Below are 72,089 nucleotides of genomic sequence, written 5' to 3' on the forward strand. Positions count from 1 at the left end.
CAACTAGATTTCGTCGCGCGTGGACGGCGAGTAACAAGAATTCCGTTCGATCGATATCCGTTATAACGGGGCTACCCCTCGCCATAAATCGCATAAATCGGATTAATCGCGAACAATTACGAGCAACAAATCCGTGCCGGGCGGGCGTTAATGAGCGTCGCCGGAAGTGTTGCCGCGCGTACACAGGCGGGGAGACGGAGGCCGGCGTTCTCCCCGCCGCAGCTTCCGGTTTGCTTGGGGGCTAGCTGCAAAGGGGACAGAATGCACCGGTGGCGTACCGCGATAAAATCGTCTAATTGTTTCGCTAAGCGTATGTGAATGTCCAACACGTGTGCGTCCGCCGCACGCAGAGTGCCATTGCGTGCGTCACGTTCGTGGCGGTTGGTTCTTCCAACGAAAAAGCCGCGCCGATTTAAAAGCCGGTCGGTGTACGTATAATATGGCATTACGTAAACCGGGATTTTATGCCGCCATAATAACGGACACGTTCGCGATTCCGATCCTTTGTCGATGGGCGCGCGACGTTTCCACCGACGTGGAGTTGGTGTTACGCTCTTATCTAGGTATTAGCATATCGCGAAGAGTCCGATTCCTGTTTGTTACAGGGGATCTAAATTAATTAAAACTGAGAAGAAAGAGAGAGAGAGAGAGAGAGAGACGCTGTCGAGCGCGGAGTTAATAACGACCGTAATTGTATTTAACAAAGATTACCGTAACAGTAGTGGTAACATATTCGTGCCTCCGACACGCACGGTAAATGCTGTTTATAACAACATTACATTTAAAATTGAAATGCATAAGATAAGAGGCGATTGTAGCTTTATTTTTTCGCGCGTGCAGTTATACACTCGCCCGTGGCCTCATCTCGGATACTTTTTAAGAGAGTTCGCGACCCATGGCGATTTTTTCCTTCTTCTTCTTTTGCATTTCAGAGTAGACAAATAGTTTCGCGTAAAATCCAGATAAAAAGGCCGTCGTTAAAAATATTCAGCGAACCGCACGATACTTGTGTATTAATATCTCCCGGGCGAGATAAGAAAAGCGTCCTCCTACGCCACTGTACCGAATTAGCTTGCTCCTTGGAGCGTGGAGTGTATAATAATTACCGCAACTAAGTAACGCAACACGAGATAAGCTTCTCTCGAAGAACACTGTAGCACAGGGTAATGGCACTATCGTGCTGAACGCACGCATGCTTAATGAAGATAATTTGTTGAAATCATTTTATCCCACATTACATATAGCGCTATGCTGAGAAGAGTCGGAATTACACAGTGCTCCTCTTGTATTATGTCGCGCAAACAATCTCGTGATCTGAAACGCTGATAACAAAACCTATATAATAATTACGATGAAAAGCGCATCGTACTGTAGCGCGATGCAAAGTAACTCGCTAATTATAGCGGTTCTCGTGTCGCAAAATGTTTATGTTAATTGGCGCAATATTGCGGCCGGCATCGATTCGTGTCGCGAATATTTTTGCGCCTGACATAAAAAAGAAACGTTATCCTTAAATATATTAATATATTATAATGTATACAAGAGTGTAGTATACATAATATAAATATATTAATATATTAAATATATTATATTTTTGGGTTAAATCTCTTTTTCCGTGAGTTCATGAGAGATTAATTTGTTTCCTTTTTCCGCACAACAATGCCGGTATATCGGATATATCTGAAAACAAAATTTTTTGTTCAACCACACGATGCGAAGGAAGAAATTGGCTTCACCTGCTCGGCTAAATAATGCTCGAAACAACTTTCTGGAGGAAATTTAACGAGAAGATCGTTCCGTTGATACGCACGTTGCGTAAGTTGAATCGGAGTGTAAATAAATCAAAGGAACATCGTGGAGATGCGTAAGAAGAGATGGAAGGACCAGAAACATAATTAGGAGTTGTACCTCCTCCGTGGCGGCGATAAGACGCGGTCATTATTTCCGTGTTTAGATAACCGGCCGAACGATCGCGGGCCCGTGGGATCTTCATGGTCGCTAAGAGGCCGGAACGTACGCCCACGACTGTACCAGCTGGCACCGTCCAAAGTGCCTATAAATACCATTTTCTGGGACAAATTATATGCCGCGACACCGACGTGACAGCTGCGCGTACTATTAAATATGATACATTATTGTTCTATGTATTGACAGAATAATAGGGTGCAACAAAGTAAGGAATGCGAAATTATGTGTTCATAGTAACCCGCCGTGTGTACAGCGAGTTGTCCTATCCACCGCCAGTTGGATTGTTCTCTATTCATATTTCATCGGATAGTTGCGCCTGTGTGCAATTACTGAAAATTACACGAACAACGCGGTTTTCCCTCATGCGTCATCGACGATCAGTGCATAAAAAATCCGCGCTTTTTTAATTATTCAAGCCGAAAGCTATGACTCTAAACGGACTTCAGACGAATCTTCCTCTCAAACAAGAGTCGTTTCGCATATTATGAGAAAGGAAATCCTGCGCTAGATTCGTCTTAATACCGACCACTTGAGGCTCTTCGCTGAGTCTCGAGACAATCGCGTGTGCGTAGTTCGACTCGATCGTCCCCGATAATTACGTGTGCAGCTCTCATCTAGAGCTCCGCCAGTCCGACAGGAATGGACGAGAACGGTTCCCGTAACGAACCACCCATCTATACAACGCGATACGAACAGTTCGACCCGCGAGTCAAACCGATCGAGACGGTGCGTGTCCTTCTTTTGCTTTTCGAATGGGGTGCAACTCCTTTGTTCCATCCAGAGAGCCGTCCTGCATAGGGGACTTGGCCGGAGTTTCGCGTTCCCATGCGAGATATAGAGGCGGCGTGATCATTATAAAAATTAAACGACGTTCATACGATTGATTATTGAAATTACATATCATCCAAGCGCGCTCGCCGTTTCTGCGGAACCGCTTCTCCCCCTGCTGCCTGACGACAAGCGAGACGAAAAGGGAGAAGGGCAAAAGGAAGAACGGGGTGGAAAGTATAACATACACAGGAGGAGAACGGCGGGGTATACCTCCTCCGAGCCGGTGTAGCTGTGCCGTGTGGGCGCGCGCGCGCGCGTGTGTGTGACCGTGTGTACGTACGCGCGCGCACGACGATGTGTGAAGGCGGATCGAGTTTTGTTCGTGTGCATCGCGCCGAGCCGTGGACCTTAATAAGTCGTTTTCGAGAGATAATCCGCGGCGGGTGTGTCATTTCATTTCTTGTAATTTCGTGCTCGACGCGCCGCGGAATGCCACGTATATTTCGCTCCACGACGTTGCACCTGCGCGTGTAGTCGTGCACGTATACTCGCGCGATGAGGGTACCTGTCCAGGGCCGGCGACGACGTTAGCAATAACGACGCGACCGCAACCGTCGTCATGCACTCGCTGTTTCGCGAATTTTTCGAGCACAAGCTGGCATCGCGAAAAATTTGAACGCGGAAGCAACATGTGCGCCGAAATGCGTGTGAAATCCGCTCGAAATCACCAGAGCGGGCGAGTCACGTCTATCACGGGGTCTGTTAACGTCAAAGACACACGATGGATATCCTCCACCTCTACCATGTTTTCTAACAGTGCCTTTCATTGAACGACACATCGAACTAACGAGTTTTTATTATAATGAAGGGAGGCCACGTGTTCGAGTCGCACCAGGTGCCACGATTTTCCAGGCCGGTCCTGTTCTCCCTGGTGCGCTTCGTCCTTGCTATCCTTCTTCTGGCTCTTCCCTCTCCTCTCGCCCGGTGGCACCAGATTACACTCATTCAGTGATTTCGGCCGGTCCTCTTGACCTTTTTTTTTCCTACGACTCTTCATTGAGAAAAGGACGTCTCCTCGCTGTATCTCCGTCTACTCCCAACTCGATCGAAGCGTCTCCATCGCCCCCGGGGAGCCTTTCATTCAGTCGTCTCGCGGAGAGGCGATTCTAAGTGTCGGAGAACGAGAACGGCGCGCCGGAGGCTGGCGTCGATCGAAACGAGACAGGAGGAGCCCGGAGAAACGGGTCCGATGTTGCAGCTCGAAATTAACTCGATGTATCTGTTTTTGGTGTTCGTGGGGAAGAGGATCGGCCGCGTCCTTTGCGTGGGACGATCGAACCCTAAGCTGGCGCCAAGCGGTTTTGTCTAGGAACCGACTTTTATTTGGGGATCGTTCGCGTGACATAATGAAAGTGACGAGTGGTTGAAGGGTGGCGATCGATAATCCCGCGGGTTACTTCGGTGAGAATGTAACGAGAACAGGTCACAACGACTTGCTGACTTTATCGTCACATCGTTGATTTTACCGTCATTTCCGATAGCTTTCTCTGACGCGAGAGAACAATTTAAAAGTGCAAAAAAGTACGAACAAAATTGCATCACGCAATTAACAATTAATTAATTAATTACTGAGAGAAAAAATATCTAAAAAAATATTTATTCGTTAGAACTTGAATGGAATAAACAATTGCTAATGATAATCACCGCGAATAAATATCTTCTATTTCTTAAGTATTTTATCTCTCAGAGTGTGTGAATTAACACACACTTTTCTGCCGTCATCAGCGAAACGTGTACGCGTCGCGCGATCGGACATTTCGCCCGATGAATATTCCTCACGTAAGTTCTCACATTCCGATCAAGCTGTCGAAGAAGTTCTGATGGCAGCATGTAGGCGAACGATGAATTTCCGATAAAACTTGTTTCGCGCGCGGTATCCACTGGTGTGTGCGTTTTATAATTCACGTGGTCCGGCTCTTTCTCTCTGTCTGTCTGTCTTTCTCTCTCTCCCCCTCCCTGGCAGCTCGAGAAACTTATACCTGACGTCGAGCGGGCACGAATTAGGGCCGAGTTAACAAATTGGTCCTCCACGCTGGCACGTAAACGTGAGCTCTCCGCGCCCACGCACCAGCGAGATAAAAGCGAGCAAGGTGCGATCTTCGGCCATTCCCTATCCTGTCGAGCTCTTAAGATAAGAAAAATGGGCGATAACGCTCGATTTAAGGTTTAATAAAAACATGAAATGCATTTTAGCGAAACTAGATTAAAACGCCACGTTGTCGGTGAGAACAGTTCGGCGCGTCGATGATTAATAAGGTATCTCCCCGCGTGCTTATTACTTAAGTCGCCTCAAAATCGCGACAGCGAAGCGTCTGCCGTCCGGATGGAGCTGTATCATGCTGCGGCGAGCGGAAATTTGCGGGGAGCGAAAAGGCTGTTGTGACGAGGAGTGTCATCCTTTTTCAGCGGCAGAACACCGCGCAAGCCTCGCGCGTCTATCGGGGCCCGCGCGTTTGGCACATTCATTACGCGAGAGAGTATTCACAAACGGCATTATTACACGACATTACAGCGACGTCCGACGTCATTATTCCACGAAAAACGCTTAATGCGTATACTCGAGCGATAATGTGTCGATCATACACCGAATTACAATGAGTCAGCCGAATTAAACCGCGCCGGAGCTAACGCACGGGGAGATGTTCTCCAAGAAGGGAGATCACGGCGAAGAGGGAGGAGAAGGAGGAGAAGGAGGATAAGGATGAGGATGATGAAGAGGTCGCGGGGAGTGCGAAGAGGGTGCAGGGTGTTCACGAAGAGAGAGGAGTAACCAGCCTTTGCTTCGTCGGCGAGAGGGAGGAAAGGAAGTCGGGGGAGCGACTCAAATTAAATGCCGCCGAAACAAAAAATGATCGGGTAATGACAGCGTCGGGGCTGAACAGTGGCTGTGGGTATATCTGGGTACGTGGACGGCGAAGGGCGGAGAGGGGACCGTGTGATTACCCATCGACCAATAGCCGTGCTCAGAGCGGCCATCATGGTCCAGAGGAGACGTGCAATCACGCGGTTCTTCAGCATCTCTCCGTCGAGGAGAGACGCTATGGTTTCGTATCTCGCACGAGCACGCGGTCACGCTCGTCGGAGCGGAGCAGCCTCGCTCGTAAGAATCGGTCTATGGTGGACGGAGTCAATGTATGTACGCGGATCGGCTTCCTCGGGGCAGCTGATGAGCCGCCGTTAATCGCAAATGATTCCTTAGCAGAAGATGGTGAGTCCACTGCTACACAAGGCCCCACGTCGACACAATGTGAACGCGGACAATACATTGTGTCGAGTGAAACGATTCCGGCGTGTCAAAGATAGAAAGATCGGCGGGGATATCGATTATTTTCTTCCAAGAAGAAATTTCTTCTCAAGAAGAAAGGCTTCGCAATCGATGAACGACGACGGTTGATTCGCGCGCGCGCGCGCGCGATACGTGTCAATTAACGTTACCGTTATCGCCGAGACCGGAATGTTTCGGAAAACATTGAGCGCTTTAATATGCATTATGCTAATCGACGTGATCAATAACGCGGCGCGTACGCGATGACGGTACAACGCGAGGTGACGCGAGGTGTCATGGTAGGATCGTCGACGTCGAGGAGATCGGGGATTTGGAGGGGAGAGGAGGAGACGGGGTAATCGGAAACGACGGGCGTTTTGGCAAGGTGCAACGTGCTTGCGCAAAAGTAAAACTAGATAATGGCCGCTTTCACGTGCTGTAGCCTCGCACAGAGGCGCGCCGAACGTACGTAATGTAACAAGACCGTCTTATCTGAGAGTCATCGCCGGTAAGCAGCGGGCTCTTCATAACGCTAATTACCAACTTCAGGGTTCTCAACCTCGGAACAACGTTGATCGAGGCGTTTTCAGGCGGTTAGGGGACTCTCCTAGCCGCGCGGAAGGATCACACGCGTCTCTCGTGTGCGCGTTACAAAACTACATCGTCAGCCTCGCTGGTAATTACGCTGAGAAGAGAAACGCTGCGAGCTTTACACTGAGTGCAACTGCGAGCCCGATAACTTTGTCAGAATCTCGGAAGAAGAGGCGCGACACGCAACGAGGTCTCCTGTTAAGTTTTCGAGGAAGCCACCTCGGAAACGAGACGAGACATTGTCGGGCAACGTATTAAGCGCGAATGTGGGCAACTTTTCCACGAAGAAAAGTCATCCCTTTCGAGAGGCGTTGCGCCACTGTGAAATAGCGTTTGAGGGTAGGATCTCGAGATAGGACGTAACGATGCAATTTAGCAACGATCCATCTTCGATTATGCAGCCGATCGTATACGCGCACAACGCTCTAATTTGGGAAATAAACCGTGGCAGCGCATCGAGACGCGGCTCGACAATGAGAGCCAGCGACTTATGAAAGGTGCATTTTTGCTGTAACGATAACACTTAAGGCTCTGTGTGTAATTGCATCCTGTCTTTAAGGTCCGTCCACACGTAGCACCTCGCCTGGATCTCACGCACCCTCGTGCCTCACCTGACGCGCTATTAAACGCATTAAACGCGCGCTTACGCAGGTGCGAGCGGTGGCTTTTCCCGGAAAACCGATTTCTTCGAGGGTCAAGTCCGTTTAGCGCGCGCGCGCGGCGTGTAAAAATTTCATTACCGTTGCTGTAATTCGTAATGCTTGTCACGTACGTCTTATACAAGTTTAGAAATAAACAAACCGATGAATATTTACGGACTAAACTGTTCTGAGAAGATCCCTCGATAATTGAGAGTCTGATGCTTAAGTTTCATTTAATGTAGATCCGCATCTGCACTTGTACAGCGCGCCGCGTATGTGCGTGCGGGTGTGCGCGTGCGTGTGTGCATGTGTGCGCGTCGGGCGTACGTGTGCGCGTGTGTACGCGCATCTCCTATCTTCGGCTCATCGCAGCAGATTTCACTCGGCGCTCGTGTGAAACGCGGGTAATGACGAGTACCGTCGACGGTAGGATAGCCGGCGCTTAATAACTCGTTAATTATCGTTTTAGGAAATCCGTGCGCACATAGTGGAGGCGTCCAATTACTTTACGTAACTCCCGCGCGTTCATTTCTCCGGCGGTTGTGGTAATTGGTTTAATTGCGTTTCGTAAAGGAGGAAGGACTTGGGACGGGAAGGTGGCGACTTTCTTGACGAGAGCGACACGAGAAAGATCTCTCTCTTTATCGCTTACGCTAGAGAATACCGTGGTACCGCTAGGATTACAAAATGCTATTCGCGATTCCGCTTAATTGTACGCGACGTGTTGCCCGCGAAAGGAGACGCGAAACCTAACCTAACTCGAGTCGGAAAGAAACACTGCGAGCATTTCGAGAGAATATTAATTAAAAACAGAATATATATGTCAGATATATTGAGGCTTCTTTCGCGTTATTTTCGCTCATCTCTTTTACGGTATTTGCGCGTTCAGAGGTAAACCACGGTCTTGCTGTTCCGTAATTAATTGCGAGCAACTTAATTATTTTCACATTTTAATACAATATGTTCACCGTATATCATTGGGACTCGCGTTAATCGCTTTTCCAAGAAACGATTCCGCGTACAGATCCTTGATTAGCACGATTGAAACGAGTCGCGCACATAGATGAGGACACAGAAAATTCCTCCGACCAAGGACTCCCTTAATGATAACTCAGCGCGATAGTATCTCGCAGGAAGTCATGAGTGTGTTTCGCCGCCGACCGAAAGTAATAAAAAATGTTAAGGTACGCAACAAAGTATCGCGTGATACGAAAAAAGGAAGCGGGTCGACGAATCGCGATCAGAGCCGAGCGTCTTAATTACTTTACAAGGTTCCTTAATTCCTCGCTTGATATTTTGTCACGGAGGATAAAGAGAACTCTCGAGGATTCGTTATCTTTCTCTTCTTTCTCTCCCGCGGTCGTAATTATTTTAATATCGTTCTCTCTCTGAAATTTCTTATCTATGACCGTTGAAGTTTCCATTGTTAATGCCATCGTGGCGTTACCTCGTCGTCATTAAAACCTTCGCGATTAATCGAGCCCAAATTAACCGGCAAATTAAGATCAGATTATTCGGGATACCGTGTACATAATTAGCAAGATGAAAAGGCGGATGAACTCGTACTGAATTCAATAGTGATTATTTATGTAACACGGAGCGTAAGGAACACGAACGCAGCGTGGGTTTTCAGGAGAGCTACGCGCCGCGATAAAATCGATGGAACTGATACGGTATAAATACCGCGTGAAAAGATAACAAAGAACACACGCGAGAGAAACGCTCCCGGCCTTTTTGTTAGCGCGTACAATTTAATTCGCTCGTCTTTCATTGCGCGCTTCCGTTCATCTGGCATTATCCTGAATCGCGCGCGGCAACGGGAGCGCGAAATCACGTGGAGAAGCGCGCACGATCACCCCGATTTCGGGCGTTTATACATCGCCGTTACGATTTACGGCCGCGGGAGGCTCTTGACAATCTTCCGTGCGACCTCGTTTGCGCATGAAAACTCATCAAGACGTATACATAACGGGCGTGCATTAACATTAGTTACCATAATACGCGCGTGATCCATATTAACGCGGGCCCGGAGGAGAAGCGTAGCGACGGGCCTCGCCAGAAAATTCGTAACAATAAAAGAAAGAACCGTCAGAACTGACGCGCGTTTTACGACCGATGATAATCATCGTAACGGCCAACTGTGGTCCGCGCGAAGAAGAAAATATTTCATAATTACGGCGACCATCAAAATTTGTAAAGTGATTATTTTGCGCTTGGTTGAATAGAGTCGCGCGTACTGAGAAAAAAATACTTGAAAATTTATCAAATACTTGATAATTTAATTATTTATGTGGAAGTTTATTTTTATGAATAAACTTTAAATTTCAAGTATTTTTTCTCAGTGTAAAAAGCCAAACGAGCGGTAAGTTAAAAATAAGCACGAGTATGTAATCGAAAGAAATTTAACATTAGCTACAATTTGTGATAATTGATCAGTTGAATCTTCAGTTTACTCGGAAGTGCTAAATTGTGCGAAAGATCCATCGAGATAAGAGATGGCTGAGTGAACTGTGTACATAAAAGGAATATTGTAGTACAAATTACAATACAATCTTAGTACTCTCCGGGAATAGACTGGCACTATGACGAAAATTATAATAAGACAAAAGTGATCATGAACATTATAAAAATTACCATAAATATAGTAAAAATGATCATGTTTACATCATTTTTACTGTGTTATTATAATTTTCGCAATAGAACCAGTCTATTCCCGGACCACTAAAATTGTATTGTAACTTTTACTCTCTCAATATTCTCTCCGTGTACTATATTTTGTTTCCAGTATGGAAGGCGTTCAAAGGTACGTTCGAAGAACTGCTGTATCGTCCCGACTACAGCGATGCACCTTTCAATTGCGCTTGCAAAAATGCAATTGTTTCGATCAAGCGTCCTTGCCGCGACTTTCGGAATTGAATAAAACGTTCTTCGCACATCGCCTGTCAAAATTTCAAGCTTCTGCGGTCCCGTGGCGTCGATTAACGCCGCCCTACGATAAATCACGGCGCGACGCGGTCTTTTCTTGCCCTCCGATATTTTCGGCACACCCATCGTGTGCCGGCAACGCCGACATTATGTCGGTTTTAACGGCGTATAACGCTCTTAACAAGAAGATCGCGTGTTACGCTCGTGTCCCAGGGTCGCCGGCGATCAAGGCGACCAACCGTGCCGTCTGCGTGCGTATGTGCGTGCGTGCGTGTGTATAGGGTGTCCCGGTAGGAAACGCAAATACCTCGCGAGCGGTCCCTGGAGCTAATTTTGCGCAAACAATTTTATATGTCAACGTAGATCTGATTACCGATCGTAATCCGGTGAGAGAGACGGGGGCGTTCTCAGCGGGTTACGTTTACTTCGCAACCTCGACGAAATTTGAATTCTCATGTGATTTCCGTGCACTTAAATGTTCAGTTATAACGCAATAAGCAATCACGTTGTTTGCCGATCCGAAGACGCTTCTCTCGTTTTTACCGCGAGGAAACAAACGATTCCTCCCGCTGAAAGGTACCTTTGGACTTCTCGTTGCTACGGGGGACACTCTGTATCGTCCGTAGCGTGTGTATCGTTATGCATGAGGCACGGAAAAAAATTTCGCGCACGCGTTTTACATTGTTTGATGCCAATGCACCGGCGCGGTTGCGAGTTCGAGTTTAACGAGCGGCGGTTTATACGAGGTGCGCGTGCAATTGCCTCTAATATGCGTGCGAGGCAATCGTTAGTTCACGAAGAAAAGGCAGAAAAATCGTCTCCGGACGATCAGAAACGATTAGTGGCCGTGATGGGCAGAGATTGCAGACGCCGAACGGCCGATTTTGAGCTCGTTAATGCTTCCATCGTTCTCACCGCTTCTATAAACGACACTTGCGATGATTGCCTCGACACTTCGTAGTCAAACAGAGAACTTTACCACGAGTGCGCCGACGAGAGTGGCGCGTTCTGACACCTCGCGTGCCGCGAGAGACTTGCACTCAATCCTCTCAGAAGCAAAAAGTAAAGTAAGTGCGATATAGTCTTCCGTGTAGTCTTATTGAATGGGATTAGTAAGTTACTTGCAATTTAGATGGAAAAAGCAGATAAACTCAAGAGCTAAATTAAATTCTCGACTGAAACGCGTGATGATGTCGGGTGATTTTCTTCTTCGAAACACGCGGCAAGCGAGAAACGCATGGTAAGCTGATTAACGCCTTCAAATCAAAGTGTTTCGTTTAATACGCCATTGAGAGAGGAGCCGAGGGATCCATCGCGCGCGCCGAGACGATTCGTGATTAGCCGCGTTTTGTCGTCTTAATTTATCCTCTTCGGGGGGAGGAGGGAGGGAGAGCGCGAACGAGGAGAGAGCGGCGTGCCGGAAACGCGATGACGTTTCGCTCCTCGACGGACAATGGCACGCCGGAGGAAGTAATTCGCCGGAGGACTTAGTCCGTAGCGCTGTTTAGACTTGGGGTGTTTGCCAGCGTGGTAGAAGCATTGTCTTGACAACTTAGCGGTTATTTTACACGCTGTTAGCTCGGTAAGCTAGCCACGAGTTTACCGCTGTTTCTATGCTAATGAGCCCGAGCCCAGCCAGCAAAGACGCAAAGACGGCGACTACGAAGACGGCGACGACGACGACGACGGTGCCAGAAGACGCGCGAGAAGCTCTCGGCTCGGGGAAGAGCGCGACGTTCCATGGAGTCTCAAACGGCTCGGGGTAATAACTGAAACTTGGTACTGCTTTACGCGAAGTAACTCCCGGCAAAACGAGCTCTTGGCAAGTGCACGCGCCTCGTACGTTTGGCGTTTGTCGGAACTTTGCGAGCACGCTTAGCACCTCCTCGTCGTCGTCGTCACCGTCTCTTCCTAGCTCTCTCTGCTTCGTTCCACGGAACGGACGAAGCCGCGGCGGAGTCTCGCGTCCTTAGACTTTACCTTTCATGGTAATGAGTATGCTGATGAGTTAATCTGCGCGCAGAGTATAGCGACGGCTTGGGATTTATATTAACGTGGACGCGCGATAGCGCGAACTGTAGTGTATGATTCGTATGGACTTTTTACGTGCAATTCGTCCCATCTGGAATTGCAATGGCATCCCTCGAAAACTGCCCGCTCAAACATTAATTCTGATCTCTTGTCTGATGAAAATATGTCTCATTTTTCGTTTCGTCACACCGGCGAGAGTCATATCGTAATTAGCAGCGACTCGAGCAGTCCCAAGTACTCTCGCCCCACATGGATCCGTCGGGGATGAAGGAATATGCGTCGCGCGCATATTCGCGAGGACACGACGCAGGCAATTTCGAATGACTAAAACTAATACAGGCGCGCGCGCGCGCACGGGGGGCTGCTTACCCGTTATAACTAGTAGCAAAACGAGCGCTTGGGAAATGCGCGCACGTAACTGGTTTACACAGATCTAGCTCGCTGCTCGTGCATACCGATACATGTGCCGCATAGGTGCGTGCAGTGATACGCCTATAAAGTAATCTAATACCTACGAGAGCGAGACGAGTAATGCCAGGTAACTAAAGCCAGTACCTGAGACTTGGGGGGCTGCTTACGTGAGCTAACTCTCGTAGTAAGACAAGCCCTTGGGAAATACCCCGCGCGCGTTCGGCGCGTTACAGGGAAGCTCACACTTTGTCACCGGTCGGATGTGTGTTGGATTAAACTACACTGCGCGACAGTCGCCGCCGATTCGCCGATCGGCGCAGCTGCGCGCATCAGCGCAACCGCGTAGGCAGGGTAACGACCTGCACTGCTGGCAGGACCTTCCAGCGAAATCGCGAAGACTTTACTTTTCTTCGGCTGTAAAGTGCACCTTGCTCGAGATGCAAAACGGACTCGAACGCGCATCGCTTGCGGCTTGCATCGTTAGACGCTTCTAAGGAGCCCCTTCCGGGAGTCAGTCATGAATCTTGTCGCCTAGTGTGAACTCGTGAAATGTGAACAACTCAATCTTGGAAATATGTGGAAATGTACACTTTTCACGGGTTTACACTGGGGGGAAAGATTCATGATCGCCTTGGAGTACTGCAAAATTATTCACTTTTCATAATTTCGTACTAGGCAGGAAAAATGACATGATTGATAAGTAAGAACGAGTTCACGTGAAAAGATTCATGATTGATGCCCTGTACTTTTGAGAACGTTGCTCTCATCGTGTAACGATCCTCTCGTGCATCATCGGCATCCTCGAACTAATACTTCGGCGATAAAACGTGCCGGGGCGTTCGGTACCGGTTCTCGTTTTTATCTGCTTGGTCGTTGCTTTTTCTCCCTCGTCGGACCATCCGATACCAGTTCTCGTTTTTATCTAACCCCGGTGCAGCCCGATCGACCTCCGCTTTGTACATTCTAATTCCAGAACCGAATCGGACTTTACGATCGATCGTAGCGGGTTCCCTCGGATGCAGATTCGTATGCCGATTCCTTGGCATTGACTCGCACGACCTCGAGCATTACAGTAATGGTCGTAACTGCCTTAAAAAGCGGTCTCGGGCGCCATCGGGAGGTATAACATGCAAATTGCCGGTTGTTCGATCCAGCGGGGAAACCCGGGATTCCCGGATTGGCTATTCGAGCACACCGCGCCGTTCCGTATATTTTAGCCGGGTGAAGTACGACGCGGCAGGGGCGGAGGGAGTCGCTCGGACGATCCGTGAAACCATAGGAAATTGTACGATCGTGCACCGGAAAATGATCTTCGAATTCAAGGTATCCACCGGCGCGTTCGGACAGATCGGGCTTTTCATACATCGTGTTCGCCTCGCAATCACCCCGCTTCAAGAAGTTACGTACCCTTTCAGCTTCTTCCAGTTAAGCCGTGCTATTAAAGGTCAGTGGCGGTTTAAGCGCACGAGGTGTACGCCCGCGATCCTTGAAGCAGTTGCGGAGCCCTCAGCATGCGAAAACCCGTGGCTTGTATTAAGATACGAAAATACGCGACGGTACGCGGAAAAAAAAGATACGGTCTATATGATACGTACTACAAAAATATGTAGTTGTGAGCAGCGCAGAGTTGCATCCTAGTTATCTCTGTGTGATGGCAATATATGGTTGATATAACTCACAAGTAAATCTACCCAAAAAGTACACTCTAATTTCTTTCTAATTTTGCGCAAATGTAGAAGTACAAAAAATATTTAGGTCATAGATTTCATTTTGGCCCACTTTGAGTTTCACGAGTTTATAGCTTTTTAATGTTTTCACTTCTATTATCAACAAGTATAACAAGTATAACAAATAAAATTGAACACAAGATATAATTAAATAATTTTAACAAAATCGGCATAGCTGAGATACGAACCATTCTAAATTTTTTTTAGCCGAGATTCCAACCAAAATATTTTAAATCTGTGCTAAATTAGTAAAAAATGATTCGAATCTCATACAGATCGAAAGAAATTCCGCAATTTTAATTAAAATTTTAATAAAATCGGGATAGCTGAAACACGAATCATTTTAAATTTTTTTTAGCCGAGATTCCAACCGAAATATTTCAAAATTAGTCAAAAATGGTTCGAATCTCGATAAAACCGTGTGTGTAATCCGGCAACTTCAATTAAAATTTTAACAAAATCGGCATAGCTGAGACATGATCCATTCTAAATTTCTCTAGCCAAAATTCCAACCAAAATATTTTAAATCTGTGTTAAATTAATCCAAAATGGCTCGAATTTCGACCCAACCATGAGAAATCCGGCAATTTTTATTAAAATTTTAACAAAATTGGCATAGCTGAAACACGATCCATTCTAAATTTCTTTAGCCGAGATTCCAAACGAAATATTTTAAATCTGTGTTAAATTAATAAAAAATGATTGAAATCTTGGCTAAACCGAGAAATTATTTGGAAAAATAATTTTTTTTCAATCTTTTACATGTTTTATTTAAACATTTTATTATTTATACAAATAATTTTACACATTTGACCTTATATTCATAATTAGCAAACCAAAAACGTCTATATCGTGTATTCAATTTAATTTCTTATGCATTTTGTTGCACTTGATGATAGAAATGAGGACATTAAAAAGCTATAAATTATCCGCGAAACTCAAAGTTGGTTCAAAATGAAAAAAATATGACCTAAATATTTTTTGTACTTGTGACATTTGCCAAAAATAGAGTCTGATTGGAGCAATCAGATTTCGTTACTGCTTCTACGCCAGTTAATTCGGCAATTATGATTACAGCAAGTACACAACTAGTTGTTCCGTATTTTATTATTAATCTGATTGGCACAACCAGATTTATGTGTTGGTCGACCATATTCTTTTTTTCTGTGTGAAAAATAGTCGATGTTTTTAACGATTCGTGGATGAACCAGAAGTTACTTTAATTTCGCAATTTTTACATTTCCTCGACGAAGAAGCAGAAAATCGTAACGGGAGTAGCAAACTGCGAAATCGCGAAAAGCGTGGACAAAAGTGCGCTGGCAAATGTGACGAACTGTCGACGAGCCTCGGCACCGGTATCGGCCGGACGTGCGTGTTCCATGTCCCGCAGGATCAATGGATTTGCGGGTGAAGAACAAAGGGTCGCGAATGAGACAGAGTAGAGTAGAGGCGGATGCGAGACGAAGAGGAAGTGAAAGAGAGAGGGAGAGAGAAAAACGGGAGTAGATCCGCCATGGTGATAGTCAAACTGCGGTGGCCGGGGACCCATGAAAAATAACGAAAATTTAGCCGGAGGCCGGGCGCAAAGCGATTAAGTCCATTATACAGTTTTATCAGCATGAGAAAGATCTAATAGCGGCACCTCTCCTTCCCCACCGTCCCTCGCGCTCCCCTCGATCGGCCTTTCGCCGGACTAATTCTCACCCCTCGTGACTGCACCCTCCTCAGGATACATGCACTGGAACCCCCACGATGTGTCATACGTGTCGCTTGTATTCGCATGTCTTTCTGTGTCGAACATTTCATACTGAACGATGTGAGAGAGAGAGAGAGAGAGAGAGAGAGAGAGAGAGAGAGAGAGAGAGAGAGAGAGGGAGGGAGAGGGAGATAGGAACGGATATGTGAACAAAACACATTGGCGTACGTCCAAGAATTAATAAATTTTTTTTCTCGTTGATTCAAGTACACTGAGAAAAAAATATTTGAAAATTTATTTGTGCGATATAAAGTATATTTCTGCAAAACAAAGTTTATTTCTGTGAGTAAATATTCCACAAATAAATTTTTAAGTATTTTTTTCAGTGTACATTGTGTGTTATTAAGTTTTCAAAAATTTTTTCTAATTTTTATCGATACTATTGCTACGTGTATTTTCAAAATTTTCAAAATTAAGTAAGTTTTCAAAAATTTTTTCTAATTTTTATCGATACTATTGCTACGTGTATTTTCAAAATTTTCAAAATTAAGTAAGTTTTCAAAAATTTTTTCTAATTTTTATCGATACTATTGCTACGTGTATTTTCTGTCAAAAATACTGTCGCGAATATAACAAGAGAAATATAAAAAGATTAACGCAGATCGGTGAGAAGGGAGAAGCTCGTTTGATTTACGCTCATGTAAGGTTTTACAATTAACGCGAGAGAATACATTGGTGCACGTAACGGACTGGACACGCGGTATATCTAACGAGGCTTCGCCTGCAACCCTCAGCGATCGAAACACCTGCAGGAAATCACCACCCTCAAATGCAAATATTATCTTAATTGCCATAGAAAACTGTCGTCATTACATATATATACGTAGATTTTTCCTACCATTTACGCGTCACGTGCGTCCTAACGAGTGCAAAGACACACGTCGTGATTGAAGGGCGGGAAACACTACCCCGTCTCTTGAAAGAAATTGGACATTGACGTTTAATGATCGACTGTGACACAAGACTGTACGACGCTTGGTTTAATAAACCATAAGGCAAAATACGAGTCATTGCTCAATTTATTACATCGACTTGTTTGAGCGATTGAAATTATTTTATGGAACGAGTAGGCGATTATATTTTGATACTAGCAGATTAACCGAAAGAACTTGTGTCGTTTCGTACCAATTTTTATCACTCTACGTACATAAGCATCTTATATATGCGTATGTTAGAGTATTCTTCGGAGGATGGCGAAGTTTCTGCCTGCGAAACTGAAGACGTAATGTCGCAAAGTGGCCTTTAGCTGGGTTTCAAGGCACTTGCTCGCTATCAATGCAAATTGCCCGTAATGGAGGCTCTTAGATGAAATCCGATCTCTTCGGGAATGGATAATTCGCGAGTGTCACTTCGCGGTAACCGTGGAAAATCGCGCTGCGGTGAATTGAGAAAGATATAATCCTCGGACGCGGGTGGACTAAAACTACGCGTGCTCCGAAAAGGCAAAGTAAATATTTAAATACAATGTTCCCAGCAACGTATTGAGCAAGAAAAACATTAAGTCAGAGTTCTCTTGTAAAAAGTAATTACTTCGAACCTATCAGTTTTCAGCTATTATCACTTTCGAGAGCCGTAATAATTCAGGACTGTATTCTAATTAATGGCATTGATTGTTGCAACGAACTGCGCGATTGCGTTAATGTAGAAAGGAAATCCAGCAGAAATTGAACTGCTGATTATTTTGCTCATTTACGACTACGGCTACGACGTGCTGGCGCTGTATGGCATGACTTTCACATATTTGAATGTAAGTACAACGCTAACAAGTCCATTTCGTCAACCATGGCGGCGAATTGTCGATTTAGAAATGGGCCTTGAGCAACGTCCGCTTTGGAGGTTCTTCCTACACCGCGTTATCCATCCTTTTTATACGCGACTTAATTAATTTCTCATGCACGCCGCTTCATAGAAACTCGAATGTCTTGCGCGATTCCGTGTGCATTAATGAGTTGACGCAAAAGATATTAACAAATCGACCAGCTATGCGCCCCTTAATTGGCCGTTGACTTTCCATCCGATAGTTCGTTACTCGCGAAATTGGTAATTACTGGATCTTATATAATCACGAAGTCCTGAAGCGGCATTTATTCCCGATCGTTCATGCAATTTGGATCTACTCGCATCAACGTGGCCGCAAGTAAACAATATTCGAAAGTCTTTGTACAAATTATGACATTGAGTTTTTCATTTAGAACAGAGAAGCATAAAATATCATTTTTTAAGTAAAAAATTTTTCATTTACTCCTTGTCCACAACCTTGCTTTAATCTTTAAGCCGTAAAAAATTGACCAACCACAGTCTATTATTTTAATATTATTAATATTATTAATATTGTTAAAATAATCAATTGTGGTTGGTCAATTTCTTACGGCTTAAGAATTAAAGTGAGGTTGTGGGCAAGAGGTTACTTAGCGCGCAAAATTACGTTGAAATAAGCAGCGTGTGCATTTTGGAGGATTAACGCACGCGCACGCGTCCGAATCAAGTGTCGCTCCATTAAGTAAATCGACCGCTTTGATATCCGGCAAGATTTTCGTTTTTGCGCGGCTTCACTTTCTTTTCCCGCTCACGGTGCTGTTAAGACACCTCGATTAACCTTCGACCAGAACGTACGGTTTCTCCCTCGTGCGCCAAATTTCCGCCGTCGCGTCCGTGAGAACGCATTACGATCTTAATGAGCACTTAGCATAACAAACGGAAGATCGGATCGGGTTGCTAAGCGGAGCCGCACACGCATCGACGATGAGCAAGAATGCGCGCGAGCGCATCGGGTGGCTTTGCCGTGAGGGAAGCTAGGCGATCACCCTGAGCCTCATAAATGCAACGGTTTCGCATGTACGCCAACCTCGCGTGTGTGAACCACTTACACGTGCGGCGCACAGCCACTACACAATGAACTACACTGACATACCACTCTATATAAGTAGCTCGTGCGCATATGTGTAAAAAGCCCGGGCGAGTATAAGAGCTGAGCATATATGTATGAGCGCGCAGAACCTCGTAAGAAGGTGAAGAGTCCCGAGTCTCACATACGCAAGGTTTTTGCACGTGGAAGACTGCGCATCGTCGAAAATCATGAACAAGATCACAGCTCTGATCGAAATTAAACAGCTGTTATTACGGACTGACATCTTATAAGCTCTAAGCAGCTGTTACTGATGGATTCAACCGCGTGTTGGGCTATAAAATATCAATTTTAATCAATTACCGAAATATCCGGTACTCTAGTATACTCTTCGAGATCTGTATCTGTAAGTGTAAATCGAAATTATGTGTAAATGCATAAGCGTGTGTGATTTGACTGAACTCCTTTTACGCATTTTTTTATCATTTTAAGTCATGTCATTTAACACGTTTAAGGCGCGTAAATTATAATTTAATACATTTTCAAACGTGTCAGATGTTGGTAAGAAACGTGTAAAAAGAGCACCAGCCGAAACAATACATTTGGATTTGCAGTGCGTGCGTTTTCTCGAGTATCTAGACTCGAAGGGCAGAATATCCTCCATATCGCACCCCGTCGATCCCGTGCATATCTCGGCGACGTGTGTTCAGGAAAATGCCCGAAACGGAGAAGAACAGGTAGCGATCGTTCGCAAGCAGAGAGAGGTGCGGCTTTGGGTTTCGAGGCGATGCGCATGCGAGCGGCTCTCGACTTATGGAAGTTTAGCCGTTAACTTAACCGGCGTTTACCTTAATCTAAGATCAGCTACGGCCCGAGCCGTGCACCGCGCGGTATAATGTATGGCCGTATGAATATGCATTGGACACGGTAGACGCTGAGGTCTACCGCGTGCGTGTGCCGAGCGCATACACTCGCGCGAGCGCACCCCGTTGACGTGTTTGCCCACGCTCACTTTGCTGGTACACACTTTGCCGACGATACGCTTTCGCTGTACACACGCCATTCGCATGTGTGCGCGTTTGTGTACGTGTGGGTGCGTGCACGCGCGATTTAATGGTGTTGCCGCGCCGGTGCGAGCGCCCCGTAAGAAGCTCGATACGTCGTATTTACTTTGACTTTGCTCCACGTAACGTAACAATACATTCTACAATGTAATAATATTTGTAATAATACATTTTAGAGAGACGCATTTCGCAGAACGTCGCGAGCGGCTGCGCGCGTCCTGTGTAGATTTTGCGAAGGAAGACGGCGGCTCGTAGGAAGCGCAACGATGTCATTAGTCGTTAGGTTTGCAGTGCTCGCGCAGATGACAGTCTTTCGTTACTTGAAACACTATCGTTAGGTACTTCTGCGTGAGACTATTAGTCGACTCTACATTACTTAGAGGCATTGTTGAACGTTTCTCACAATTACGCTTTTCGTTTCGAAAAGGATCGAATTTTTTTTCAAGAAGAGATTTTAAAAAAGTGAAACATTTTTCCAGAAGAGGTTTTAAAAAAGTGGAACATTTTTTTTATTCGGAATTTTCAAATCCAAAAATTCAAAGTTCTGAAGTTAATGATCCTTCAAAATGCTCGCAAAATTCGTTCAGATAAAGATCCATTCTTCCACTTGCTCCGACGGCTTTGCATCATGCGCAACTCACAAAAATTTCCGAATTAAAAAATGGAAATTTTAAATTTCCGTTACAAGTCTGAACGAACAGTCAAAAAATTTAAATTTCTGTCACATGTCTGAAGTCAACGAGAAGCTGTTGAACAAACGACACGTATCATCCCAATACGTAGTCTTGTAAAATACTCTATTTGCCTCCCTCTAAAATTCACTCTTTCTCACACAGTACACTCTCTATCACTCTTGCGCTTCAATTACTTCTCTCTCTTTTTTTTTTTTAATGATTCAACGGTACCATATTCGATGAATAAAACATAGGACATAATACGAAAAGTAGCGCGCGTCTCGTTCGCTGGTCGTCGGTTAAACGAATGAGAGCAGGCTGCGTTACTTTTGCGGGTGCGTGTGGGAGTAATTTGTGAGTCGCGCACACGATACGGTGCGGAGCAAGTAGAAGGTGGATCTTTATCTGGACGAATTTTACGAGCGTTTTAAAGGATCGTTAATTTCAGGACTTTTATCGTGCCTCGAGCCTCGAGCCGTTCGGGTGTCCGCTTCCACCGGCAGCTGCTAAAAGTGGATTTCAACGAAAGTTGAGCATCGATGTTACGCCGTCTCGTTGCATTAGCGACTCTCTAAATCATCGAAGCGAACGTAAGACCGGCCAGTTGAAAGATCGTCGATAAACAAATTTATTCGCGTTGCGTTCGTTTCATGCAACATCTGTTGGCGCGCGGACCGTTTAATTAACTTGGAAGATACGTAGTAAAGCGTTTTACAGTTCCAACGGCGAGGTAATGTCGAGTTTTTGTATGTCTTTAGCAAAAGTTGATCTTAATCTCAAGTATGTTTTCGATCTTAATTATGTCACGGTAACCGTCTAATCAATATCCGAAGGGAGCTAATTACAAATTACAATTCTTAAGAGGTACTATGAATAATAATATCACGCGCGAGATACATTTTAACGATAAAATAATTACATGAGTGATAAAAAAGAAACTCTTAATGAAAGCATGGCTTTAAAATTCCGTGAAATTCGCGTTAAGCAGAAAAGTGCGGGTAAGACGAAGCTTGGATCAAATTCTCTCTGAATATGTCGGGCTTAACTTTATACATTGTTTCAAAGTGACTGAAAAATGTCGTTACGGTCTAGCCGGAGCGTCTGGGATTTATGAGGCTTAATTGGCACGTTGATAGGAGCAGTTTTAACGCTCTTAACTTTTCACTTCGTCTTCCTGACCGGATCGCGAGGCTCAAGTCGTGTCCTCATGTAAATTTAATGACGTACACGTGGATATACTTGTCCAGGGTATTAGGACGATACATCCATATTAATATCTTCGGGCAACGTCTCGCGCGCGCGTTAAAAAGTTCAAAGAGCCTCGGGGAAATTTCCCGAGGAGATTTCCGACACCTACTAATGGGCGAGAGTGATGCGTTTTAACGACACTAACTTCTCGCCTTCGCCTCCGTGTATCATTCTCCGCGCGAAATATCGTGCGTCCGCTACCGTCATTTTCTTTTTCTAAAGTTCAAGTATGTTATAATTCACGAACGGAATGCACAGCGCGATAATGCAAGAGCACGTGATATTAAACAAGCGAAAGATTCAAAAATGTCTACTCACGGCATACTTTACATCTTCCGGTGGATATGTTAATGTTTCTGGCTCCGCTATTATTTCAAGAATTGCTTTCTGTGCCAAGTGAGACTGCGTTTCGACATATGCATAATTCAGGATTGCGCACATCCTGGACACGCTGATATTTACGTTGTTTCTGTTAATCGAGATCGTCGCGAGATATAACGTTATCATAAATCGACCTTATGCTTGCGTATGCCCGTACGCTTACGTCGCGAATATTTAGGCGTCGGAGAATACGAAAGCGCGCGAATATAAGTGGCGTTTCCTGGTAATTAGCGTCGGGTTTTTCTACATGTTCGAGTTGCATTAGTGGTTTTCCATGGGGATTTCGCGAAACTAATTACCGGGCGATAAGTACGCTCTTTAACGATGCTAACTTTTCATTTCGTTGCTTCGTGGGTGCGACACTCGTGGCTAATTCTCATGTTTAATTAATGAGACGCGTACGTACGAACGCATCACCTTCCAGGCGTGCCCGTGCAACACGTACACGCTTGTCCGCCACATCCGCGAAGGGGGTGACGCGTGTAAAGGTGCGTGTAAAATAAAAGGTGCAAAAATTAGCCGAGCATTTTCTTACGAGTCACCGACTTTCGTGTCGAGTCACGCCTTGACGATCGCATTACAGGCTTCGTTAATTTTTTTTCCTTCTTTTTTCCCCAAAAGAAACATTTCGCGTGCAAATCGACGAGAACAATTCTCCGATTCCTCGTGTGTGGTATAAAACTGGCGAGCACCTCGCCAATAACTGATAATTCTCGAAACAGTTTAGCCATCCCGCAAGAGTATTAGTGACGCGGTTAATATACGCCATTTTGCGCCGTGTGTACTGTAATCAGACAAGCCACGCTCTGCCACTTACATAATTGTAAGGTGCGCATTACAAAGAGCTCTAAGTAATCTATTATTTCAGAAGAATTATTCTCTCGTGTATTCGCGCATTCATAGTAACGCACCATATGGAGTCGCATATGGGTACGAATGAACGTAAGCGTGGATCTTGCTAATTAAATAATGTCACTGTACCCAATTTCTAGACTTCTATCGCATTCCTACTTATTCCACCGTACCTAATTCTATTTCAATGCGGTTCCACCGACGTCGGAATAATTATCCGTTTCGGAACATGTTCGTGTGCTGTCATGAGTGAACAACATACAGCTGACGTTTCTGAACGTAGTACATCGAGTGAGAATATTCGGAAACTTATTTGTGAGATATAAAATTTATTTCTGCGAAATAAACCTTATATCTCACAGATAAATTTCCAAGTACTCTTTTCTGCGTACTTTCAAGGAGCTGTTCGCTCGATTTTGCGATACCTATTGCAGGAGCGATTGTCAATATCTGTCGATTGTAACCTATTATCGCTTTTAGCACCTACTATGTTTACGACCACCCTAATCGAGTCTATCGTCGCACGATTTAACGTTCAGCGTCACTCTGCGACGACATCGGACGATCACATCCCGAGTTAATCAACGTGCTCCTTTGATATGCTTAACGAGCCTTTTCTTGAGCCTCGACGACAGGGTGGCGCAAAAAGTTCACGTAGCAAAAAACGCCCGCGCTCGCTCGCTCGCCCGGACTCTCGTGCCGGCTCGCTCGTCCTCGTGAATTCGTAAATTCGCGGAGTAACTTCGCGGAGCTGGTGCCACCCTCTCTCCGTCTCGATAGCACTTCACCCCTTCCAGGTGGTCTCGCTGGATCCTCTCCCTCCCCTCTGACCTCCTCTGTCTTTCTCTTTTCTACTCCTCTCCTCCTCTCCCCCTCTCTCTTTCTCTCTCTCTCTCCCTCCCTCTCTCTTTCTCTCTCTCTCTCTCTCTCTTCCTCTCTCTCTTTCTCTCTCTACCGACGATTCGCTTCGTCGTTCCATCTCGAGGAGAGCGAGCTGGAAGTGGGAGAGTATCACAGCCTGCCCCACCTCGCTTAACCCCCCTGTTGCCCCCTCCCCCTCCCCGCACCAGTGCACCCGTGCCCCCCCCACTACCGTCGTCTTCGAGCCCGGGTTCCCCCCGCCTCCACCTGGACTATAATGAAAGATATTAACTACAATTTTATATCGAATTACCGCTGAAACACATTTCAAATTACTTGGGCGTAGCCGTGCCACATAGCGGAGGCGCTGAGGTTGCTTCAGTTGGGATTGGCGGGATACTTAACACCAACGTATCGGATTGGCTAGGAGCGATTTGAAGTGGGGTTAGCGCGGGGCGTTCCTCAAACCCGATATGGCCGCCCAGGAACGAGTGGAGGCGCCTGGTGTCTTCAGTAAGGACAGACCAGTCGAGGCAACTCGATGCACACGCACGCCTCGTGCCACGAATACGTCCTCAACACTGTCAGATCATTCGGAGTGGTTCTACTTCCGGTGGACATTACGGTTACTTTCGCGAAGATCGATCCCCACCCCGGGCCTGCACAAACGCGATCGTCCGATTCGCGAGTTGGAGATGCCAGTCTAATCGGTTGGACCGAATACCCGTTTGAAAAGTCTTATGTGGTTCGCCGTGACGAGCAGTCAATCGAGAACGAGCTAACAGACATTCGTCTAGATTCGATTCGACTCTGCCAAGTGTCCGGATGATCTCACGCAGCCACGTGATTGACTCGGTGACAGTGCGATTTGAAGGAGAGAACAGTGTCGACAGACTGTAACGGTACCACCCAATCTCCAGTCGTTTCGAGATCCGTGAGCGTTGATGAACGCTTCACCGCAGGAGTGATCAATTCAGGCACGTGTGACAGGCGAGACCACGATAAGCCGCGGCTAAACATAGACTCTCGAGATGGACGTAAACTAGATAGATCGATCGAGTGACGGTGTTGAACTGATCAGACCCTGATAGATGTGATCACCCCCTCCCATATCCATTGATCCGGCACGCACGACACAGTCGCGAGCTGACAGGATAACGCGAAGGCGCGCCAACATCTAAGAATTCTTCCTTAAAGGTCCCGTCACATTAGTTTCACGGTTAAACGACCGGCTGGTGAACACGCGCAGTAGGGGGTCTTGTTTCCATTCGTGGACAAGGCGCGCATCATCATCCCACCGACGCGTAATCGCGCAAAAGTGAGAGGAACGCGCGGGGTCTTGTATAAAAAATAATTAATAATTGAACGAGCAAGGAAAAGGAGAAAAAGGAAAGCGGAAATGGCCGGCGGCTTCGCTCTTATGCGCGGCAATTATGTTAAGTGGCCAATTAGCAATTAACCAGGGAGCCGAGCCGAGCGGCCCCTTAATTGCGCTTGGGAAGAAGGTGGTGGCGGAGGTGGAGCGACCAAGTGAACGGGAGGAAGTGCAAGGTGCATACGCATCCCGTGAATATCTGTCTCACGCGCCATTTACTCCAGATTTGCGCCGGGGGATTCTCGCCGATCTGTATCCCAAATCGTTCTTTGACTTTTGCACAGTTGGACGGTTCTGATACTTAAGCGAGATGAATCACCGAGTTCCCGAAGCGAGATCTCTCCTAATTTACTGAAACGTTCGCGAGTGCGTTCGTGTCCTCGGCGCGATCGCGCGAAAGGAGCCTGCCTCGACTCTGCCGTCGGGAAAAATCCGATCCCCACGGAATTCGGGATCAGCATTTCGGAGATGCCGGGTAACGCGCTAGTCGTACACGCACGAGGGGAGGAGGAGTGAATCCAAGGGCCGAGGTATACCGGGAATACAGTGAAGTGAAGTTGACACAGTGAGAGGGCGCGAATTCCTGGCGCAGGCTACGTCGTCACCGTCGGCAAGATTCTGTCTCCCAGGTACCGGGCGAGTCCTGGGGTGGCGACAGAGGCACCTGCAGGTGCCCGTAGCCCGAAGGAACCACCTGCGTCTACCGTGATGACGGTCCATCATCAGCAGAACCACCACGTGGCCGCTCTCAGTGGCGTCGCCGTGGCCAATAACGGACTGAATCTCAGCAGGATGTCCGGCCTGGAGGCACACCGGCTGGAAAACATCGTCGACCGGAACGGCGTCGCCGTCGAGCGTCTCTCCAACGGTCTGGACTCGCGTAACAACAATTTAAATAATAACAACGGCCTGGAGAGGGGCGACGCCTCGACGACGATGCCGCAGAGATCGAGGTTTATGATCACCGACATCCTGGGCGGCGCGTCCAGCAAGATGCACCAGACCGGACTGCCTAGCCAGGAGCCACCCGGAAGTCCACCCTCGACGCCGCGAGACCTCAGTGTCAGGCATCAGTCCAGAACGTCCTTGAGCAACAGCAATCTGGACGAGGACAGCGACGCCAGCCACCACGACGGCGCTTCCGTTACTTCCAATGGTAAATGATACTCTATTGCACGCTTTCGAAACTACTCGTCGCTTCGCGCAACGACTTGAGGACTTTAACGATCCGATTTTATCGACTCTTTCCTATCTTTCACAAGAGTAGCCGGCCGTTTCACTCCACCTATCCCTCTCGGGATTATAATTTGCGTTGTGTGAGCGCGAAGTATTTAAGGAGCACTTATACGCGACTTCGCTCGATCGAGAAGAAAACGCTCATTATTGCGGACGCTTTTTGCGAGAGACAGAGGCACGCGAGCGCGTTTCGCGATTTCGTTTGTTCATCTAACCGCTCGCGTGGACTTTCACGGAGGTGTCAAGGACATCTACGGGACATGGTCTCTCTTTCTGTTTCTCCCGACCGGATGTTCCAATCAGTGAGATCACGTTGACCGTCGCCGCACACAGAACGCCTCCTTCGGGAATCAGATACATCTTCGCGGAGATACAGGTCTTTTTCTTTCTCTCTCCTCCACTCTCTCGTCCCCGACGTTGTTGAGCCACGTTGGACCGACAACGTTTAGGGATTCTAATGGTCTTAAATTGGAGCTCGGCACTCGAGAGCTTTAATTATGTTACCCTCATTTGTTTCATTCATCTTTTCTACCTGTCTACCTGTGCCGCTGTCCTCTGGAGTTTAACCCCGTGGGGCTGGGGCGAACGCTTGGCTGTCGTAACTTCTTTTGATCGCGCGACGTCGAATTTCGCAAGACGTCGGACGGGGAAAGACGCGTGTATTGCGCGAAATCGGAGCGATTCCACGACGCAGCTCACGCGCTAATGATCCCGCGGCTCGCAGAGCGTGGACGTGCGTGCTCGTAATTCGCGACGCGGGTGGAACGGCATTTGTGAAAATATAAAAATAGAAAGTACAACGTCACTCTTTCTTCGGGCGGCGAACACACGTGCGTGAAAACACACGTTTTGTGTACGAAAAGTGTTGCCCCGGCGCACGTCAATTTCCACTGCGCGCACGCTAATAAACGTTGCGTCGTTACAAATCACACGGTGATCACAGAAACCGCGGTCGCGCGCGACGTTTTCTCTCGGGCCTCGCCGAAGGTGTGCTATTAAGGCGACCTGTGCCGAGTGTATCGGCACAATTTCCGTTAATTTACAGCTCCTACCGCCTCGGACCGGTCGTCCTCCTTTTCCTCTTCGCTGGCGCGCGCGCCTGCCTTTTTATTCTTCTCCCTTTTCGAAGCGCGCGACGCGAAGCCGCCCGCCGCTACAACGGCTAAGTCCGCCGTGTTCATTCCGTAATCGGCTTATTTTCTCAAAGAAGCGCATTACCGGCAATTACGTGGACGACGACAACGTGATTAGAAGAGCGGCGACGACGGGCGGTCGGCGACACGAGCAACACTAATACTGCTTCCGCGCCACTAAATCCGGCGCTCCTTGTGAAAACAGCAGCGGGCTGTTAAAGCGCCGATTTTTCCACGACATTGACTCGCCGCGACGGCTCGCACCTTGCACCGCGCCCGCTATTTATAACTCCCCTTAAGTGTTTCACGGACAAGACCAATGACCAGCCCCGGCGAGGCGCGGCGCGCGACGTTTGGAAATCTCGAGAGTCACGTCATGGTGATCGATAAACGTCGTCCTTGCCGCGCCACGGTGACACGGGGAACAGGGAAAAGCGGCCCCGCGCGATAAGGGATATGTGCCGATCGTGCCGGGGCCACGGAGTCATGCGACACGATCGTACGCTTTTACCGGACCTACATTCGGACCGGATACGGATCTACGTGGCGGATTTATCGCAGTATAATAACAAATCTTTGCCACAAACGATCGCGAGCGAGCGGGCGTGTACACGCGAATACATAGAAACATACCGCTGAAATTACCTGTACTTATTAGCCATTGCAGTCGTGCCAGCTTCTTACACGGGCGAAGCCCTAGGCTTCGTATCGAACCATCGCAAAGACCTCTGTAAAAAGCTCGCGGCGCTTCCGCGACAACACAACGCGACGCGACGCGAGAGGAGAGCGCGGTGTTAAAACACGAAGCGTTTCTTTAAGCTAATAACAGCGGCATTCGTTGCTATTATCGTGGAAACGAGAGAGAGAGAGAGGAAGAAGAGAGAAAGAAAGAGAGACACGGTCGGTCATCATCGCGCGCGACCGTAATCGCCAATGCGTAAATGGTATCCACCTTCCGTGGTACGCCATTCTGCGCGCCACGTCGCGCGAATTATTAATGAAGGACAATTAGGAGGAGTAACGCCGATGTAATTGCCGTGCCGCACGCTTTCACGTAGATTGGCCCAGGCGATTTTTTACGGGGGCAGCCCCGTTAAAGCCCCGCGTGCGCGCGCGTTTGTCCGTCCGTCCGTCCGTCCGTCCATTCCAATTTCCCGTCTCGATTATTACATTCCGCCATCGCAGCGCCGGGACCGACGCCGCGGCTCGTCACGGTACAAATACGATCGATCTTTCACGCGGCGTTGATTAGAAAATTATTAACGTCGGACTAACAACCAGACGTAATTGCCGGCGGATTTACGCATCGATCATGCGCCGCCGCCGCCGCAGCCGCAGTCGCAGCCACCGCAGCCGCCGTTGAGCCGATCGCTCGTTAGCTGTTTACTTCTCGGTAGTATCGCGAGCCCCTAATTATCGTCCCGAGCGTATCCTTACGCGACAATTACAGGCGCACCGTGCGTCACACTGATGAGCGGGGGAATTATTAACGAAGGGCAATTTAAGGTACGCGATTTTCTGATCGTGGGGCGGAACACAGGCGCTGGGAAGGACATTCCGCGCGTGTAATTTAATCTGGATTTATCGCCGTGCGATATCTTACGGTGTCACGGTGAAATTGCCTTTTCGCTACTGCCAGATCGCATGTTTTCGTCCGTGATCGTTTTTTTTTAATCGTGGATTAATGCATAATCGATTTGTCGACGCGAGGCGTTATCGCGCGCCTTTTTAGATGCAGCTTGTCACCGCAACTCGGGAACTTTTGCGATAGTCGTGTGTGTGCGTGCGCGCGCGCGTGTGTGTGTGTGTGTGTGCGTGCGTCTGTGTGTAAGCCGTTTGATCGACGATTAGAGAAACAAATGATAAAGTAAGCATTTGGATTTCAATTTCTTCCGTTGAAAGATTCGACGCTCTCTCAACTTGTGGCGATTTATGTCATTTGTGATTGCGATTGCACGATTAATGTGTACATGAAACAAAACGTAAACGCGATCTTCAGTATATACCGTATCACATTAAACGTCCAATTATGCACGTGAGAGACGTAACAGATACCCGCGAGCATCCTACCTTCGCACTACACGTCTCTTTTAACGCGATCTTAACGTCGGATCAATGCACTCCATTCTAGCCGGCTTGAGAAAGGCGTGAAAAAACCGATCTTTCTCCGCGCGGAATATCATTTCTTGGGCGCGTGTGCGAGCCGTTTGTAATCCGCTTACGAAGCCAACATTCGTCCCCAGGATCGCATTGTTGTCGCCTGTGTGTCGGTCCGGAAGGTTCTGCAAGGGCAGGCCGTTTCACGCCCTTACGGACGAGCTCGCTGGCTTTTCGACGCGCGACTAATCCGAGAACCGGAAATGATTGGCAACCGTTTAGAACCAGGCGCGGATTAGCGGCTCTATGTGAGAGGGACTTTCGCGAGACGAAAGCAATTTCGAGTCCCGAGGCGCCTTTTTGCGAGACCCGACAAGTCGGTGCCGGCTGTCGGCCTTTTGACGACACAATCTGCGCGAGATTAATCCATGATCTGAATATCGAGCCGAGAGAGAAAGAAAGAAAGGGGAGAGAGAGCGAGGGGGACAGACGGCGAGGAGAAGTGAGGAGAGGAGAAGATTCAACGGTACGAGGTAGAAGCGGTGCCGATAACTCGAATGCCGCTGCGACTCGTTGTGCGAATATGTCAGCAGCAGCGAGGCACTTTAAGTGGCTGATGATGAGAAAACGATTATCTGAATATCAAAGAGACCACGAGAGATAACGATGCTGAAAACCTCGCCGGATAGACATACCGACGCGTCTCGGATGCGGTATCTCGCAACAGTGAGTTTGTCGCGAAAAAAAGTTGCACGAACGGCAAATTTTATTAAACCGTAATCTTGTCCGAGAAGCGAAATAAATACGCGTGTCTCTTCGACGGGATAATGAATTTCTTCTGCGCCGCGGAGGATATAATCATCCCGTTGCGCGATACACCGGCTATTAAACAATGTGCAATGCTGAATTTCAATGCGCCCGAAGGTACACATATCGAAGGTTTAGCAATCGTCATGACTTGACGGAATATCGCGCCGGATCTAATCGCGGCGAATGATCGCGCGATTAGCTTACGGCACGGTAGGAAAGGTATCGTGTTTACAAAGCGGGTGATCTTAGATTACGCGCGGGTGATTAATTATTCCGTCGGAGGCAAACGTTTATGTAGGAAACAATGCGCAGATGCGCACTGTCTTATTCCGCGGTATCTTTGCAACCTGGTACCACTTTGTGCCCCTCCTCTGCCCGAGGTTATTAGAAATCATTTAAGGGAACGCCAAAATAGATGACGAACTCCAAAAATGTCGGCAACGCAGAGGCGATCATCACTAACGATCGCATTACCTTCGTATTTCTTGTACATACAGGTCTTATATAAAAATATATTGCTTCGCGTTTTATCAATTTTATTTAGTGGGAAGCACAACCGCGCATATGTAGAAATCCTTCTGCAAACTTTACGTATATTTTTCAGTTTTTTGAATTTAATTATGAAAGTACATGGCTCCTTAAAATTCTCCAGAGCGCAGCAAACACACGTTCGGTGTGTATAAGTTACAGAACTTTGATATATAGTAAATACTATTTACGTTAATTGACAGTTCAAAATATTAATTTTGAAATTTTGCATCGTTTTTGTCATATGTTAAGTAATGCTACAATTCATTTTTGAACATACATTCATCGTGCAAAAGCATTTGTACTTCTGTGAAACAGATGCGACGTAAACTTTGCCGAAAAAACTCAGTGTTTTGTTGTAAAGTTTTTAAGTTTTCAAGCACGGAATTTTCTTTTAAAATCCTCTGATTGCTCTCCTTGAAGTGCCCTGGTTCAATTATCAATTGAATTTGAGCATTTTAATTGAATATATATATACGTGAATCATACCTGCGGCAATTTGAGATCGCGTGATTTCGGTGGCGCAGTTGGTACGAACTATCGATTTCGAGAACGTTGCAAAGCGAGGTCAAGTCTGTCAACGCCGATACCGGGCGCTTAAGAGGATTTGAGAATCTTGTTAAGCGAACGCTGGAAACCAACCGCGCGAATCCCGACAACGACGGTAAACACCTGTCGGCGGCGTACGCGAGGAAGTCTTTAGTCCGGCCGTGTAATGTGCACGTGAGCGACTCGAGCCGCGTGTTCGTTCGGAATAACGGGGTAATTATCACAAATGCGTACCGCGGTGAATCCGAAACTTTCGAGCACGGATCTACGTTTCTCGCGACTTTAGCGTCCCCTCGCATACTTTCGCGTCTCGACTCGGTAGTAAAATTTAAAGAATTTCCAATGACTTTCGTATTCTCCAAAGAAGAATTTAGTCTTTCAATCGGGACTAACAATGATTAATGATTTCTTTTTGCAATTAGAAGAATATATAAATGCGACGAAAAATATTTCACAAGAATATTTCGATACATAAAACCTGATGAACATTTTAATACATATGTTGTACGTAATATCGTTTACGTAATATGTTTAATATCAATCCAAAGAGAGAGACAGAGGAAGCTACTTTATTTTTATAAGAACACAAACACGGATGTTCGCAATTTGCTGCAACTTTAACCTTTCAAATTGCTGCGAGTCAATTTTTTGGAAGGTTTGCATTCGCGTTCTGGTAATTACTCCACGAACGATTGCGACTCGTTGCAGCCAGTACGTTTCTATCCGCCGTGGAATCCGCTCGTAATGAAATTCGAGAAACACAGGCGTTATGCACCCCGCGGAAACCTTAGGCTCGTATAATATGATCCGACGGTAACACCCGATTGTATTTTTCCCTATAATATTTCCACGCGGCGACAGATCGTCGTACAAATCGACACACGACACCTCATCCCGCTACGAGATCCTCAAAGCAAATTATAAGGCGATAGCTATCGAGGAGCTGTTACGATCACGCAATAAAACCGCAGATACTGCTGTCAACGTTGCGACGGGTAACTATTTCATTTACTAAAGCGCCACGTAACGAAGCTTCTACATTTTTATACACGTAGCTCATCTCCGCTTAGATGTTACATAACATTTATTTCCAACTATCATCTCACAAATTTCTCCCACTCGATTCTCCACATTTCATTTAACGCAGTAAAAATATCTCCAAGATTGACACACACACTCTCTCTCTTTCTTTCTCTTCGTTTCATGTACAGTTCGTCGAAGCAAAAATAAAAAAAATAATTAGCACGTTGACAAACGTTAAGAATACCCGAATCAGAAGTCGGCCGCGCGACGTATGGGACAGTAATTTGCCTCAACCCCGCTGTTTGTTTTTGAAATTCTCGCCGGCATTTTGTCCCCCGTGGGATCGCTGCAAATAGAGTGGGTAGGCAATAAAACGTTGCCCCCATAACATTATCCCCAGTGTTTTCTCCCCCAAAGGTGGCGACGCGGTAACACAATACAGAAGAGGGGTCAGATTCTGGCCCGTCGAGGGCCACCGCCTTTGTGCACGATACGAGGAGGGTTTGTAGGTGGCGATGGTAAGAGAGCACCCAGTGCGACACGGGGCCAAGCGAAGAGGTGTGACTCGAATTTGTAAGCAAAATTCCGCAGCAGTGTCCCCGCGCGCTTTCACGTGAAAAGAGAACGTTCGGGGTTTCACCTTCGTTGTTGCTTCGTATATAAAGTTTGGACATACGAGCGATATGGACATTTGCTACCGCTTAATCGAAAAGAGAATAATAATAAAAGTCATTCTAATGAAAGAAATTTGTCACAAGGAAGAGGAGAATCTCCACACAGAAAGAATTTTATAGTAAAAATTAATGTAGAATTTTGTGTAATTAAAGAAATTTTGCGACATTCAACACAATTTATTATCCTGTTACCTTATATGTGCTATTTATATTTTAGCAATTAAATTGTGTTATTAAAAAAATTATTACGCTTTTAGTAAGACAGGTCTCTACGTGACAAAGTCTATATTTGCACTACTAGAAGACGTACTAAAATTAAAATCAAGATTTCTAATGGAAAAGAATAATATCTTCGCCGTATACGTCCGTTCATATGCATTGATTCGTTAAAAGTACTTATTATCTTTTTTTCTCGGGATAATCGCCCATGATTACCAACAATTACCTATTTTAATAATGAAATAAACTCGGCATACGTACAGATACACGCGCACAGCTTCTTAATGTCCGCGACTAGTTTACGCGAAATATTCAGTGCGAAGTAAAGGAATGAGCAAATAAAATCGCGGCACAATAGGAATTCCGGCTTCTCCGTATCCGTTTTCTTTCTCTTTTCTGCTTCCTTCCTCGGTCTCAGGGAGCTTTCTACCCTGTCCTAATTTACCAAGATCGTAAAGTGCGAGGCAACGCTTTGCGCAAACTTTACGTTCCCATTTTTACGATTCGTCCAGTTTACTGTGTCAGTTGTGATTGCTAACGCTGCGTTCTTGGCATCCTGCACATTTGTCGCGGGGCCCGTGAGTTCCATGTGAAGTTCTTGGCCCATTAACGATGTCAAAGAGCACGATTGTTTGGTAATTCACCGGTTTGCACTTATACGCTTCATATGTCGATGATGTGATTCCTTCACTTGTCTACAAATGTTCGCTTGCGCGGACGTAATTCGTATTGACAATCGTTCGAATATTCGTCTGATATAAAGCGCGGAGATCAAAGCCACCGTCGGTTCAAGTCGGCAGACTCAGTAAAGGTAAAAGGCGTAAGGATCTATATATAAAGAACGAATATTTATGGATCATTCGCGAGTTTAAGATATACAAGATAAGAAATAAACGGGAGGGAAACTTATCTTTCGCGACATGTCTTTGAGATCTCGTTTCGATTTGATATCGCGACTTAATTAGTCGAGATGTATGCATCTTTCTCTCGCAAATCGCATCGCAACTCGCGCGAAGACCACCGTAATGACGATGTGAACGATTTGACCGCGACGTGGACGACGACGGCAACATGCTGGCACTAATTGCAGCGGCGCATAATTGCTCGATAAACATCCTGTTAATCTCACTTTTATGCGCCATACATTGTGCCGCGGCAATGCCCGTAGCACGCAAGTCCCCCTCATTTCCTCCCTTTTTCTCTCTCGTTCTCCCTTGCTCTTTCTCTTTCGCGTAATACGACTTGGGAACACGTCATGATTTTCACTGGCGCGTATACACGCCGCATCCGTTACGGCGCCATGTTTCCGAGGACCTCGGTAAAATACATTTCGCCGGCTGACAGTGGAAATAACGTTTACCGTCGTGACTTATGGAAAGCGAATACCCCGAGCGAGCGTTGGCGTTAATTTACGCGGGGCTTCTGTCGCGCGTCTCGTGGGAACAATACCGTGGTAAAAAGCGCGTGTCTGGAAAACTGGTTCTTGCTCTACTTGAATATCGGGAACGTTATTAATCTTCCGCTAGTCGCAGGTAAGTGAAGCTGAGCTTCATTTCTGACACGGCACAAAATAACTAATTGAAGTAATACGAGCCATATTTTTTAATCTTCTTATCATAGCGGTGTAATTATTATAGTCGCGTAGAAAAACCGAATATTTTTAAATTTTATCTGTATAAAATGTACGAGAAATTAAAGCCGATTATTTTGAAATGATAAATTCAACGCCGCGAGCAATTCAGATTACTCGAGAATCCTTTAGCTTTATATCTTGAACCGAAGATGGCGTATAAGAAATCACCATGAACATCTTTCTAACTACACGCAAAATGGCATAAACCTTGCGACGTCGTGGCAAAAGGTGGGAAGATGAAGGGAAACTGTCCTCCCAAAAGAGGGAAGAAGGCGCTAGAGTTACTTCAGTGTCTAGACAAAGTTTTCGGTAACATCTTGAGAGGATCTCGACATCTTGAGTGAAATTCTATGCGTGAGAGAAAGAGAAAGAGAAGGGGAGAGAGAGAGAGAGAGAGAGAGAGATTCGTTGAACGAATTGTCAAGCCGCTGTCTCACGCGGAACCGATACGTTTTAATGTTTGAAAATTTCGCTCGATCGTTACGAGCACGCAATTCGAGCGATTGTCTTGCACGATGAACGATACGCTTCGTCGTGAGCGATGAGGCGCACTTTATGTCCGCGAAGAAAATTTATCTGACGAGTCCGCTTCGACGTGTAATATGCCGTTGTATAATTATATTGATGGAACCGCGGGTAATATCGCAAATATCCGTAATTAGATGGCTTTACGGCGTAATGAATAACGCGCGGAATTTGCAACGCTGAATTATTGTTGCGCGCGAGAAAAAATATCGATCTCTTACAATGGAGGAAATTATTAGACTGCGGAACGTTGCGAAAAAATAGCGCTATATAGAAGGAATGACCTAATTACGAGAATGATCCGCGCAATAATTTCTGCAATTTTTCTTCTTAGCGGGAAATACTGAGCGCACGTTCAACCGATCAGCCGGCTCTAACGCGTTACGTCTCGATGGCCGCGTTTCAATTTTATCCACAACACGGAAGAGATCGAGATGCAGGAGGCGCACGATCGCGGATCGCGACGTCGAGTGGACGTCGGGATGGAAGCCACTTTGCGCAAAGCCGATCGCGGGCGTCGGCGTTTCGCATCAAAGCGAAAACGCGGAGTAAAGAGTGGCGCATGAACACGCTCGTAAAGACGAGACGAACACAGATAAGCCCCGAGCCCAGGTCTACGTGCCTCGCAGACGAACGGCGCGCGCGGCCAGGAAAAACGTATCCACTCGCTGCCGGGGAAAAGAGGGATGGATGTTTCGCGATGGTTCTCGAGTTACCGCGCGCAAAGGGAGAGAACGAGAAAGAGAGATAAAGCGAGAGGCGAGAGGGTGAGTAGGCGGGCAGCCGGGGGTGGAAAAGTTCCGCCTAACGTCTTGGAAGTGTCTCAAAAGGAGAACTCCAACGTCGGTTGGGACCTGGGCTCTAAGTGTATCACATAGTAAATTTAGTTTTCCAACCTCCGTTTCCACCGTTCCGCTGCCGCCACTCCTCACGTCCCGCCACTCTCTCGCGGCCACCCCTTTTCTCTATTTCGCGGACGAGTCTCGAGAGTCGAGCTCGAGCCGAGTCAAGTCGAGTCGAATCGAGAGAAACGGTGCCGATGCAACCAGGGCGCGAGTTCTTGCTCCGAGGGTATCCTGAGGGGATCGGGCGCGCGCGCTACGTTAGCCAACATGGCGCGGCAGGTTCTGGAGCCGTTCGAGCGAATCTGGCCGATCAAACGGGGGCTAAGAGCCGCGCTTTCGTCCGGGTTAACTCAATCCACTAGCTTTCTATCTCCCCGACCTCTTTCTCTCTCCCTCTCACTATCTCCATCTCTATCTATCTATCCATCTATCTTTATCTCTCTCTCTCTATCGCCATTTCTCTCGTTCTCTCCCCTGTTCTCGCCGCCACCCTTCCGGTGCTGTGTGTTATTCCTGGCTGCATCATCCCACCCCGCTTCTCCCACCTACTTCTACAGGATGCTTCTCTCTCTCCCGCGCCATCCACGACCGTTCCAATCGATGAGCTCGCGACAACGGGCCTTTAGATACTTTCAGGAGCCTGTGTCGGGCTTCTATTCCCTCCGGGGGTTAGGTCTCGATGGTTTTCTGATCGGGACTTCTCGGAGAGGTTGCTCGATTTACTCGCGACAAGACACACCCTCCCCGCTGCGGGATAATTCGAGGAGGGTTGGACGGTCTGTATCACGAAGCGGAGGGTTCTATCTCGAAAATGTACTCTAAATGTCTGCATCGCGCGATGCGGAAGTTGTGGCTCTTCGAGGAGTCGATATGTACCGTACGCGCCGGATAAGCCCCGCGCGTATGTGTGTGTGTGTGTGTGTGTGTGTGTGGATCACGCTCGCACACGTACACGGTTATTTTGTCGTGTTACGGCGAATATGCGCTCGTTCGACGCTTCGATCGAAGTTCCGAAATTTTGGACAGCGTCCAAGCTTCGTGTGCCTCGTGCTCTTCACGCCATGTTACCGGCACCGTCCACCTTTTCCTCTCTAATAATCGTTCGCGATTTTACGCTTTGTCAAAATGAAGCGTAAAATGGAATATCATCTGGTCGTCATCGACGCGCGTTCTCTCCCCAGAAGAGCGAAACAAGGGCGACGGTGTAACGAGGTTCGCGGGAGATAAAATGGGCACGGGCGGTGCGATTGTGTGCCGCGTGTGAGCGTGACTTGTATCGGGTGTAATCGGTTTCCTCGGGGAATCCCACCCTCTCTTTCCCTATCTCTCCCCGAATACGGCGACGTACCGGGGGGATAATTTGCGGCGTCTCGACGCGGCTGCGTGGTCCAATCCGCGGTACCAGCCAATCGGCTCTCGGCTGCGCGCAGAGAGTCGAACTGAGAACAAAAGGATCTCTGTCTCTCTTTCTCTCTCTATCTATCTGTCCGTCTCTCTCTCGCTCCCTCTTTCTCTTTCTCTTTCGTCGATAGAGAGGTGGCTGCAATCGCCATGCAGGCAACGGCAAAAACAACCACCACGTATAACCCACGCGCGCGGCATCGATTCCACCCTCCGCGAAAACAAAAGCCGCCCTCGGTACTTCGCAGTCCCTGGGCCCGATGATAGACCGGCGACTCTTTATAGCGATCTTTTTGGCAAAGTGATTGCGCCAGTATATCGCGTGATATACGGACTCTGCGAAACGTACATGGGAAAAATTTCGAGAAATTATTGTCATAATTTTTGCAATCCTTCCCAATGTTATTTCTTGGAAAATAAATTTTGAATCGATACTTTTTCAAGAGCGAACCTATCTAAATATGGAGTTGCGCGAATATGAAATTTTGTTATTTATTTGTAGATTTGTATAATTGAATAAATGAAATTTGCGTTTTCCTCTTTTCTTTTAAAGGCTGGTTTACATCAGTAATAACATTGCGAATAACGTGTGTTTCTAGCACTGACAAATGTAGATTTTCTCGTTTAAAATTGCTCTGAAAACAATTGTTTTCAACAAGATACAAAACACGTTAATCACATTTTGTTATTAACATTATTATTGCCACTTTTTCGACAGATAAACCAGCCTTAATATAGTTGATTTACGCAACAAGAAGGATAGGTCAAGAGGGAAGGTTCAACCGACAATCTTACAATTTCAGGTGGCAAAGAGGATGATCCTAAAAGCTCGTCCTCTAGTTCCCTGGGTTCCGCGCAGAGTAAGAAGCAGCGTAAAGCGCGCACAGCTTTCACGGATCACCAGCTTCAAACCCTCGAGAAGAGCTTCGAGCGGCAAAAGTACCTTAGCGTTCAGGACAGAATGGAACTGGCGGCGAAACTGCAGCTGACGGACACGCAAGTGAAAACGTGGTACCAAAACAGAAGGTAAGCGTAACGCGGAGAATGCGTTACTAATCTTTAAATGAGATGCGACGCGGCATATGCGGACGATAATTAATTTAGCGATCGCCGACGGGATGCAAACAATCGCGATTACGACGGTGGTTTCTTGCGTGCCTAAAAATTCGTTCAGGCTTAGCCCGTAACTAACATAGCGTAGACAAAATATGCGAATAAAATTTTTACTTTTCCTATCTATATTATCTAATTAAATTTCGGAAATTAATGGAATGTGATCTCGCGCGTACACGATCGAATAATATATTTGCTAAGAGAAACCCTTTCTGTCTTTGCCTCTCTCGAGAGATGTCGACCAAAAATCAAGGAAAATTTCCACGAATTTATATCGCTTGACTTTTTCGATGCACAGTTTCTTATTAAAATTCTGAAAAGATTCTTATTGAAAGGTAATTACTATATAGAAGTATCTCCCCCCTTTTCTGCGCGATTGACTGCATGATGAGGCTGCATATAAAAACTTTGAATAGCCGTTAAAAGTCCGAGACTCTAAAGAGACAAAGGTGGGACCATGAACGATCGATCGTCCTCTCGATGCTCGCGTTACATTGTGAATATCGGATAGAAAGCCTCTCATCACGATCCTCCGTCTCAGAAGCATGGCGGCGTATTCCTTTGTGCTGGCGCGTGTCGAATCCGTAAATGGAAATCGCGGCGGGCAACAAAGGCGTTGTTTACGTGGTTAAATGCGAGGATCGTTGGCCAAAACCCGAGTAAATATCTCGAGAGTCATGCGCCTTCGTTACCGGTTTCCAGACCAGACTCGATCTTAAGAATATTGTCTCGGTCGACACTTTAATAAGCCGAGGAAAATGGTACAGATCGACTCGACGCATAAGTATCAATATTTTCAAGTTCGATTGCTGATAGTAAGCTAATGGCACGTTAATTGCTATGCTGATTTTCACGGACTGTGCCAGTTATTTCGATATGCAATCTATCCATTCAATTAACAAGATAAAATCGAAATCTGCGTTTAACCATGACGGCAACACCAATCTGTACGACGTACTGGTATAAATTTCATTCTAATTCACTTTGAACAGCTCCTTCAGAATTACGCGTGAAAATCACGTTAAGAATAAAACAAGAGAAAAACAATTATAATTTATGATAAAAGATTTAATAATGTCTACAACACATTTTGCCTGAAACATATTGAATGTATCGTGCAATATTTTAATTGCACATTCTGGAGTTAAATTAGATTTAAGAATTTTAACGCGAGCATGCCAAGACTGATTTTTATGCTACAAGAAGATCAAGTGAATATTAAATTTAATGATTCTTTCCAATTATGATAATTTATCAATTATCTAAATTTTTGTTTTAAATCAAAGGATCAAATAATTTCCCAGTGCGTAATAAACACGACTTATTATCAATAATTAATGTGTCAGCATCTCAGCTGTTTGCCACAGCTTACAATAGTATTTATGTGTAAGAAAGTGAAATACAAAATCAACTGACCTGTTAAAATCGATATCAACTGAGTTGCGACAATAAACAACAGATGACGAATCGTTACATGCGGTTGCGTATAATTACACGTAGTTCTGAGCACACGAAATCTATGAAATATCACTGATCAATTTTGATCACTCATAACTCATAACTCTCAAAAACTGTTGTGATCTCGATATTCTCGCATTAGATTCTCAAATCTAATTAAGCTTCAGGAATGCGCGATTAAAATATTTCTTACGATAGTTTTCAGATATTTCGTGAAATCGAATAAAGATTTTGATTTTACACATCTTTTTTCGAAGTCATTCGTAGATATTAAAATACACCGATATTGAAAAGGAGAATGCACGTGACGAACCTGAAACGAATTAGAGCACTTCTTCTGCGAGCTTCTAGTTCGCCACACCACTTGTTTCAGATATGTCGATGGGCTCGCTTACGAAAGTAAAACTAGGCGGTTAGAATCGGTTTCACAATCTTCCGCGGCGTCCTTTGTAAAAGCGATTTTACAAAGTCATCCAGTGGTCGCCTGCAGTTCCGTGATTTTGACGCGACGCGCACCTCTTTCTACTCATCGAGCTCGTTGTTCGGTCCACACATACACCGTGCCAAAAGTTTACGGAAAAAAATTAAAAAGGCATACACTACGAATAGCTCAAGAAATTCGCTGCGATACGCTCCGTCTGAGTCTAATGCTGTAGAAAGTTCTAACTCTCGCGGTTTAAACATCTTCGTATCACTTGAAGTGCTTACCATGTAGCGATCTTCTTTACTACATTATTTGTGTAGTGATAAACTAGCAAGAAACATTGCCAAGAGATATTCGTAACTTCTTCTTTCCATTTTCTACTAACGGAGATATTTCCAGCAACGAGATTGCACTATGAAGAAAGCACTATTACAGTAATTAGATTCCCACTCTTAGGAATTCCATTTTAAAGAAACCATTGCTCTACTAATTATTTTTCAATCCTAGAGATTTCAAGTAGCTCTATAACATCTCAATTGTGCATCTGTGCTTTTTCTCTGCGGTGTGGACATTCTCGACGAGAGAGGTCGGGTAAAAATTCAGCCTCATACACGTATTCGCGCTCGACTTTCGCGAGATCCGCCGGTCGCCCAAATTAATTCCACTAATTATCAATACCCTCTTGTTTCTCTCGCCGTGCCGAACGGCGCGATGATTAGCAGGGAACACCCACAAGTCATGACTTCGCGACTTCGCCGGGCGGCCGTTTAGTTTAGACAAGCGGCCGATCGCGCACAAAGAAGGCGAATCGTTAATGAGGATCCTCGTAGATCGTGATGTACGATGTACGAAAAGGCGAGACGAGTCGAGGCGAGCGCCGGACTCTAGACTGTGTCATTAGACTGTCAATTACCGGTGGAGCGAATGGCGTAATGACAGGCAGCGGGGCTGCCAAGCGTTACGGCGCTCCGATCGTGAAAGACTACCTGCATTTCGGTGGCCGTTCAATTTTTCAAGCGTAATTGCGTGCCGCCGAGACCACGATAGTTCTTTTCTTTTTCTCCTCTTTTCCTCAAAGAGACGCTGTTCGTTTCCCATATCACGATGGCCTCTCCCCACGCATATCGCAACCGCGAACGCGTGTAATCGTTACGGCTATTTATTTCTACAGTCGGCAGTTTGCTCGCTCATTATGTCGAATCGGCGTAATGGACTACGGTGATTAAGAGTCGCTTTTGATACAGAATACTTTGTGCCGCGCGAATTGCTGTTATAGACAGCTCGTTATTCTAGCTCGCGTTATGTTCGCCGTCGCGCCGAACAACGACGCCGACTTTGCTCGTCAGCTCGTGCGTGTCGAATTGAAAACGCGTACGTTCAACAACGTTTCATTCGCACGCAGGATGAAGCGCTCCTTCGCGCCGCCAAGAGTTTTCATCGCGGATTTTTAGTAATCGAGCGAACGATTGTTATTAACAATTCCCGCGTGGCGCCACTACTCATCCGGCTACTCGTGCCAGATTAATCAAGCTAGTTGAGAGGGCTTATATTGGCCGCTGAATATCGCAAGTGCTATTGAACACTACAAAGTGCCATGTAATGCACGTGCTGTGCGAATCGGCGCGACGTGCATTTCGAATACTCAGTTTTGTGCGATACCTTGGAAATTCATAAAATCCACGACGTGGTTAGCAAAGCCAATCACGCTAATTAACCTTGCAGTAGTCGCGGACACTTGAGAAGTGCTAAACAACTTTCTTTTAATGCGGTACAAAATGAGGTTAAAGTGATATATTTCTCCTATCTTCCTATCAAAAAACGGCTACCTGAAATTATGAGGAATTATACAAGACTGTTTCTTAAAAATGTTTTTTTTCTATTAATAAAATGTTTAATGCCATTTTCTGGTCCACAAAGATATTTTTCCCATTTTCCTATAAAAATTCTAAGATTGTGAGGAATAATACAAGGTTGTTTCTAAAAAATGTTATAGTTTTTTTTTTATTAATAAAATATTTAATAAAGTGTTCATTTTGATTCACAAAGGCTCGAGATCAACCAAAGGTTAATTTCCGGCACGTTGATATTCGGCCGCGCGCTTCATCGAGACGAAAGTGAGAGAAAACCGACGGCGAAGGCACGCGTGCGCCGCGACCGTATCGTCGCGCCAAGAGAGAGGAGAGCGGAGCAGAATAGAGGACGAGAGAGCCTGCGAGAGAGAGAGGAGAGCGGGAGCAGCAAAAAGCCGGGAAAATTAGTGACGCTCCTGACGGCCTGCTTCTTAAGTGCCCGCTTAAAGTTTTGTTGCTCGCTCGCACGCCCCGATGCAGTGTGACTTGGCGCTTCTTCGCGGAGGCGCCGGCCACACCTCGGGCGCCACGACGACGGAGCCCGGAGTCTTTTTCCTTCTTCTTGGCTAAACGCTCGCCCGAAAACAAGGGAAGCTTCTCCGTGAGCTAACAGCTCGTCAAGAGCGCGCACAGTATCATCCGGAGCGTCACTTCGTTAATTAGCGCGCGAATTTCCTGCACCGAGGCTACCCGAACGTTGCGAACCAGCTGGCTCTGTGACTTTCATTTTTATCTGAATTCTCAAACTGGAAGTTCAACGATTAATTAGAACTTTTGTGACGCGCGTTACCAGAAAGAGATCGTTCCATCGCGAGCACTTGGAGTCTCCGAGATCGTGAACGAGGAAACAAGTTATGTGTATGCTCCATTAATAAAGAATAATTCACAGAAGTTAAGATTAACGGCGATCACGAGCGGGTTCCGCGGAAAGAGACGTGTGGATTTATCTAACGACCGTTTTCTCTCGCCGCATTATTCCCTTTTGCGCGTCTTATTTAATCGTTGATCAGCCATCTCGCCATCAACCGCGCGTTAATTACGGCCGGCGATGAATCACCCAGGCGACTGTCCGTCCGACAGACGCGCTAGATGTACACTTGCTCTCCGTGAGAGAATATCGGCTGTGCATCTCTGAGAGGTCGGTTTCGTTAAACCGTGTAAAATCGACTTATCAGCAAAAAGTAGAATTATCTTCAAGACCACGCGTAATGAACGGTTCGCATATAGACGCTACGTTCTTCCCATTTTCCTCTACGGACGTCTCATTCATCGGATGGTCTACCAACACCGGCGCACGTAAATTACTCTCGACTCTGTGAGTCACCCGACGATCCTGCGACACTCGCACGCACGCACGCACGTTGCACGCAGGTAGCACACACGCAGGCACGCACGCACGGCGTAACCGCGATCAGCCGCGCTCGGCCTTTCCGCACGAAACTTTCCGTGAAATCGCCGTCGGGAAGTTAAACGCGCAGAGATTGCGAGGAGGTCCCGGCGCTTTTCCAGCGATAAGCGATACGCTCGTCGCTTTTCCGCGGCGTGTACACTGCACAACGTATACGCGGGGCCGGTCGTTTAGTTGTTTAGAAGCCATTAGGACTCGTTACGTTACTCGCGGCAAATCGTTCCTACTTATCGGCTAATTACGTGCTCGGTCATAAGCGAGCCATGCAAGTAGTATGCGGTCTACGTGGACGTGCGTGCGGATATGTGTGTGTGTATGTGTGTGTAGGTGCGTGTGCGCGCGCGTGTGTGCGCTAACGTTGACGAAGTGCTCGCGCGCGCTCTCGTCAGCGCGCTTCTTCCGATCTTTTTAACGTCGGCGCGCTTAGCGCGCTCAGAAAGTGCATTTTAATGAAACGCCACGAGACCCGCGCGTTTATACCATTCGTAATGCACGTCGAGATTTATGCGCGCGGGCGCGTGACTTATGCATCCGTGGTGGATCAGCCGCGAATATCGCGGCCACCTCGCGTGATTAGCGACAAGCGCGACCTTACCAACTTGTTACCTCAACACCTTCCGCGTGTCCTTGTTTCCATGATTCTTTGCTGTATCTTAATAACTATTTGGTGCTTTTTAATTCGATGAGAGACGCGTGCGCCGCGCGAGATAAGGACCTTCGTGAAGAAAAGTCTCTCTCTACTCTGCTCTTTTTCCGCGAGAGAACCGATTTGACTTCTCTCCTCCAAAAAGTCGGTTTTTCATAGGCGAGAAAAGCTAAGGTAATATCGCACAGTTTTCCTGTTTGTATAACGGTCCCAATGGAAGTTGAGCGAAGCGTCGGAGCTGAAACCACGCAGGCAACTTTGAGATACGCAAAAGGATCTTTCTAGGACGCCGCGATTTCGCGGGTCTTACAGAGAGAGAGGTCGCGGAAAAAGCGCAATTTCAGTTAGTTGGGCATTTGTGTTACATCACCTTATTCGCCTTGTTGCGCTCACGCACAAGTGTGCGCTCACAGCACCCACACGAACGTTGTCCCAACTTTTGTACGTTTCACGCGACTGTGCACGTGAGAGAAGAGACAAAGAGACAGAGAGAGAGAGAGAGAGAGAGAGAGAGAGAGAGAGAGAGAGAGAGAAAAAGAGAGGATTCTGCCCTCGGGACGTGATTCGTAATTCTAGAGTATTATGCGGTAGCGCTTCATGATACTCTCCGGCTTGATTCGCGCGTTTCTTTTTACCTCGAAACTGCTACCACGCGCGCTCTCTCGCGCACTTTTACGCGTTATCACACGTAATTTGACGTGCGTTCACAAAATTGCCGGATACACACAGGTAAACCCGCGCGGAAAACGACACGAACGATACGGTAAAAACGATAAAACGTTAATGGCACCGTCCAACGACGGAGTTTGCATCTAATGTGTTCATACTGGGGAGCGTGTGCCGTCACTTTCGAATAAAGCCGCGATGACGTATCTTCATCGCTCGTACCATTTTCACCGTGTAATGAGCGTGCGCGTGGCCGCGTCCAAGACCAATGAGAAATAAGAGGAGACTGGTTTGAGCTTAAAATTATACATCGTATCGCACACACAACGCGCGATGAGTTATTCGTCGAGCGCGACCGCTAATGCGCTTTTCAAACGCGCGAAAGAAATTAGGTTGGTGACGTGTGCGCATCCTGCGGGAGAAAGAAAGATTCGCGCGGCTTCACGAAACACCCTGTGTTTCGCGCAATTCAGACGCGAAACGAAGCTCTCCACGCACCGTGGAAACCGCACGTGGACTCGCGATCGTTGCGCCGCGCGGAGGGATACTAAGGTTGAATCCTTCACACGGTTTTGCGCTCGTTACGTGCCATCAGGCATTGCGTCGTAAACGCGCGGCGGTACGGTATTTTGCCGCGCGCGGCTCGCTAGAAACGATAACTCGCGCGCCGCGAAGAATGCAAATGCGGGATTATCTATAACGGGGATAACGGCGCCGAAATGCGCCGCGGGAAAAAATGACTAATGACCGCCGCCGCCGTCCGCCGTGTAGTACAAACGCGCGATAACTCGTCGCGAGAGAGCCGCGCGAATAAATAAAAATTATTCACGTTTTACGCCCGACCGACGAGCTGCGAGATTAATAGCGATACGCAAGCGATAAATGTCGCGACGACGAGAACGTATCCGCGCCTCGCGCTCTCGCTAATACGCCAACGATCGAGTCGGATTATCCCGACACGCACTGAGAGAAAGAAGCGGTCGATCTAACTAAAATTCAAGTTATTTTTACCCCAACTTCATATTTCTTAGTTGTTCTGACACCAAAATGGTAACAGATGCAAGTTATTATCACCGACATATCTCTTATAGAAGAATTCAATTAAAAACAATTATAACAATTATTTTTGACCACAATTTATAGTAATTGCTAGCTTAGACTATCCGGCGTTGCCCGAGCTTTTTGTATCTAAAACATCTAAACTTAGATCATCACAAAGTGTCAAGATGATGAAATCAGGGACAGAGGGAATAAGATGTGTATCCAAGTTTAATGGTAGTCTATATTTTTCGCAGGATCCTTAGAGAGTAACTATGCAAAATTTGATCCAGATCAATCAAAGAGTTTAGGAGTTTGTAGGGAACAGACAGACTGTATTCTAATTTAGACATAAAGATGTCTTCATGTGATTATAATTACTAAACCAAACATTATTTTCTCAGTGCGCTTTTCGCTCTTACAACGTAAGCGCGAATGCGTTTTCAGGTACTTTGGGGGTTTGATAGACGCGAGAGGTCTCAAGGAAAAATTGATCATTGGCAGAAAACGTATTTGTTCGACATCTTCTCGAGAATACGACTCGACGCGCGAAAATCGTGAAAAGAACGCGTGAAATTGTTTTCGGCGCCGATAACGTGTTTTCCCACGTTATCACGCCGTATTGTCGCGACATGACCACGTCAGTGCGTTACATACGTTGCGATCGTGAGAATCCGCTTCTCTCTCTCTCTCTCTCTCTTTCTTCCTCTCTCCCTCTGTCGAGGAGACCCTCTTCTTGCGTACGCCGCAGCGGCGACGGTACGCCGGAAGAATAGCGCGCGCAGGCTTCCCACGCCTCCGGTAAACCGCTTCATAACGGGTCGCCTTGATTTCGCGGATACTTATGTCGAATGCGCTCGTTTCGATCGCGCGCGCGACTTGCGTCACGGCACCGGCGTGATTTCGTGCGCGATTCCGTGTCGCCGGGTCGCCGCGGAATTTCACGAAATAGCTAGAAAAACGGGGCTAATCGGGTGGCGCGCGATAACGGCCGGGCATGCCCGGTAACGATGTATTTGCATGCGCATTTGTCGGCCCCCTCCCCTTCCGTCTGGATATAATCACCTGATTAACTCTTTTTGCGCCCGCGCCGAAGCGGCTGCGGTTAATTAAGCTCCGCGCGCAGAATTCGTCGTCGCTCGTCGAGCTTTCGGCCGAAATTAGGTCGCGTCTTTTTCGATAATTTTTGCTGAATTCTCGGGAAACTGTAATTTGTCACGCCTCGCAGTTTTTATCGGGCTCATGTTCCGCGCACGGTCACTTTGGTGTTTCGGCGGAAGGAGAAAAAAGAAGCGAAGAAAGTGGCGCGGGGGACTGGCGGGATTAAACTTTAATCGCCTACATCTTGAAGTGAGGGGGCTAACTTTACGAAGAAAAATGCTCAACTATTTGTCAAGATTTTGATCTGGATTTTTAAATATGTACACGACATATCTGAAGGCCACACGAGGCCTTGGATACGAAGAAATCGCTTTGAGATGGAGGCGATGATAACATATGGCGTATTTATTTTTATTATATCGCTCTCTTGTGCAAAATTCATATAATGGCAACGGTCGCTAAAAGCCACGTTAACCGCGAAGTACGTAATCGTACCACGTGTTACACACCACGTGCCATCTCCTGTCTTTCACCGACAGCCGATACGATTTCGGACAACGCAGTTAACGCATAATTCGTCTCCGCCTGGGCTACCAATTGTGAAACATGGCGAACATGTGTCTCGCGATCATTGAGGCGGATAATAATTTGAAAATATGTCGTCCCTTTCGTCTCTCACCCTGTCGCCGTTATTATCGCAAAACGACTCGCCAGCTCGGGTGCATTAGTGTCACACGGCCGTGTAACCGCAAAAGCAACGAACAGACCCAACTACCATTATAAATGCATTAACTCTCCCCTCAGCTTCGCCCTCTTCTTCTTACCAACGTGCCAGTTTTTCGCCTCTGGTTGTACAGCTGGACGTCTCTGACGTTTCTGTTCTAAAAGTCTTGTTTATCATCTATCGATTTGTATGTCGTTGAAATTTTGGTTAAAATAATTTATATTTCGACAATTTATATTTTGATATCTATATCTTGTAAAATATCTTTGATAATTTATATCTTGAAAACCTAAATCTTACAGACTGAAAGAGTTAAGTTACTAAAGTTTTAGCTGGACCTAGATTTAAATTCTTACAAGTTTTGGTTATCAAAGATACTAATGACTTGAAAGTATGAAACTAATGAGTACTAATGAGTAGAAAATATGAGACTTGAAGTGTTAGTAAAAAGATTAGATTACTTGTGCGTGCTACGCCCTTGATATGATTTTTTTTAATCGTTGAGAATTTCGATAAGATTCGGATAAGATTTAAAAAAGACAATAAGGAATATGAAACAAGAAGGAAGATTTTAAAGATAGCAATGCGTAAGCACCGACAAGAATATAAATTTGTATTTGATAGAATAAAATGAGGCTTCGCAAGCCTATAACACGATAGTAATTTTCGAGTCGATTGGACGTTGGTGACACACTGACGTGCTGAACACCTCCTGTCGTGCGAAGGGTGTCGCGTAAGTCACCCTAAGATTTCTAAGCAACACGTCACTTTGACACTCGACAACGGGGACGAGGACGGCGACGGCATCGCTCCGGCAGCGGTGCGATCGATTCTCAGCAGTCTCTCGTCGGAAGGAAGGAAGGAAGGAAGGACGGGGATTTTTTTTACCCCGTCCACCCGGAGAGCTGCACGATCATTAGGATGGAAGCGCGATGGAAGCGATCGTTACACTTTCTTCGCCGCTCTTCAACCCTGCTCTCGTTCTCCTTTCGTTTTATTCGAGCGAGATCAAGCAGCCCCTCGAGCACCTTCGAAGCGATAAATCAATGACTCTTCTCTCTCTTTCTCTTCTTCCTTCCCGTCTCTCCCTGCCGAGCCCACCCCACCGCCCGCCCGTTACTTCCGACCCCCTAACTCCTAGCCGACGACTATAAAAAGCCAACGGGCAATTAAGGGTGTTTTAGAGTGGCTGCACTCGAAAATCACCGGCCAACCCCGGTCGAAAGTGGGGGAATTAAAAAACATTACTCATCATATAATCGCACGAGCGGTTCTCGGCGCTGTCTGTCACCGTCACTCTCCCTCGTTCTCCTTCCCTCTCGTTCTCCGGGACGCTCGGACACGCTCGTCCTTCTTTCGCCTCCGACGTGCCGGCAGAAAAATGAGAAATGATCGTGGCTCGATTCAGAGGTGCCTGTTTAAAATTCATGAACGATTTTACTGCGACCTCCCCTATCGCGGCCCGTTACAAAAGGGCGAGCAGGGCCATATCGAGAGAGAAGAGAAGAGGGAGGAAAAAAGAGAGAGAGAGAGCGAGAGAGAGAAATTGTGGCCCACATTCTCGACTATACATCAGCACAAAATCGCGAGAGAATAAGAGAGAAAGAGAGAGAGAGGGAGGAAAGAGAGGGGGTCGACTCGCGCACCCCACGAAATATATTAATTGTCGAATTTTCCGTGCGAGCTGCATATCCGTTAGAGCCGCTTTGTGCCTTGCCAGGCGCGGATCTCTTGATTATTAATTACTACGACCACCAAGTGCATCCCTCTGCACCTACCGCCCTCCGCGGCTATTACCCTGTAACATTCGCGGCCGCGTTTCGAAGGTATAACCTCATTCTTTTTTTTTATTGCAGTCGCGGTTTTAGCCGAAAAAGTATAACAAATGTACGCGCCAGCGGTGCTCGTTAATTATCGCCCGAATTTCGTTAACGCGCGCGCGAATCGCCGAATTTTTATCGAGATAAAGTCGCGAGGCCGTTTAATTTATCGCCGCGAATAAAAGCTGGAGGGACCCAAAAACGATACGTAATTCCTCGACGATGGTACTAGATTTATAGACTCTACACAATACCGATAAAATCACCGAGACAATTATCGATGACTCGTGCAGATTATTGGTAATGCCGTTTTGTCGCGATTCTAAATTGGAGTTTTCCCTACAAACGGTCACGTTATTAACACATTAATTAATTCCATATCGTCAGCTCTGCATCTCTTGATGCAAATCATGGAAATTAGACGCAACTGCGCACTTGGAGAACGCTCGCTTCACATAAATAGTCTTGTTTCATTCACGCACAGGTGATGTAAGCGCATTTGTATATCGTAATTATGGCTGAATTAGTCACGAGTTGGCCGGGTGGCGAGAGACGAGTGCGCCACATGCACATATATACACTATATATATTTCTTTTTTTTTCACAAAACGCGCGGCACTAACGGGGGTGGCAAAAAGTAGTCGCACTTATCGAGCAAGAACGTCGGATGTAATTCACGCCTCGCTACCACGGAAGGGGTTGTGATTTTCCAGATATTATTCATGAACGTTATGGCAAGTTGGCTCATGTAATATAATAGCCCTTCACAGTCATTTTCTCTTGGTGTACATTTTTCTCTGTCTTATCCGTCTGATTTCATATTAAGCCGCGGCGCATTTTAATATATTTCTCTGGCAAAGGGCGAATTTACCCCTTAATCGCGTGAGCACACGCCGCTCGCGTATCGTGTTTATCAAAAAGTTCATAACGCTTCCGATATTGTGAGGAAGGTTACGAGTATTCGGTAATTCGTGCCGGCAGAATCGTCGGTACTCCCTCAGTTTCTGCGTTCCCCTCGTTCCCTACGCTTTCGTTTCACGAATCTCGCCGACGAATCTCTCGATGATCTGAAAGACGCTTTTCAGCCGTGAAACTTGGCTAAAAGCGTCCTAAAAGCATCATTATTTTTCAAGTATTTTTCAAGCGTAACATAGTACCGCGTCCTTCTTTAGAAGTGTGTCCAGTTTTTTGCTGCAAACTCGAAATATGCATAAACGAATAAAACGTAATTTACAAGCGTAATTTCCGTACCCCTCCAATTTTTCCAGCGAATATAAATCCCGTTATTTCAATTGCGCGCCGACGCTTCCGATTCCTGTTTCTTTTATGAAATTCCACTTTGTATAAGCCAATATTTACAAAAAAATTCCCAATCGGTAACCTCGCAATCGCACTCAAAAGCAAACACTCCCCTTTCCGTACACACGCACACGTAATATCCTTCTTTTTCCACCCCATTTTTTTCGTGTCAGGCGTCATTCACCCTTTAGTGTACCGATTAAACGTAAGCGACCGACATAAGCGCCATTCAAAGATCTCATAGTTCGCATAGTCCTGCTAATTGCGAAGAGAGCAGCGTCTTTACGAGGAAACGTAACTCGCGTCTTGATTTTGCGGAAAGTATCGTGATTCTCGCAGTATAATTTGCGGCATTACGAGCAGTAACGTTCGGTTAATGCGACGGCCTTCGGCAGGGAATTTCGCCTCGTGTCTCTCCCTTCGTGTTCCATCGCGTTCGTTTCGCCCCCGTTACACGGTATCAACCCCCGACTACGGCCTGTTGATATATCTCTGTCTCGCGCGCGTCTAAGGGCGCTTTTACGTTCGCAGGTGCGGCACGACCATACGTATGGCTGTGTGTGTGTATATGTGTGTGTGGGCATGTGTGTGTGTGTGTATGTGTGTGTATGTGCCCGTGCGCGTGTGTGTACGCGCGTGTCTCATGTGTACGTGTACGTGTGTGCGTGCCATGATACGCGATGATTAGGCACTGAAACTCCACGGGCTATTTGTTAGTATAATAAGCTCCCGGTAGTGTGGCCAACGTAACCACTTGGCGGCACGCCACCCCGTTTTAGCGTAATTGTCCCAGATCGAGATTTACATACGTGAGGAAGGTAGAGAGGGGCACCCGCGAGGGCGGGCAGGGGCCGGTCCCAGGGAGAAATTGCAGAAAGCTCGTGATTGCTTCGGGTGGCCTCGAAAGCCCAGTCGATTCTTACCGCCGGCATACGCCGCGCTACGAACGAACACCCCGGAATACTTGGAACGGATCTTATCGTTCGCCGTTAGAATCTGGAAAACTACCGTGGAACTACGCTATACTCGCACGTACTTCCGGTGATCAAGCCCGTATCGCGATATCACGACTCGCACCGGCCCGCCGTTTGACATTGGTAGGTTCAGATTCATTTCGGCGATATTGCGCTTTGAAAATAACGAATCGACGTAAAAGTCCGTTCCTCAACGTCCGTCACGTGCAACTCGAGTAGATGTATGAAACTGTGTGTACGTCATCCAAGGATTTGCGACGAGTTGCGACGTTGAGCATTATTCATACGCGAACATCAGATTTAACGCGTCCATTCATCGTTACATTCAATCCAAGTAGGGCTTTTCATTATTTTTATATTATATGTAATAATTAATTCTCTATTAATATTCCCCCTTATCTCGTAACAGGATTTATGCTAAGAATTCGGACGTAACATGAGTCACACATTAGATTAAATTTGGACTTTGGCTTTGAGATCAAAGCCTTCGATTGTTTCATACGAATAAATCGCGTAAGCAGGCTCGCTGTTATTCACCTGCCCGCTCTATTTGTGCTTTCAGAACGAAATGGAAGCGACAGACGATCGTGGGTTTCGAGATCATGGCCGAGAACAACTTCGCCGTGGCAGCCTTCCAGCAGCTATACGGCAGCGGCGCGGCGACCATACCTGCGCATCCCGCTGCCGGGCGCTACTGGCAATATCCCGGCGCGCATACGTTACCTACGAACGGATTTTTTTATCAGCAGGCCTCGGCGGCGGCGACTTTGCAGAAACCGCTCCCCTATCGTCTGTATCCGCCCACGATGATCCTAGCGGGACCGAGCAATCCTTTGGGCTCTTTGACGGCGAGCTCCAGTCTATCCTCCCTCAGCAACTACTACAGAGACAGCCCGGAAATGGCCGACGGCCGGGACTCTTCGAGGAAGAGAGAGAGGAGCAAGAGTCCGGAGTCGAGGGACAGATCGCCGCCCAGAAAGTCGGCGAGGTTGTACCCGTTGCCGATGATGCAGGCGGGGCCCAGCAATCCTCTCGGCACCCTCACGGCGACCTCCAATCTCCCCAACATGAACAACTACTACAGGGACAGTCCGGAGCTGGTGGAGGGAAGGGAGAACATGGATAGGTCGAGGAAGCAGGAGAGGAGCAAGACTCCGGACTCCAGCGACAGATCACCCCTGAGGAAGGACGCGCGAGCCTATCCCTCGACGATGATCCAAGCGGGTCCCAGCAACCCTCTCGGTCCTCTCGCTACGGCCGGCTCGAATTTACAGAACTTGAATAACTACTACAGAGACAGCCCGGAGATGATGGACAGCAGGGAAGGTATGAACCGGGCGCGGCAACGGGAGAGGAGCCAGAGCCAGGACAGATCGCCTATGCAAAGAGAGGATAGTCCTCGGAGTATAAGGGCTGATAGCGACGAAGAGAGCATACACGATATCTAGGACATGGAGGTCTCTTGTGTCGCCAATGGCGTGTTTGAAGCGCCGCACTGTGACTATGAACAAGAAGAGGAAGAGGAGGAGGAGAAAGAGAAGGATAACAAGTACGTCGCGCGGCAAGATTAGGAAACGCAGCGATCTCCTCGTGACGACGATGCCGACGCGAATAAAGCGAGCGAACGAAGAAGAGTCGACGCGTTCTGGCGAATATTTCACTAGATCGAGAGAAGCGTGTGACTCCTCTTAAGAGGTCCTCGTGAATCGGGCAGCTACCCAAGTTTAAGAGATAGAGAGAGAGAGAAAGAAAGCAAGCCTGTGCACAACCATCGCGAAGCAACATCAAGACGAATTTAGCGCCAACGATCGTCGGACAATTCCAGACGAGATAACGAGATCGCTCAAATTTTAGCAGCTACTGCGCCAATAGTTTGCGGATAAGAATCAACGGCGACTCCGGACGTAAATAACCGAATCGATCGCGGAGGATTCGTAGATCGATTGATAACGCGAGCACTTATGTAATCCTGGAAGGACAAGTTGTCCTTGGGAACTATGCAGTTCGGGCGGTCCGAGTCGCGCAGCTACTGCGAATGCAATCGAGAAAGCGAGTGCAGCCGATGCAATGAGACTGTGTTTGACAAGTTATACGCCCAGATCTACATATATGTATATACATAAGCAGCGAGAAGCAGTACCGCACACACGTAGAAATTGTTGGACGTTATCGCGGCCATTTTTCGGTCCGGCGGGGAAGCTGAGGCAGCTTCAGAAGCCGAGGGTGATCGAGAGAAAAGAGAGTGACTTGAGCTCGCGACAGTCGAAGAAAGCGAGTCGACGGAATCAGATGCGCGAACGGAACGCACACGGCGGCCGATTTCGTGAGGTAGAACAGGAAGTGACATAGCACGGGACGTCCGGGATTTTGTAGATAATGAGAGCGAGCAGGAAATATCGTGCGGTTAACCGAACTTTGTGATTTGAGCGCCCAGTGAATGGCGGCTCGCCGCGAAACAGTATATTCAGCCTCGATGCAAGCCCCAACGCGTAGAACGAAACTGACGAAAATAAAACTAAACTGCGCGCTCTCCCCGAAACGGTTGTCCCCTCGGGCAAAATGGAAAGACTCGTTGCTACTCATACGTCGTTCGTGTTCGTTATTTCATTTCCACTCTTCCGTGCAGAACGCGACGATCGGCCGGTCGTTCGGAGGGAGCACTTATTTCCCGATACTCTTAGGCAACTTATGGAGCGAATTTTATTTACGTTTACGTGTTTCACTTCGAGCGCAATTGCCGCGCTGATTGTACTGTGATAATTTTTATTTAACGACCGCGCGTGTGGAGCTGTTGTTGCTTAATTTTATCGCGATTTTTTCCTTTTTCTCACATTTAATGAGTCACGTACACTCGGAGCGCACGTTTCCATCGATTATTGAGGGTTTCTTTGTAGAATGTCGCGGACTGTCGCCCCGGTGTCTAAGTACGAACAATGTAGCGCGAGCGGCGTATCGCGACGACTATTTGCCAAAATTCGCACCGCGCGCGCGATTCCTTTAATCTCACAATTTTCAACAAAACACCCGCCCCGTCCCGTTCCCCCCGACGCCGGGAATTAAAAGGATTCATTCATCTGCGAAGAAACCAATCAATATTCATGACCGAAACGAAATTCAGCTTTCCCAATTTACCGACGTACAGTCAATCCGGCACTGTTATATCGCCGCGCAGATTAACCCGATCCGTTTTTTGTGGCGAGCACACTACGAGGAACCATACAGCGGTCGGAGGACCGTGGACGCTTTCGTGCGTCCGGGACGGTTACGAGTCGCGCCAGGAAACGAGCCAATCGCGGGCGAACGCGAATCTACAATTAATATGACATTAGAGGGGACCTGGCCGCGGGGGAAGAAATCTAAAATGACACGAAATTACACGCGATTGCCGCGAACGACAAAAAAGAATGGGGCAAGAGGGGGCGGCATCGGGGCACCGAACGAGCCAACGAGGGGGAGGGGGGGCGCCCTGACTATTCAAATAACCGGCGTTCTCGTGGCGGCAAAGCGAAACCGGCACTTTGCCCGCCGTTCATCCTCGACAACGAACGAACCAACCAACCAACGAACGGACGAACGAAACGGCCGGCTAATTAATATCGACGAGACGACGAGATGTAAAGCGACGCGACGGCCCCGAAAATTGCACGACGCCGACGACCAGCCGATAATTTGCGAACGACAACAACAACGCGGCCCGGGCTAACAGCGTGTCCTGGGAGGAAAGTCATGCGTGCGACGCTTCGGGAGATGGTCAATGTGAGTAAGAGCCACAAGTAACGAAAGATTTTAAGAAAACATGACACAAACGCGCAGGACGATCCTCTCTCTTTCTCTTTCTCTCCTTCTCTCTCTTTCTCGTGTTCCGTCGGCGTGAAGCGGTCCTGCCAGTCGTTACGGCGATACGCGGTTCACACGATAAACGACGATGACGGTGCGACGTTTTGCGTCAAACGACGATGATTACACGTTCGTCCGCGAAACAATTGCGCGGAACGGTCCTCTTAGGGCACGGAATCCTACTCTGGAAATTGCCGGTATTGTGCGCGAAGTGAGTGCTCGCGGATATGAGGAACGCGCGTGAATTTTCAAACGCGAACGAGTAATGAGTTTAAATCGCGACGATTAAACGTTTGATTGCACGAGCGAGCCATCGTGTCTCGCGTTCCTATCTCCTCGTTTGCGAGGATACACGGATGCTTGCGTTAAAGACTTCGCTTTCCAAGATTACGTGCAAAATTTCCTCAAGCAACTCGGTGTGTTTTGCATTATCTTACGGTGAGACTGAAACGCGAGCGATACGAATGGAGAACGCGGTATTTTTGCAAAGGAAAGCATGGACCAGTGGCCCTAGGAGGTCCAGAGATGATGAAGTCGCTTTCTCACTAGCAGGAAAATCTAATGTCATGCGAAGATGAACGTTTGCGCGCATGCAATTCGCAAAGCGGCGAGTCTCCCGGTTCGAGGCGTGATTTCGCGACTTTGAACGCGCAGAGGCGAGCATTCTTCTTGTAAATATAGCAACTAATGCGCGAATTCACGCGCTCAAGAGTAAGCACGAAGCTGTAAATATATGTACGACGAGTCGCGAGCGTGAATTAAACGCGGGCGGGAAAGAGGGAGTCCGTGAAGGACTCTTGGACTTTTAGGCCAAGATGCGATATACGAGATATTTCAAAGTATTTTTCAGATTTCGAATATACGTAGCGCGAAACGCGTTCTCTCGAGAGGTCGGGAAAAATCGGACAGTCCTTTTCCGCGTCGCGCTGTCGTTCCGTGCGTTTTGTTTCTCGCTGACGGTGGAGAGCGCGGCGTCTCGATGTTTCGGGCACACGACGCGTTCGACAAGGAAGAACATACCAGTATTATGAATGTATAAAATTAGGCCGTGCGACGTGCGAATACGCGCCGTACGGAAGCGCGATGCGTCGTGCAAAATTCCGGCCGGCGACGAGATCGCCTCGTACGACGCGTCTAATGATTAAGTATCGCAGCAAACACACGCAGACACACATCCACAACACATACCCCGACATAGTACACAACAAGTACTTAGTATATAAACCATGCTTTGTAAAATAATGTCTGTATAGCGAGAATTATTATATGGAAAATATATTATACTAAATTTAACCTGCTCTGTGTTTTTCTCTCGGCACCGAAATTCGATTCGCATCTCTTCTGACGATTGTCTTGCGATTTCAGATCGATTCGCCGCGCAAGGTAAAGTAAAAACCAATGCCTGAACACGTGTTTAAACTTCTAACATGGAGGATATATATATGTTTAGTATATACACGTATTCTATAGAAAATTTATATATCCGCACTCGAAAGAGCAATAAAAATGTTCAGGATTAACTAGGAGTCCAGTAATTGGTGTTTTTATGTGAAATTCTTTTTCTATTCGTTAGCATGAAAATTAGAGCACGTTATTTTGTACAAACGTGCCTTTAGATTTTTCGCGACTGCTTTGAAAAGAAATCAAAGTTGCACCTCGCCGTTCTAAATTTCTTCATCTCAGATTTCTGAGAAAGCGATGCAATGCGGTATTATTTACGGGGTATTTTTACTGAGTGATTCATTCACGAGGGAGTAATAGAATGCGTTCGGGCAAATTCACGCGAGAGGAGATACAAGGTGATCTGTTAGTAACGTTTCTACTGTCAAAGCCGAAATTGCATCGGTCACGGAATCGCCGAGCCTCTTCGTTTAACGATCGATTTGCAAGCACCTGCATAATGCAAGACGATCAGATTGGCGTTTAGACGAACCGCCCGAGACTCGCGGGAAATTTTCACGCGATGATGCATATTGCAGGGCTCGCGATTAAGTGAACGCACGTATTCGGGATACATGGCCGACGGCGCTCGATGCGCTCGGCACGACGAGCGTAAAACTCCACGTGCCGAATTACTTTCGTGCAAACTCCCGCTCTACTCGACGAGCTTGGAGATTTGGAGAAATAAAGATTACGTACTCTCCTCAGACAAATTGAGTGAATTGTATTTGTAACTCGTGCAAGTCGGGTGTTTCTCGTTTACTCTTTCTCACTTCTCTCGGGTGTAATTAAGATTCTTCCTGAATTAAACATCGAGCACGATTATATTCCGATTCGTTTTTGCTCCGCAAAACTCAACGTTTGTATTCCCTTGCAGCCGAGTTGATCTATCAACACGATCAATTAGGGGGAGCCGATGCCTTCGCGCGCTCACTTGTGCCGATCCGGCGATAACGACACTCGAAAGAGTCATTACACGAAACATTTCTTAATAACAGTTAATTCTGTTAATGACATGATGATGTTTTTGCGCTACGAAGTGGAAACTCCGAAGCAATTAAAGCTTTACTTTCTACAGCGTTACGTGTATCTGTGGGCCGGGCCTCGCCCGTGAGTTTCGCGTTCGTATCGTTTTACCACATCGTTATCCTTGCCTCACAATCTTCCCTGAATGTCAGGAAAGAGGGAGAAAGAGGAAGAGGAGGGAACTTATATGCATAATCAAATTAAATCTAAAACTTGTACGATAACGAGTATACATATAAAGTTGCAAGTTATAATAGCGCCACACGAGCCGCATGTTGCAAGTGCAACGCGTAACGTACGTAGGGCCCCGGTTTTTCCTTAATTATTTCCCACAATGCGGGTAATATCTCACATGTGGAAAAACACATCACTGGAAGGCGACTCATTATCACCATACATCGTTATCTCGCTCTCATGCGGTTACACGCAAGTCTCCCTCCGGATTTGATCTCGGTGAGCGCGCGCTCCGGAAGAAAAGAGAAGAAAAGGCAATGAAAAGAGCGCAAGGAGCGCGTTGTCGGTTTCGAGGATTTTCGGCGACAAATTTCACGGAAGAACGAGGACGTGTGATACGACCGGAGAGTCGTCATTAAGCGCGGTCCCCTCGCCCCCCATTAGAGAAGAAATTTCGGCGCGGTTCGGCGACGTGTAATTTGGTGAGACCCTCGCCGCGACGACGTCGAAGGCGAAACCCGGCGAGCGTGACAGTGTGCACGGGGCTTAATTCGCGTTTGCTTATTTCCGCCGTCGGCCAGTTGCAATTATGTGGCAGCGAGCTCGCGCGCGCTCTCTCGCCTCCCTGCATATAAGGGCTTATTTTATTCCTATTAGGGTAAAACGGGTAGCCCCGGACGGACGCGACGCACACTACCGTGTACCCACAATTACGTGAAATTAATTTGGGCCCCATTAGCGGTCGGCCGCGCCGCTGCCGGGGCACTAACGATTTTCCCCAGCGGCGGACACGGTCGAACGAGACGGCGGCGGGCTCTCGTGCCGCAACTACATTCGAGTAATACGTACGCGCCACATATCGCCGCTACGACAATGTTTCCTCTCGCGCGGAACGTGGGACGTGCGTGAAAAGAAGCTATGGAAATTCTTAATCGCGCATCGTTAAGTCACGATTTCCACCGCGATACTCCAGCTATTGCTGGCCGCGCGCGCGCGACTCGTCGCCGCAATCACGGCGCCGCGGCAGGTCGGCGGCCTGTGTGCAATTATTTCCTTTAGGAGACTATAAATCGTACCTAACGGACTATAAATTGTACTTGTTGCTTTTTCACTAATGTAAATTCACGCGGAGAAAAAAAGGAAGTATCTTGATGGCTATTCTCGAGTTTCTTTTCACCTCGGATCACGAACCGCGGCGTGTTTTCCATAGCGTCGTTGAGCAGCCAGCTCGCGGCAATTAAAACGGAGAAGGCAATTGCGATTTGGCGAGTGTAGCTTTTGTAATTTACCATGGGAGAGAGAGAGAGAGAGAGAGGAATTGGCTGACTTACGCCGCAAAGGTTCAAGTCACGTGGCGCGGCGCATCACCTCTGAATAGCCGACCTCTGCCACGCGGAGATCCTTCAACATTTCAGGACGATTCTCGCGTTTTTGCATCGTGGTATAGAGTACATCGTGCGACAAACAGGGGGCCAGCGAAAAAAAATCCTAACTGACGTACGGTCGCGGTGGAAAACGCGGTAATGATAGTGATTATGTTATTTTATCTCGGGAACTTTGCTTGAAACTGTCGCGTTTAACGATGACACTAAGTGCAAGATTATAACAGTACTCTCTTGATACACACACGCGTCGTGAAAGGAGAAAGAGAGGACCCGAGGACGGCAGTCGACGCACTTTGTATAATTGCGGGTTGCAGTGACGAGCGGATGCGCTTATTAGCTGAAAGCGGTAGGAAATCACAGTTTTATTATTCTCCTTCTTTTCGCGAGAGTGTCCGTTAAGGTTCCACACGGATCGCTTCTCGAAGGTACGATGGAAACCGAAGAAGAAAGGAAGAAGGGCCCGGCGAGAGAGGATGTGGTTAACCCCACGGTCAAATCGAGCTTTTGCCGGGCTTCTGCATCCTGAAGCGCGGCGACAAAAGAGAGAATTGCCGGAACAAAAGTACGTGTCCTGTCCGGGGCCGCCATCCTGTCGATTTTCCCCTCCCGCGTCAGTCTCTGCCGCTTTGCGATTTTGTTACTTCGATTGTTCGACAATTGCTCGCGCATGCTACACTTCGCCGTGCGGAAGAGGAAACCGACAAAGAGAACGCCTGAAATTTCCGAGCGCCAATTTTACTCTCCTGTACATCTTTCTATCTCTATACATCTCGAGACGAAGTAGCAGCAGCTAAGGCTTCTTCTTCAAGACATGAGAATGTATTTTTGCATGTTAATACACAAGATTATCTAATAACGTATAAAACTCCCACACTGTTAAATATTGGAGGGTCAAATTTAAACCAATTTCTTGAGTTAAATAATATTTAGTTATTTTTAACTATCATGTGTGTCAACATTTACTATTTTAACACAAAACATGTGTTTAAAAAAACAACCACATCTAATCAACTCATTTAAAACAATATTAAGTCATTTTTTACTAAAACAAAGGTTACATTAACGTGCACATAGTAAAAAATAAACTAAATTTTAGTCAAATTTAATACATTTCTTAAGTTAAATTATTTAACTCCATTACATTAGTTAAATTAACGACATATTTAGTAGGAGCAGTGGCGACTTATAAGAATGGTTAAAAATAACTCAAATTGAGTATAATTTGACACTACGGATTTAACAGTGCGTGTACATATGTATTAGGTCAAACTGAATAAAAAAGTCCTCTACTATTTTGTAAAAGATCGCTAGTTTTTTATGATATCAATTAAAGAAGATTCGAAGATAGTGACGTGCGACCATTGGTTAGTCTTCTTTATTCAATAACTCAAAAACTGATGCTTATTTGCAAAATGGTGTAGGACTTTTTTGTTGAGTTTCACTTAATGCACATGTACACGAAAGTTTTATATGTATCGTCGAACACTGGTTGTACAATCGGCGAATTTTTCGCGCATTGATTCGCTTCTCTCGGAATCGCAAGAGCGAGAAGAAGTCGCGCACAGTTGCGTTCCGATAGCGAAATCATGAGAACGAAAAGTCGCATTCGCGGGAATTTCGCGAGAACATGTTTACAGAGGCCGACGGAAGGATTCTCCTCTGTCGGAAGCGGCGACGCCGCCGCTGAAAGGGTCTATCGTCGCTATCGTGATAAAGAAATTAACGACGTTAACAAGATCGGTAAACGATTATATCACGCGCCTATAAATTACGCCAGCGCACGAATATTGCAATGTGCCACATAATTTGCGCACGAATAAATATGATCGATCGGATCGAGTGTTGGCGCGCGTCGATCATCGGCACGGCCACACGTGATTCCAATTACGCGGATGCCTGCTTAATATTAAAAGCCGGCTGTTCGCTCGAAAAATGGTCCGCGGTTCTCTCGGCATGATTATCACGCCGTTTGATAAAATGCAAACGAGCCAGGCCGCGCGCTAGCCGGTAAATAAAGTTATTTGCCGGATACGCGCGCGCGCGATTCGCGCGCGCAGAAAAGCGAGCGCGGAAGGACGCGCGCGGCGAGACGCGAAGCGGTGGCGTGGAGGAGACAGCAAGGAGAAGAAAAAGGAGAATCGAGACGGGCAAGAACGTATAATGTGTCGAAAAGGCACCTGCCTCTTTCGAGCTTGTTATCTTCCCATCGAGCGGTCGCAAGAAAAGCAGCTAGACTCGAGTTAGCCGATCTTATCTCGTGGCGAGACCAGCGAACCACTTATATCGTTAATTGCTCCCACTTCCGGTCTACCTCGTCTTTCCCTCCGTTTCTCTTTCTCTTCTCTGCACGCCCGCTGAGTAACGTGCGCGTGTAAAGAGCGCACATTACGCTTCGAGGCGAGCTTCGCGATCGCGCGCCCGGTAGCTTTATGCCCTTTTAAGCGATCTCATGTAAGTGGACGCCCAGGAAGAGCAAACATCGCGTTTAAACGGCCGACGTCAGTCATCGTGCTTCATTTCGCAGCCGAACGCAACGTTTTTAGTTTAGCCCGTGCTCTGCCAAGAGACGGCAGCGTGAAAATTGCAGGAACAGTGAGCATTGTCACAGATGAAATTCTTGGCGGTCACGCTTTTGCGAAGCTCTGCCTGCCTGTCTCTTTCAGTTTCCCTCTCTCTCTCTCTCTCTTTCTCATTTGGCAACGAAAAGAAGAAAAATTTGGCACGTCGTGTTGCATAGATAATTAAAATAGCGCTCGGGAGCGAAACACTGTTATTTATGTTAACAATATAACCTCGCGGTATTATATTATCGATACTATTATGCGGCGGATTACGCGTAATAACGTAATTACGGCTAATTATACAATAGTGTATCATAGCTGACGTAAATTTTGTGAATGGCGTATGACGGAATATAAAATGAATTTTATGAATGACAAGCGGCAAAATAACACGCGCGAATCATACATCATAATCACACGATCATGTATGCTCTTTTAAACGTCCTCACGCAAATTATTATTCAGCTGGCTAACATCACGCGAAATCGTAGCACATAATAATAGCACATCGCGTTGCGCAGAAAGGAAATCGGCAATTTCACCGAGACGATCTTAAACGTGGGAATAGGAAGCGATATTCAACTTAATCGTTGGCCGTCCAATTATTTCCATTTTTCTCTGTTATTCACTGATCTGTTATTCGATCTAGATCCATTGAAATAAGAGCAATATATGTTATAATTTCATTATAATTTTCCGCTGGAAATTACTTTTAATGTGAGACGGAGTGAAAAAGAGAGAGATTGGCTTATGTAAATATAGTATGCTCGTATAATTAAGCAAATTTAATTAAATTTGATTTAATTGATTTAAATTATGTGAAATTTGTTCTACAAGCTTATGAGAAAATTGGCAAATTGATTTTTTATTTAAATGCGACTTGAAAGTCTCCAGATTTTACTCGGATAATAACAGGGCACGCAAAAATGGGAATCTCGCTGGTATGCTCTTTCGCGTTTAAAGTATCGTGGTGATTACACGCAAGGCGATTACACACGCCTGGTTATATGTACGTAAACGCAAGTCTCACGTCAGAATTGCGTGGTGTAGATGTTTCTCGTGGTATGTCAACTTTTTAGTTTTTATTTTTTTTTTCGTCGTACTACTCAGAAGGGAGAGACAGAGAGAAAGAGAGATAGAGAGAGAGAGAGAGAGAAAGAAAGAGAAAGAGAGGGAAAGAGAAGGAGAGATGAAGAGAGCGAAGAAGATTTGTCGAAGAAGATTAAGACGAAACCAGTCTGTCGACTTGCGGAGCAGGAAAGTGAACGTGGAAAAGAGAAGACGGGTAAAGGGTGGTCGATTTCAAGAGCGTAATCACGTTCTCCTTGCGAACACGCAAATGTGTGAGCGCGTGGCTCTCAATCTGTAAGATTCGCCCGCTGCGCACACTTTCTTCAGACAATTGACACGGACTTTATTTAATAAAGTAATTATTTAACGACAAACCGGCGCGGAAAAGATAACTTTTCGAACTGTTTTCTTCCTTTTCTTCTTTCTGTACAAAGTATTACTCTTCTTCCCTTCTCTCTTTCTCTCTTTCTTACGCATCTCCGTCTCTTGATACTTAGTGATGCAGTTTTTGATTAATACGCCATATCGCGCGTAGAGTCTTAAGCTAATTTTATCTCCCCCTGTAATTATTTATTCGACACTGTCGTGTTTGCGCGCGCGCGCGCGCGAGGATATACATTAAACCTAATTTCTTCTTCAGGGCCCTCTTGAAATTGCAGTTGCCATGAGACACGCAGCACGCGTGCACACGCACGACAGGTCGGCTGGCCGGGGGCACAAGTTTCGCGGACAAGCATTAAAGTGACATCATCCGGAATTTGTTATTAATCGACGGTCTTATTTGCGCATCAATTTCAGGAGGCGGCATTACGCAGGTGCGTTAACGAGGCCGATATAATCGGCGGTACTCCGTCATTATCGGCTATCGTATTATCGATGCTCGTCAATGTGCCACACGAGCGAGATTTGTCGCTCGCATGGTTGCCCGCGCGGCGACAAATCATCATCGATGTGGCCGGACGGTTTCAATATGATCGCACTAATAGCGTCATTTTAACGGCGCGCTTCTGCCCCGTAAAAACTACATCGATCGATCGCCCGATATAAGCGCGATATCGCTCCTCTTTCTCCTCTCACCTTCTCTCTCCTCTCGGTGCCTCTTGTCGACGATGTCCCAAACAAAAAAAGGGAACAAAAAAGTCTGTAGGACCCACGTGCAAAGTGACCGCTTTATGGGCAATAATTTCCACGTAACGATCCTTGAGCTAACTCGACTCGCGATCCAACCGATTCTCCTCTCCCGACTAATTTATCGTCGGCTCTCCCAAGGCGACTTGCTCCAATTATCGGCCAAGTTCTAAATCTCCCGAGCGATAAATCGGTCCGCGAAATAATTAATGGAAAAACACACCACTCGGTGTGTACAAAGTGCATACCGTGTGGTAGAAAAGTCCGTGTACATCGTGCGTTAATGAATATCGAAGCAACATCCCACGTTTTAAAACAGTTATTTTCGACTCGTTGCGGTACCTGCGGGTTTCCGCTTCGAGGGGTCTCCGGAGTGACTTTTCTCACGGAATGAGAGCCGGCGTAAAAAATGAATCGCCTCGTTACAAATGGATCTTAACTCGCGCGGGCGATCAGAAACGATCCGGATACCGACACATTGTAACTCGCGCAACCGGCACGTATCTGATCGCCGGGGCCAGGTAATGAATTATCGGCCGATCGCGCGATACCTCTTGAATGTTTAGCCAACAGCCTCTTCCGCGAGGCCCCTCGTAATTTTCGCGCGTGAGCCGCGCGTTCACGCACACGCGCGCAAGCGAGCGTGTCGACGACGATAACGCGGCCATTCAGCGCCGCGGCCGAATTGGCCGAGCACATGTCGGCCGGAATTTAAATATTGTAATTAGAACGAAAGCGTAATCGCGGAGCGATCGGGATGAGAGACCCGAAGTCTCTCCTCGGGGCCCGTTTCGGTGGGCGAGCCTGGGCCGAGCATATGGCCGGACAATTACCGGCGCGAAACTCCGAAAACACGAGGGACAAGCACGGGCTCTTATCTCTACTCACGATCCCGGCCATTTTCGGCCGCGTCGTCCGTTGAAAGAGTCGTCAGGCCGAAAACATCGTGCCCACTCTTGGGACTCCTCGTTACGTGTGCACAACGTACTTCTCGCGACCCGAATATGTCCAAGTTTGCTCTCTGAAGTACAATCAGTGTCCTCCTCCTCATTGTAATGCCATACTTATAACTTCAGTTACGAGTGCAGCACTGCAATCAGTAAACTCGCGCTGAAAAAGTCCGTTTATAATGACGGCTGTATTGATGCAAACACAGACCATTGCCGCGAACGCAAAAAGTTGAATTTGGCGCAAAGAACTTGCATAAGAAACTTGTTAAAGTATAGATTTCACAGTAAAATCTCACGTTTCCACCAGTCAAGATCAATGAGTTATAAAATGGAGCAGTAAAGTGAGAGTATTTCCACACTGAACATCAGTAAAGTGGAGAAATTTTCTTTTATAAGATATTTCTGGTCTCTCTTTTCTAGTACTTTAGTAGGTCGTGATGTCGTGTGACGAACTAAGAGTCTTGTCAGTGTAAACAAATAAATAAATACGTGTGAGAAAAATAATTTGAGGGGATAAATCGCACTGGTCACGCAAGAGCCGCCGATTGCATTTGCATTTCGTTCCCTTAATCCGTTTCGATTGTTTTGCGATCGACATGAAGATAAAATCATTTATTTAATTCGGCATGTCGCGCGGTAGGTACCGGCTGCGAGTACAGAACGAGCAAGTGAGCGGGCGCGCGCACTTTAAGTACGTAAGAGCGTGGCCTCCAACGGCGGCAAATTGATAAAGTGGGTGACAAGTCGTTAAATCACCAGCAGGAATGGTCATCGAGATGCGATTGCATGTGCAGTCGCATTTTCGCGTGTGCGCGATAATTTGAGCGCGAGCGACTGAGAACGATCGAGGAGAGCGAGAAGGGAAGATGGGAACGCCGGGATTTCTGACGTTTATTTAGTGAGACGCATATGTGGAGAGAAAATTAAAAAAAGAAATGTAATTGGAACTTGCTTTGTTGCTCGGATTGATTAGCGCCTCAGCTCTAGAAAATTCCGTTTTGTCATTAGAAGTAACACAGTTCCCCCCGTTCAATCGAGTGGAATTGCGCAGAGCTTTCGCGTCGTTTTCTCGCGCGCGTGGCACGCAGAAAAGCGACTTGGGGAACGAACGAGGCACTATTTCTCGCGCGGCTCTGATTTAACTCGTTAATTTCTGCAAATTTTTTCTTTCCACGAAAAACGCTTCGCTTCGCTCTTTCATGATACTTTCTGGGTTGCTCTTTCCCGTTCCATTCAGGGCGTGGAAAAGGAAAAATCCCGACACGCGGGACGCGCGAGAGAATGAATTTTTGCATTTACATGGCTTCGCGGAACGCCATGCGTTCCCATGTAAACAGAAATTGGGCGTTACGAGAGAACACGGCCGAAATTGGGTGAGAACCACTGCGAACGAGGATTGTTTTGCTTGGCATCCTTCCTGCACGGACGTCTCGCAATTGGTGTGTGCTGGTCTAAATCGCGTCTACCATATTCCAGCCCCCGCGGCGCTTACAACTCGCGCTAATTCTGACGCCAACCGTGCGCGCACTTTCTCTTTCACCGTGCCATCGTTCTCAACGGATTCAGATCGCAATCGCCATCATCAGAATGTAACGTCGCGCGTAAAAGAAACGGAAGTTCCAGCGAGATCCGGGCAGGCGATTAGGCGCGGATTAGGCGCGCGAATCTCACGACTACGGCTACGAAGCGCCGGCCACTTAGCGTTCGTGGCGTGAGCAATTGCACCAATTTTTACAATTGCGGCAAAAGCACTTCCCACAAGATCCACCTCCGACGAAAGTCCGCGGACTTGATCGCGATCCGGATAACACCAATGAAGCAGCGAGAACACGATGGAAATTGAAATATCCTTGGACCTTTTGACGCGCGAGGTCCTCGGCGGAGCCGTCAGAGCGATCGCTCACATCGACGAGAATCTTCACGAGCAGGAGAGCCTCTAATTACATCGCGAACGATGTACGTGTGCGTGAGCTCACGGTGAAAGTGACGCCGACGAAAAGCTCTGTGCGTTCGCGAGGGGAGAAAGAGGAGGAAGAAATCTGGCGACTTAGAGCAGGTGCGCGCTTCGAAAAACCGCCGTGAACGGCGCCGCTCCATTTCCGCACTTTTGTGCGCGGGAGAAAGAAAAGTGCTGCCGCTGCAACGCGAATTAACGAACAATTACCGTCACTTCGTGAGATGACTGCGCATCCGAATCGAGGCTCGCGGGTGTATTAATCGTCGGGAGCAGCTTTCGAACCGGCGGCGGCCCGACGCCGGTCGGCGTTTTCAAAAGGAATCATCCGAATGAAAAGCGATCGGGCAACGGGAGTTGCGCCGCAAGGACAATTGAAATTTCGGCCGGCGGCATCGACGCGGGAAAATAATTCCTTCTGTCTGGAACAATTGCTACCATGCTCTCGGCTGGATGACGATGACTCGGTCGGTCGGCGATCGGCTCCGGCGAGATCGCCACGAGGCGACCGGCGAGTCGGTGGGAAGCGGATTCTGGGAAATCGAGTGCCGAACAGGCAGCCCCGAAGACTCACGATGATGGATGAAGAATCATTTAGGGAAGAAGAGTGGTAAGGACTCGGGGGGCGCGGGAAGGAACTATTAATTATGACAAAAGGGACCGCGGGCTCGGCACCGGGCATATAAGCGGCGGGGCCCGAAAAGGGGCGAACGATTAGTTACTTTAACCAAATTATCTCGCGGACAATGGGCCCAACAGGTGAGAAGTCTTCTTTTGCTTCGTGTTTCTGCTCCGGAAGAGGATCGTTGCCCTCCCGACGCGTCGACCGGCGGAAAGAGGATGTGGAACCCCGGCCCCGGTATCGACCTCGCGAATCTCCCGCGCCGAAACGATCGATTCGCGCTGGACCTCATCGTATCGTCGCATGATTCCTGTCCCGAATGGAAAGTTCTTCGCCCCCGAATTTACCGCGGAAAGAGATCTATAATCTCTCGTTGTCGCCCTATTCATATTTTGTAGCGACTCCTTCCTTGACGTGATAGAGTGCAAAGAGATGTAAGGCGACTTTCTGTCATTCTACGGTAAATAATACGAAAATTGTTACATCAAGATTTCGTTTCTTTCTCTCTCTTTTTCCCTCTCTTTACTCGAAAGAATCAAAATTTTATATTAGTTACAGTTTTACATTAATTTCCGCCCCGCATCAGAACTGGGTATCACGATTAATTTCCAGCGTTACCTCCGCGAGTCGCTCGAAGAGGAATCAACTCCTCGTCTCTCTTTCAACGTCTCTCCAGCAGCCGAAAATCAATTGCCGAGACCGAATTTCCCGCGTCCGTCGTTACCGTCGTCTCGCCGTTTTCACGTGGCGGACAATGCGCGGCCGATGCGCAATTACGTCAATTACACCGAACTCGGTAGCTAAATTGGACGCACGGACGCACGCACACGGGCGGAGTAACGGCCGGTTATCCAATATCCAGGACGCCGTGACGGCGCGGCGGCCGCGATGGTTTCAGGTCGTCGTTTCCATTGTGCCCCGGAGTGGACAAGATGATCGTCGCTCATTTGTTTCCTGGCGGGGCGCGTCTGGACGCGCGGCAGCAACGACGGCAACTGCAGCAGCCGTAGTCGCCGCCGCAGCAACAGCAGCTACAACAACAACAACAACGCGACGGACGGCAGAGTGCAGCGGCTCGCCGACAAGACTGCCAGTAATTTCGTACGTCAGCGCCGAATATTAATTCGAATTCCTGCCTCGGCCTCTGCTCTGCCATGACCAGGTGAGAGTAGGAGAGACGAGGTGAAGGAGGACGCCGGGCCGGGGGGCGGTTTTTGTCCGGTAAATGAAATATCTTCGGTAGCCGGGCGTCCCGCGGCGATCGAGTTCGCTTCCACCGGCTTTTGTACCGGCGTCGGATTCTTCGGGGACTCCCCGTAGCGGATAAGTGGAATCATTTCAACGATCGTCTACGAAGATCAAGATCGAGCCGGCCGGGCCTCTCGTAGCGCGAACAGCGTCGCTAATACGGCGCTCCTCGAGCCGCTCCCGAACGCACCGCCTGATCTCCGGATCGCGGCTTCCGGAGCGCACGAGATGAGATGAGATGGTCCGGCCTTGGACCGGCGTAGAGAGTCGCGTAAATTCCTCCTCCGTGCTATAACCCATTGGATTCGCGTCGCGTCGCGCCAGCCGTGATATTAATCTTACCTTCGCCTTGGCGGGAAAATCGAGAATGCGGCGCGTGCAGCGCGCGATCGCGGATAAATTGCACCTGCGGCGGGAACGACCGGGACGAGAGCGCTCTCGAGTGCTATCTGCCGGTATCGGGAGAATTAATCAGCGAACGCGGCGAATCTCGCGCGGAAACCAGAGCTGATGAATTAGCTCCCCCTCGGACGTCATTAGACTCCGCGATCTTTATTCGCGGCGTTGTTGCGAAATTATCCCGACGCGACCTAATCACATCGAGTCAACGTGAAACATCCTTTCACACTCAGACCGATGCTCGCAACGCGGTGCCTCGACGGTGATTCGAAATTAACTCGAGAATATCGATCACATCCGATACAACTCGCGGTAATCCGGCGCTAATTGACGGGGCCATTTGCATTCTTTGCGGACGGTCCGGCGCTGAGAGATCGCGAAACCGTCGAATTCATCGCACTTATCGGGAGTGCATTCGCTCGTCGATAAGATGCACCAGCAGCTGTTATACCGGTCGCACCCAACGCGCAACGCCACTTCGTGCTTCCAGGACGGACGTTTTAACTCTACACGACAGCAGTACCGGCTTTAGAGACGTTCAAAAAATGAGCACAGTCGCCTGGGGATACCGATAACTTTCGCGATTTCGACGACAGGAACATTTCGACCTGCTCGTCGACAAAGATGATACTCGGCAAACTAAAGATCGACAGACGTCCCTCAACACTAAAAGATCCCGCGGACGATGTCTGTGGACATACTTCGCGTCTCGAAAATATTGAATAAGATCTTCACCGATTTGGCTACCATCTCTATCGAGACTTTTGTTGAAACTTATTCGAATGAAGCAATTTGCACGGAGGAAACGCGACGAATCTCGCTCGGGGAGTCGACGTGCCTAAAGCCGGCGCTGCCAGGCGAGTTTGTGTCGTTAGAGGGGAACAGGTCGATCGCGGCGGATATCAGGAAAGCACGAGCAACGACGCCGTGCATCGGACGGAGTGAGTGGCCGTGCCAAAAGGGAAGACGGCAGATAATTAAGGCGCTATGTAGTAAACGCCGTCTCGTGTAGGTGCGTGCGTGCGTGCGTGCGTGCGAGCGTGCGTGCGTGGCCGCGTGTATTGTGCGTATCGCGCCCGAGTACATAACTCCGTGACACATATTGATGATGGTAGCACTGCCATTTTTTCACTGATACCCTCGCCTCTCCACCTCTTTGTTTTTAACCGACACGCACGGTGGCGGATGAGCATTGCCGCGTGCGGAAAACGCGAGATTCGACGGGATTGCAATTGACGCGCTCGCACAAAGGTCAGCGCGAGCGAGGCGTGCGAATTTAGCGGCCCTGGTTACGTCATCTCGATGCACAGTTGTGACCTTTAACTGTGATATTTGCAAACATCACGTAATAATAAAATAATTCCGCCTGGTATAGCAGAATCGGCGCCATTTGAGGAGCTTTTCAAGACGAAAACGACGCAATCGCGCGCTTCTTAAGATCTCCCCGTAATTTCTCCCTTCAAAGGAGCCGATTAAGGATGCATGTAATATGCTCTCTCGCGAAAACTGAAACAAAAATGTCTCATACGACATTCGAAATTTAACAACCTTATATTATCCGCGGGTATTACGTTGCAACTATTACGAACATTCTGCGGGAAGAAGATGAATGTGCACCGCTAAGAACTGCTAAAACGGCGGGAATCATTAAAAA

General features: G+C 47.3%; 1 protein-coding gene across 1 annotated transcript; it reads left to right on the forward strand.

Moving 5' to 3' along the window:
- Window positions 1-24,444: 24,444 nt before the first annotated feature.
- On the forward strand, window positions 24,445-56,073 carry LOC116845965 (homeobox protein B-H2). The gene is made up of 3 exons (XM_032819234.1): window positions 24,445-26,602; window positions 38,923-39,145; window positions 53,203-56,073. Exons 1-3 carry the CDS (start codon window positions 26,155-26,157, stop codon window positions 54,086-54,088), a joined length of 1,557 nt encoding a protein of 518 aa, XP_032675125.1. The 5' UTR covers window positions 24,445-26,154; the 3' UTR covers window positions 54,089-56,073.
- Window positions 56,074-72,089: the final 16,016 nt, after the last annotated feature.

Source organism: Odontomachus brunneus, unplaced genomic scaffold (genome assembly GCF_010583005.1).
Source record: "Odontomachus brunneus isolate Ranch 3 - 2012 unplaced genomic scaffold, Obru_v1 Obru_scaffold_059, whole genome shotgun sequence".
Classification (NCBI taxonomy): Eukaryota; Metazoa; Arthropoda; class Insecta; order Hymenoptera; family Formicidae; genus Odontomachus; species Odontomachus brunneus.

Coding starts and splice junctions, on each gene's coding strand:
- LOC116845965 (XM_032819234.1), top strand. CDS start 26,155: ATGACGGTCCATCATCAGCAGAACCACCACGTGGCCGCTCTCAGTGGC. Junction 26,603..38,922: donor CGCTTCCGTTACTTCCAATG/GTAAATGATACT, acceptor TTACAATTTCAG/GTGGCAAAGAGGATGATCCT. Junction 39,146..53,202: donor ACGTGGTACCAAAACAGAAG/GTAAGCGTAACG, acceptor TTGTGCTTTCAG/AACGAAATGGAAGCGACAGA.